Below are 72,089 nucleotides of genomic sequence, written 5' to 3' on the forward strand. Positions count from 1 at the left end.
GGAGTGCTGCTGGCTGGATTACCTGATAAGGAGGTGTTTGTGTACATAGGGCCACACCCAGCGCCTATCAGTGCGAGACCTTTATACCCGGCACTGCTATTACAGGTGACACTCCCATCCCCCACGTGTCTTCTGTCACACCGTAATACTCCAATCTCCAGATCAATTCATATCTCATCATGGATCAATCTGATAGAGAGGGGGGGGGGGCCTACTCCTCCATACACCGGAGATCATTGGAGGCCTTTGGAGGTCATCTGAGGTCTTCAGAGATCATTGGAGGTCTTTGGAGGTCATCTGAGGTCTTCAGAGATCATTGGAGGTCATCTGAGGTCATTGGAGGTCTTCAGAGGTCTTCGGAGGTCATTGGAGGTCTTCGGAGATCATTGGAGGTCTTCGGAGATCATTGGAGGTCTTCGGAGATCGTTGGAGGTCTTCGGAGATCATTGGAGGTCGTCTGAGGTCTTCGGAGGTCATCGGAGGTCTTCGGAGGTCATTGGAGGTCCTTGTAGGTCATGTGAGGTCCTCGGAAGTCTTCGGAGGTCACATTTTTGTGTTTTCGAAGTCCAACAAACACAAAACTTCATAAAAATATTTTTTAAATAAAAATAAAAACATTTAATAAAAAAATGTGGGGGAGGGGACATTAGAGTGTCAGCTCCTGGGGCTCAGTGATATTATCGGATACAATGTTGGGGCGATCGGAGGTCTTCAGAGGTCATTGGAAGTCTTCAGAGGTCATTGGAGGTCTTCTGAGGTCCTCGGAAGTCTTCGGAGATCATTTGAGGTCTTCTGAAGTCCTCTGAAGTGTTCGGAGGTCTTTGGAGGTCATTGGAGATCATTGGAGGTCTTCGGAGGTCATTGGAGGTCTTCGGAGGTCATTGGAGGTCTACGGAGATCATTGGAAGTCTTCTGAGATCATTGGAGGTCTTCTGAGGTCCTCGGAAGTCTTTGGAGGTCTTCAGAGATCATTGGAGGTCTTCTGAGGTCCTCGGAAGTCTTCTGAGGTCCTCGGAAGTCTTCGGAGATAATCGGAGGTCTTCTGAGGTCCTCGGAGATCATTGGAGGTCTTCTGAGGTCCTCGGAAGTGTTCGGAGGTCTTCGGAGGTCATTGAAGGTCTTCTGAGTTCTTCTGAGGTCTTCGGAGGTCATTGGAGGTCTTCTGAGTTCTTCTGAGGTCCTCGGAAGTCTTTGAAGATCATCGGAGGTCTTCTGAGGTCTTCGGGGATCATTGGAGGTCTTCTGAGGTCCTCGGAAGTCTTCGGAGGTCATTGGAGGTCTTCGGAGTTCTTCTGAGGTTCTCGGAGGTCCTTGTAGGTCCTCGGAAGTCTTCGGAGGTCACATTTTTGTGTTTTCGAAGTCCAACAAACACAAAACTTCATAAAAACATTTTTTATGTCAATAGAAATAAATAAAAATAAAAACATTTAATAAAAAAATAAACAAATGGAGAAAATAAATAAAACCTGAGATCGTTATTATTATGGGGGGGAGGGGACATTAGAGTGTCAGCTCCTGGGGCTCAGTGATATTATCGGATACAATGTCGGGGTGATCGGAAGGGATCGGTGATCGGGGGGTCTCCGGTGAGTCACATCCGATACTCTTTTAGCACCGATACCGGCAAATGAGTTTTGGTGACGTCACTCTCTCTCTCACCTGGGAGGGGAGGGGCGGAGAGGGAGGGGCGGGGCGGTATATAAGGGGGCGGTCGGGCTCAGGTGAGATCAGTCGGTCGGTCGGTCGGAGGTGAAGATGGCGAACTCCGGGTTACAGATGTTGGGATTCGTCCTTGCTCTGATTGGATGGATCGCTCTGATCGCAGCGACTATAATGCCGCAGTGGAGGATGTCATCGTACGCCGGGGACAACATTATCACCGCGGTGGCCATTTATCAGGGGCTCTGGATGTCCTGTGTCACCCAAAGTACCGGGCAGATCCAGTGCAAGGTCTACGACTCCCTCCTCCAGCTCGACGGTCAGTACTACTACTACCCCCATCATCTACCCCCCTCCAACATCTACCCCCCACCTACCACTACCCCCCATAATCCCCCCCACTACTAATCCCATCCTCCACCTACCTACGACTCCCTCCTCCAGCTCGACGGTCAGTACTACTACCCCCATCATCCACCCCCCCACCTACTACTCCCATCATCCACCCCCCCACCTACTACGACTCCCTCCTCCAGCTCGACGGTCAGTACTACTACTAATCCCATCCTCCACCTACCTACTCCCTCCTACAGCTCGACGGTCAGTACTACTACTACCCCCATCAACATCTACCCCCCAACCTACCACTACTACCCCCATCATCCACCCCCCCACCTACTACGACTCCCTCCTGCAGCTCGACGGTCAGTACTACTACCCCCATCATCCACCCCCCCTCCACTACTAATCCCATCCTCCACCTACCTACGACTCCCTCCTACAGCTCGACGGTCAGTACTACTACTACCCCCATCATCCACCCCCCACCAACCTATCACCCCCCCATCCTCCACCTACCTACTACTCTCCCATCATCTACGGTCAGTACTACTACCAATCCCATCTACTACCCCCACCTACCACTGCCCCCACTACTATTTCCATCCTCCACCTACCTACGACTCCCTACAGCTTGATGGTCAGTACTACACCCACCTACCACTACCCCTCCCTACTACTAACCCCATCCTCCACCTACCTACTACTTCCATCATCCACCACCCCCCCACCTACTACTACCCCCTACCTACTAGTACTCCATCTACCTACTACTGTATTCCCATCATCCACTCCATGTACTACTTTTCCCTGTCATCCACCACCTCCTTACTATCCCCATCACCTGCTATTCCCATCATCCACCTACTACAGCTAGATGTAGAGTGCTACTACTACTCCCATCACCCCCCACCTACAGCTAGACAGAGTACTACTACTCCCATCATGCATCATCAACCCCCAACATCTACTACTTTCATCATCTCCCCACCTACTACAGCTAGGTGCTGAGTACTACCAATCCCATCATCCAAAACCTACTACTCCCACCATCCACTCTCCTGATCTACTACTCCCACCCTCCTGATCTACTACTCTGATCATCCACCTACTACTCCCACCATCCACCCTCCTGATCTACTACTCTGATCATCCACCTACTACTCCCACCATCCACCCTCCTGATCTACTACTCTGATCATCCACCTACTACTCCCACCATCCACCCTCCTGATCTACTACTCGTCACCATCCATCTACTACTCTGATCATCCACCTACTACCCCTCTACTACTACTCCCATCACTCACCCATCCTACTACTGCCAACTCCTATCCCCTACCTACTAATACCCTCATCCTCCACCCCCCCATCATGCACCTACTACTACCCTTCCCTGGTGGTCAATAAGGGCCTTCAGGACCCCAGTACAAGGTCCCCCCCTCATTATTTATCTCCTGAGTATTGGTGGGACATCAATGGTGGAGGTGGGTGGTTGGGGTGACTGGGTGGGTAGCCCATTGTATGGCAGGTGTGGTGGGTGGGTCTGGTTGGTCGGTGGATGTGGCTGATTGATGAAGAAATGGAGGCGCTCTAATTTTTAAATAAAACCATAAATTACCAATTACTGTGCTTATGACAAATATGCCGAACACCACGTATAAATCTCCGTAAAATAACAGTGTGGCCGATTGTACGGTTGGGTGGGGCTGGTTGGTCGCTGATTGTACGATTCGATCTGGTTGGTCGGTGGGGCTGGCTGTACGTTGGCCTTTTGTACGGTTGGGTGGATCTGGTTGGTCGGTGGGGCTGATTGTGTGGTTGGTTGCTCGGGCTGGCTGTATAGTGGTTTATTGTACAGTTGGGTGGATGTGGTTGGTTCGGGGGCTGATTGTACGGTTGGGTCTATCTGGTTGGGTGCGGCTGGCAGTACGGTGGTTTATTGTACGGTGACTTGCTGAATCTTGTTGGGTGGCGTGGCTTTGGCAGGTGTATTGGCTGTATTGTACGGTTGGGTGGAGCTGGTTGGTTGGCTCATTGTATGGCAGGTGTATTGGCTGTATTCCCAGGTGAGGCCCCCCAATGCTGGGTTTGGGGCCCCCCTGAGTTCCTCTCGGTCAGACATTGTATTCCCAGGTGAGGCCCCCCAATGGTGGATTTAGGGGCCCCCCTTGAGTTCCTCTCGATCAGACGTTGTATTCCCAGGTGAGGCCCCCCATTGGTGGGTTAGGGGGCCCCCCTGAGTTCCCCTCGATCAGACGTTGGGGGCCCCCCTGAGTTCCCCTCGATCAGACGTTGATCGGAGGGCTGGCTGGGCGGTGGCCGGCTTTCTCTGGCTCCTGAGAACCGGTCAGACCAGTTTCAGGTTGAACTTTCCTCCCCCCACCTCTCCTCCCGGCATTGACTGTGTCCCCGGCTCGCTGCCAGCCCCAGGTTGCCCCTCCAGGTTGCCCCCTATAGCCGGGGGAAGGGTTGGCGTGTCTGTGGCGTTCTCAGGTGTGCAGACGTTTCCGTTACCTCTTATCTGCTGATAAGTCAGTGAAAGGACTGATAACCCCCATTATCTGAGGGCGGCGGCCACGTGAGCCTCTAATACAGAAGGTGTGAGCCACGCCCACTTCAGGGCCCTTCTACTCCGGTGTGGCCCTCTACCCTCCTATACTGTGTGCTGATTGGAGGCTACGTCAGAGACCTGTTGGGGGGGGGGGGGGGGGGGGTGGGGAGCCCTGAGGCTTCCTTGTGATTGGGCAGGAAATGGAGCAATTGCCGGTCTCTTGGGGTGACCCCCCCGGGGGTGACGTGGGGTTATTTGTTCTCGGGGTTGGACGGAGGAGGAAGTTCGGCGGGGGGAGGGGGGGGATTGTAGTTTCCTCCTGTGTTTACCTCTCATTCTTTCTTCAGTTTCTATGAAACTCCCCCCCCCCCCTCCCCCGCCTGCCCCTCCCCCTCCTCAGGGTGTGACTGTTGTGTCACCTGGGACTCTCCTACCTGTCCTGTAATGGCGGCTGACTCATCTCCGCCATATACTGCTGCGTAGTACAACACCTGATTGTACAGATGTCCCCCCCTCCTCATATTGCAGCGAGAGAAGGGAGACTATCCTTCCTCTTGTAGTATGGGGGATGCGGCCACACACCTGTGCAATCTGATTGTACAGGTGTGTGGTCAGGGTCCCCCTCTGTACCTGGGGTGAGGGTCCCCCCTCTGTACCTGTGGTCAGGCTCTCCTCTGTACCTGGGGTGAGGGTCCCCCTCTGTACCTGGGGTGAGGGTCCCCCCTCTGTACCTGTGGTCAGGCCCCCCCCCCCCATATGATCGGAATAGTGCAGAGTCTATGGAAAGCCACCTTCTGTATAATTGATCGGCACGGTTCTCCGGTTACTTTCCGTCTCGGTGAAGCCGCAGATAAGGAGTCTCCTGTCTGTCATTCAATCTGGAGGAGACGGTCTGGCCCGGGGGGTTAGGGGGTCGGCCTGCACACGGGACTTGTACAAAGTGTGTGTGGAACAGGGCAGCCTGTTCTCAGATGGAGGTATGGGGGGGGGGGGTTAATGGCGCGGGGGGCATAGTGTAGTCTGGTGCTGGGGGGGTGGCATGTGCTTGGGGGACAAGGCACAGGGGGTTGTGTAGTCGGGTGCTGGGGGGGGTCATGTGTTGTGCTCAGGGGTATCACTTGGGGGGGGGGGGGGGTGATGCTGTGTGGTCTGTTCTCTGGTGGGTCAGGGTTACTACGGTGGTATGGGGGGGGGCAGGGGTGCATTTAGGAGGACCATGTACAAGCAACATGTAGTATGGCTCATGTCCAGCTGCTCCTCAGTTCATGACTCTCCCACACCGATCAGCCATAACATTATGACCCCCCCCCACCTAATACTGAGTGCCCCCCCTTGAGAGCCCCCCCCCCCCAGGAAGTATGAGTGGAATCCTCTTATTTAGAAGTCTTTCTATAGACAGCGGTGAGCACTATGAGCTCTCCTTCTCTAGCACTGAGCTCTCCTCCTTCTCTAGCACTGAGCTCTCCTCCTTCTCTAGCACTATGGTCTCTCCTCCTTCTCTAGCACTATGGTCTCTCCTCCTTCTCTAGCACTATGGTCTCTCCTCCTTCTCTAGCACTATGGTCTCTCCTCCTTCTCTAGCACTATGGTCTCTTCTCCTTTTCTAGCACTATGGTCTCTCCTCCTTCTCTAGCACTATGGTCTCTTCTCCTTTTCTAGCACTATGGTCTCTTCTCCTTCTCTAGCACTATGGGGGCTCTCCTTCTTCTCTAGCACTATGGGGGCTCTCCTTCTTCTCTAGCACTATGGGGGCTCTCCTTCTTCTCTAGCACTATGGGGGCTCTCCTTCTCTTTGAGCAATGATTGTTCTGGGAAGGTAGAAGATGAGAATCCTTCCAAGGTTGATGGGTTGCGGTTGATGAGTGATGGTGGAACTCCCCTTTGTCCTTCCTTGATGACGGATGTTCTTGTAGACGGTCCCTGACAGTCCCGTGTGTTGAATCTCGCTGAGCGAGAATTGGATGTTCTGAATGGTGGATTGTCTCGTTTTTGGGCCTATTTTTGGTGGAGGTGGGGGGGGGGTTTCTGTGGGGGAGGTACTTTCCAGTGCCAACCATCTTTTATTTGGTTTTGGGGGTTGGGCATAGTTGGACGCCACTAGACCTCTGAAGGTATGCTGTGGTGTCGGTAGCAGATCCTGGGGGGCGGGGCCTCCATGGATTGGACTCGTTTCTCCAGCAGATGCTCAATTTGAATGGAGATTTGGAGACCAAGGCCACCTTCTTCCATCGCTTTGTGGTCCAGTTCTGAGGCTCATGTGCCCATTGGAGGCGCTTTTTAGCTGCGGACACCCTGACTGGTCTGGCTACACGGCCCAATACACAACAAAACTATCACCAACTTCAGGGACAACATGTTCACTTGCTGTCTCATGTATCCCACCCACTTTCAGATGTCATTGTCACCAAATGATTAATGTTCTGGTTGATCGGTGGGTGTGGCAGGGAAGAATGTCGGTGGCGTGAGCCGTAGCGTTGTATGAGGAAGGTGAGATGTTCAGGCAGATATCGGTGGCGTGGGCCGTAGCGTTGTATGAGGAAGATGAGATGTTCAGGCAGATATCGGTGGCGTAGTGTCGGCGCTCGGAGGAGGAGGTTTGTTTTATTTTCTCCTCCTGCGGTGAGGAATTTGCTGGCTGCAGAGGACAGGATTAGGCAGGCCCAGGTATGGTGGCTTCAAGGCTCTCCTGGTGGGAGGGGGATGGGATAGATCGCTCACCTGATCTCCTGTAATGTGATCCACAGAAAGCATCCCCCCCCCCCCGTCACCCCCGTCCTTGGGAGGGTTATACCTGTACAGGCCAGAAGAACATGGACATCATCACTCTACTGTCCAGAGATTTCCCGTAATGGCGGCAAATGTTCTCATTTCAGATGAGGGTTATAAAGGGGTCCCCCTTGGGAGTGCTGGTTGAGGCCATAATGGTGTCCTTGGGGTGCCAATGGGGTTCTTGGGTGCTGGTAGGGACCATAATGGTGTTAGGTTCATGGGGCCATAATGGGGTGCCAGTGTAGGCCATAATTGGTCCTTGTGGTTGCCAAAATGGTGTCCTTATTGAGGCCATAATGGTGTCCTTGGAGTGCTGGTGGAGGCCATAATAGTGTTTGTGGGGCCATAACGGGGTGCCGGTGGAGGCATAATTGGTCCCTGTGGTTGCCAAAATGGTGTCCTTATTGAAGCCATAATGGTGTTTATGGGGTGCCGGTGGAGGCCATAATGGTGTCCTTGTATTGCTGGTCTGTGGCCTTCAGATAGTCTACAGATGAGGCTCTCCTATAGCGTTGTGTTCTGGCAGCCATTAGAGTGGGCTTCAACTTGCACTGGGGGGGGGGGGGCTTAAGGCAGAAGCTGTTAACATTCGCCCCCCCCCCCCAGGGGGTGCTGGACGTTGAAGTACTATAAAGTGTAACGGGACAAAGCTTGTGGTGGTTGGAGAGAAGTTGGTAGCTCTGCCTGCTTTTGTCCTATTGGAGATTTCCCTTCATTTCCTGTCCCAGAGACCCAACAGGAAGTGACAAATTCCCCAGGTGCATTTCCCCCACTTCCTGTTCTTTCCCATTCCTTGACAATCAGGGCACAAGTTCCAATCATTCCACTCAATCTGGGGGAACGTTTTGGCTAGAGACACTATAAACCAGAAATGCGAGGACCGTCCTCTCTGGTAAAATGCTGGTTGCCTGGCTGTTGTGAGAATCCTCTGTATGTGGCATGAAAAGCAAGGTGATTTGTTCTCTGGGTATTGAAGGCGACTCTAATCTTCTCTTCTTTCCACAGCTGCCCTGCAGGCCACCCGCGCCCTCATGGTGCTCTCCATTGTTCTCGGGGTCGTCGGCATGGCCATCTCCACCATGGGGATGAAGTGCACCAAATGTGGGGGTGATGACAAGGTGAAGAAGGCGCGGATCGCCATGACCGGAGGCTTCATCTTCCTGCTGGGGGGTAAGTACCAGGCTGGGATCTGTTTTCATGGAGGGGGGTATGCCCAGCGGTTCTGGGGTGACTCTTCCAGGCGTTGGATCTCTAGCTAAAGGCATGGAGGGACGGGGGGGATCCCACTACGTGGGTTTGGTATAATGGGGGGGGGGGGGGGCTTGGCACAGATAACCAGAGCCTCCGATACAAGAAACCTCGCCTGTTTCGGCATCCATTGAACACCAAGACTTGAGTTTGGGTGGAGGGAGCCTTTCGCACCTCCGGGGGGGGAAATGTTGACTCCGAGCCGAAAACTGACAACCAGGCCTTGGTATTGATGGCAGGTCGGGGATATTCATTGGTGGACCTCCAGCTGATGCACAAGTCCCATCATGCCTCTGGGTGTCAGGCTTGTGGCTTTTGGTCTTGCTAGGCCTCATGGGACTTGTAGTTGTGCAACAGCTGGAGGTCCACTAATTGAATATCCCTGGCCTATGCCATCAATACCAAGCCCTGGCTGAGATCGGTCTTCAGATTCTTCGCGGTCCACTGATTGAATATCCCTGACCTGTCGTCAATACCAAGCCCTGGTTGGTCTTCAGATACTTCACGGTCCACTGATTGAATATCCCTGGATTTTAGTGGTGGGAGCTCTATGGTGTTGGCTAGGGGGGCTTTTGGCGCAGGCCATATTGGCAGAGGCGTCTCTGTGGTGGGAAGCCTTCTGGCATAGACTTTTGGTGTGGAGGCCTTTACAGTGGGGACTTTGTCTGGGAGGTCTCTGACAGGGTTATTGGAAAGGGACATGGGGCTTTGTTGGCGGGGGGGGCATTTGTGCAGTTGGCTTTGTTGGGGGAGAGGTCTTTGTGGTGTCTTTGTGGTGTCTTTGGCAGGGGCAGATCTTTGTGGAACCTTTACTTATAGTATATTGTCTTGCCCTGCAGGTCTGGCGGCCCTCATTGCCTGCTCCTGGTATGGAAATCAAATCATCCGAGACTTCTACAACCCTCTGACTCCCGTGAATACAAAGTAAGTGACACTTCCAGTATTGCTGGGCCTCCATTGGTGGTGGGTGGACCTCCATTGGTGGGTGGGTGGACCTCCATTGGTGGTGGGTGGGTGGGGGACCTCCAGTGGTGGTGGGGGGGGGGGGGGGGGTTGGACCTTTATGGGTGGGTGGACCTTTATTGGTGGTGGGTGGACCTCCATAGGTGGGTGGACCTCCATAGGTGGGTGGGTGGACCTCCATAGGTGGGTGGGTGGACCTCCATAGGGTGGTGGGTGGGTGGACCTCCATAGGGTGGTGGGTGGGTGGACCTCCATAGGGTGGTGGGTGGGTGGACCTCCAGTGGGGGGGGGGTTGGACCTTTATGGGTGGGTGGGGGACCTCCAGTGGTGGTGGGGGGGTTGGACCTTTATGGGTGGGTGGACCTTTATTGGTGGTGGTGGGTGGACCTCCATAGGTGGGGGGTGGACCTCCATAGGTGGTGGTGGGTGGAATTTTATTGGTGGGTGGACCTCCATAGGTGGTTTAGCGAGAACCCAACACATGATTTCTTTTAACGTTCTCCAATTCCCTCCTCCAGGTATGAATTTGGTGCCGGCGTATTCCTTGGCTGGGCTGGCTCATTCTTGACCCTGATTGGTGGTGCTCTCCTGGCCTGCTCGTGTCCCCGGAAAACTACTGGCTACGCCACCAAAGGTTACCCAAAGACGGGAGGAGCGCGGACCAAGGCTTCATCAGCGGGTGGCAAGGAATATGTCTGACCTCAAGGCGTGGCTGAAGTGGTGTCTTGCCGGCTTCCATCTGACTCCACACTTCCATAATGAAGGATTCCTGAGCAGAGGCGGTGAGCCGCCATGGTTTCTCCTCTGCGGTGTGGAGACGACGGGCGGACGCCATATTTGTTCTGCCTTTCCAGGACTGTAAATTGTGTGGTCACACGGAGTACGGAGCCGAGCGCTTAACTCCTCGCTTCAGAGTAACTTTGCACCATTGTGTCTTATGAAATGTAACTGGTCTGTTCTAATTATATATGGGGGGGGTGGGGGGAGGGGGTTGGTATCTGATCTTTTATCCCGGTATACGGTGAGGGTCCCCGGTGACCTCTCGGCCTTCATATGTATATGATGAGTATTTTTGCATTTTTAGTCTATTTTGTAAATAACTTTTTTTTTTCAATAAAAGTTTAAAATATTAACCATTTGGTATTGGTGTTTATGAGGGGGTGGGGCGTATGAGGGGGTGGGGCGCATGAGGTCACTCGAGGGCGTAGTAGGACCTGTCTGAGGACATGCATGGCCATTCATATGACTTGGGCTGTGCAGGATCAGGTCCACCAATGATGGTTTGGGGGGGTCCTCTCAGTGCATGGGGGGGGGCTAAATACAAATGGGATTGTGAAATCGTGTGATGGATGGACCTCCATAGACTGCTAAGTCACCACCATGTCCACACAAGGTAGGTGTCTACAGGCTGAGATGCATATCCTGGGTTATAAATGGTCTTCAAGTTCTGGGAGTAGTGAAGGGTTAGGACCCCTGTAAGGGTTTTGTAGGCTGTCCTAGGTCGGGAGGTTTCTGGTGATTGGCTAGAACGGGAAAACCCTCCAACAGTGGGAACATGGTTCTGTCACGGAGGGTAGATCGCTTGGACTCCCACTATGGAAGATCCCCCCCCCGGGGCTCCTCAAACTCTGTACACATTCAGACCAGGGGGCTTCACTACAGGAGGGGCACCCATTTGACCAGGGAGTCAAGGGAAGACCCAACAGTGGGATTATGGCTCTATCAAAGAGGGTGGATCACTTGGATTCCCACCATAAAAGATCCCCCCCCCCCCCCCCCCCCGTCCAGGTGATTGTCGGGCACAACAGGAGATGATCTCCCCCAGGAGGATGCAATGGAATCCAAAACCTGAAGAGAACATGATTCAGGGTGCCGGTGAAAGAAATGGATATAAATTTAGAGCAGTTCACAGATCTGACAGGTCAGACATAGAGCCAAGCTCCAACTCGGGACACATCCATAAGACCAGGGGGGCCCCTCGCTATGGGAGGGGGCATCCATAAGACCAGGGGGGCCCCTCGCTATGGGAGGGGGCATCCATAAGACCAGGGGGGCCCCTCGCTATGGGAGGGGGCATCCATAAGACCAGGGGGGCTCCTCGCTATGGGAGGGGGCATCCATAAGACCAGGGGGGCCCCTCGCTATGGGAGGGGGCATCCATAAGACCAGGGGGGCCCCTCGCTATGGGAGGGGGCATCCATAAGACCAGGGGGGCCCCTCGCTATGGGGAGGGCATCCATAAGACCAGGGGGGGCTCCTCACTATGGGGAGAGGGCATCCATAAGACCAGGGGGCTCCTCACTATGGGAGGGGGCATCCATAAGACCAGGGGGCTCCTCACTATGGGGATGGCATCCATAAGACCAGGGGGGCTCCTCGCCATGGGGATGGCATCCATAAGACCAGGGGGGCTCCTCACTATGGGGAGGGCATCCATAAGACCAGTGTGAATAAACAATGTGTCAGGCTTGGTCAGTAAAAGTGAGGGAGGAATGGTGCACCATGGATGGTGTCGGTAGGAGGAATTGTGTGCCACTAGAAATCTGACCCCCTGGGGCACCATAACAGCTGGCAGAGGGCTGCAGTTTGGAGACCACTGTTCTATGGTGATGTATACTATATATTTTTCAATCCTCAATTAAATTGAGCACAGTTCTCTGCATTCCTCCATCCCCCGATCTTTGGCTTCTGTATGTTGTAATCCAGCTAATATTCCTCCATATCAAATATTGAGCTTCCTTGGCCTTTATCTCAGCGATGTGTCAGATCCGAGCTTCGCATGAATCCCGAGGATATTGTAGGACCCCTTATTGTCTTGACCTAACTTTATGCTTCACTGTAATTTTATGTAGCGGGCCTCTCGGTAAAAAGCCTCGGAACTCGCAGACTAGAGAAAGCGGAACTTGTTTACCGAGAGGCAGCCTGGCCAGAAGTAGACGACGTGTGGTGAGGACTCTAATGGACGACGCGTGGTGTAGACTCAAGTAGACGACGTGTGGTGAAGACACAACCACAAGGAAGGCCTGCGACACGCTCGGGATATCATCGTCTATAGAAAAGAGAAGTGGTCCCAGTGCTGCAGTACTAATGCCGGATTTACTAACCAGTGAGGAAGGAAATCGGAGGAACGGGTTTCATTGAAGACTTCTTCACATTTCGATATTAATCTGAAGTTCAACCACAACGTCTGTCTGGGACACAAAGTCCTAATCTGCTTCTTACTGTAAAAGATCTTTTTATATATGAACACGTCAATTATCTCCATACCCAAGGGGGAGGAGTCCATAATCGAAGAATTTAGGGGTGCACAGAATGCCCCCCCTGTGATATGCCATGGTGGGACAGCCCACGTCTATCCTCTATATTATGTACAATACCTGAAAATTGAGTTGTATTTATTTTGATCCACGTGTGAGGTAACCATTTATGGCCCATCACATGTAGATCTACTGCGGCCCTCCCGTGTGAGATCACGTACCTGTACCAGGTTTGGTGGTTCTGGGGCTCGCGCTCAGTAGACCCGCTCCCGCTTTGATTGGACACAGCGGGAGCCAATCTGCAAGTTCCAATGTGTGCTCATTGGTGGACATTCCCCGCCTTCTGCTCCAACCACTGTGTGCTCATTGGTGGACATTCCCCGCCTTCTCCAACCACTGTGTGCTCATTGGTGGACATTCCCCGCCTTCTGCTCCAACCACTGTGTGCTCATTGGTGGACATTCCCCGCCTTCTGCTCCAACCACTGTGTGCTCATTGGTGGACATTCCCCGCCTTCTGCTCCAACCACTGTGTGCTCATTGGTGGACATTCCCCGCCTTCTGCTCCAACCACTGTGTGCTCATTGGTGGACATTCCCTGCCTTCTTCTCCAACCACTGTGTGCTCATTGGTGGACATTCCCCGCCTTCTCCAACCACTGTGTGCTCATTGGTTGCTGTAGGCCTCTCGGTCTTTTTGACCAGTTTCCTGCAGTTTGAAGTGACGTCCTGATCCGTCCACAACGGAGATCCCAGAGACAGCGCCACCCACAGGTGACTGTTTGCTTCAGTTGCACTACCAGGGACTGAAATGCTCCAGGAAAGCTCTTTTCATGCTGATCCAATTTAAAATGACCGCAGCTGATCACAGGTGAAAGTCCACATGGCTTTGTGTGCCACTGAGAGGTTGTTTACACCGGATTGGGTCATTTGTAGGAGGGGGAGGGACCCTTTTTACTGACATATCTGTCACTTGGATGGTATAAGTTGCACGGAGGAAATACAGCGAGATAAAACTGTGTCTTCATTTTAGGCGGGGAGAGAGGGAGGGGGGGGAGAAGGAGGGGGAGAGAAGGAGGGGGAGGGAGGGAGAGGGGAGGGAGAGGGAGGGAGAGGGGAGGGAGAGGGAGGGGGGGGGAGGGAGAGAGAGGGAGGGGGGAGAGAGAGGAAGGGAGGGGGGGGAGGGAGGGAGAGAGGGGGAGAGGGAGGGGGGAGGGAGAGGGAGAGAGGGGGAGGGAGAGAGGGGGAGGGAGAGGGGGGGAGAGAGAGGGGGAGGGGAGGGAGAGAGGGGGTGAGGGAGGGGGGGAGAGAGGGAGAGGGGGGAGAGAGGGAGGAAGGGGGAGGGGGAGAGAGGGAGGAAGGGGGAGAGGGAGGGAGGAGGGGAGGGAGAGGGGGAGGGAGAGGGGAGGGAGAGGGGGAGGGAGAGGGAAGGAGGGGGGAGGGGAGAGAGGGGGGAGAGGGAGGGGAGGGAGAGGGGGAGGGGAGGGGGAGGGAGGAGGAGGGGGGAGGGAGAGAGGCAGGGGAGGGAGAGGGGGAGGGAGATGGAGGGAGGGAGAGGGGGAGGGAGAGAGGGGGGAGGGGAAAGGGGGGAGAGAGGGAGGGGAGGGGAAAGGGGGGAGAGAGGGAGGGAGAGAGGACGGAGGGGGGAGAGAGAGGGAGGGGGGGGGGAAGGGGGGGAGGGAGGGAGAGAGGGGGGGGGAGGGGACGGAGGGGGGAGGGAGGGGAAAGGGGAGGAGAGAGGGAGGGGACGGACGGAGAGGGAGGGGATGGGGGGGAGAGGGGGGGAGAGAGGGGGAGGGAGGGGACGGAGGGGGGAGGGAGGGGAAAGGGGAGGAGAGAGGGAGGGGACGGACGGAGAGGGAGGGGATGGGGGGGGGAGGGGAGGGAGAGGGGGAGGGAGATGGAGAGGGGGAGGGAGGGGGAGATGGAGAGGGGGAGGGAGGAGGAGAGAGGGAGAGGAGGGAGGGAGAGGGAGAGGGGGGAGGGAGAGAGGGGAGAGAGAGGGGGGAGACAGAGGGGGGAGAGAGAGAGGGGGGAGGGGGGGGGGGGAGAGGGAGGGGGAGAGAGGGGGAGGGAGGGAGAGAGAGGGAGGGGACGGACGGGGGGAGGGGGGGGGGAGGGGGGGGAGAGAGAGGGAGAGGGGGGGGGGGGGAGAGAGAGAGAGAGAGAGGGAGGAGAGAGAAGGAGAGAGAGGGAGAGAGAGAGAGGGGGGGAGAGGAGAGAGGGGGGGAGAGGGAGGGAGGGGAGAGAGGAGGGGAGGGGAGAGAGAGGGGGGCTCCAGAAATAACGAAGGTCTTGGGGTTTATCCGGGTTTTGTCATTTCCGGATCGGGGTCTGGAGCTCAGAGGCTTTGAAAGAGTCTTGTGTGTGGGAATAAAGCCTCCACTCCTGTGATTGGTCACAGCGATCACATGGTACGGGTCGTCACTTCCCTGCTCGGAGGATTCCTGGAAGTTGAGAAACATTTTTCCCATAAATTAGAGAAAGGCGCCGATAATAGCGCAGGAAACACAAGTGATGGAGTTGCGATTTTCATAGGTCATGTGACTCAAAAACCGCCATAAAAACGTAACACGGGGGGTTCTATACCAGTGACGGGGAATCTCGGCCCCCCCGGATGGAACACAATCTCCCATGATGCACCACTGCCCTGCAGATAGGGTGACCACATTTCCAAACTGCCATTCAGGGACACCCCCCCCCCCCCAAAAAAAATACGTTTTTTTACATATTTTTTTGCCAGTTTTGGGGGCAGGGGCGTATCATGAAATCAGCGGGCTCGTGACAGGGGACTGGGTGACAGAGGACTGGGGGACAGGGGACTGGGTGACAGAGGACAGGGTGACAGGGTGACAGGGTGACAGAGGGCTGGGTGACAGAGGGCTGAGTGACAGAGGGCTGAGTGACAGGGGGGTGGGTGACAGAGGGCTGGGTGACAGGGGACAGGGTGACGGAGGGCTGGGTGACAGGGGACAGGGTGACAGAGGACTGGGTGACAGGGGACAGGGTGACAGGGGACAGGGTGACAGGGGACAGGGTGACAGAGGGCTGAGTGACAGAGGGCTGAGTGACAGAGGGCTGAGTGACAGAGGGCTGGGTGACAGAGGGCTGGGTGACAGATGGCTGGGTGACAGATGGCTGGGTGACAGAGGACTGGGTGACAGGGGGCTGGGTGACAGAGGGCTGGGTGACAGAGGGCTGGGTGACAGGGGGCTGGGTGACAGAGGGCTGGGTGACAGAGGGCTGGGTGACAGGGGAGTGGGTGACAGGGGAGTGGGTGACAGGGGACAGGGTGACAGGGGACTGGGTGACAGAGGACTGGGTGACAGAGGGCTGGGTGACAGGGTGACAGAGGACTGGGTGACAGAGGGACTGGGTGACAGAGGGACTGGGTGACAGAGGGACCGGAGAGCTGGGTGACGGAGAGCTGGGTGACGGAGAGCTGGGGTGACAGAGGGACTGGGTGACAGAGGAGCTGGGTGACAGAGGAGCTGGGTGACAGAGGAGCTGGGTGACGGAGAGCTGGGTGACAGAGGAGCTGGGTGACGGAGAGCTGGGTGACGGAGAGCTGGGTGACAGAGGGACAGGGTGACAGAGGGACAGGGTGACAGAGGGACTGGGTGACAGAGGGACTGGGTGACAGAGGGACTGGGTGACAGAGGGACTGGGTGACAGAGGGACTGGGTGACAGAGGGACTGGGTGACAGAGGGACTGGGTGACAGAGGAGCTGGGTGACGGAGAGCTGGGTGACGGAAGGCTGGGTGACAGAGGGACTGGGTGACGGAGAGCTGGGTGACAGAGGGACTGGGTGACGGAGAGCTGGGTGACGGAGAGCTGGGTGACGGAGAGCTGGGTGACGGAGTGACTGGGTGATGGAGTGACTGGGTGACAGAGTGACTGGGTGACAGAGGGACTGGGTGACAGAGGGACTGGGTGACAGAGGGCTGGGTGACAGGGGATTGGGTGACAGGGGACTGGGTGACAGAGGACTGGGTGACAGAGGACTGGGTGACAGAGGACTGGGTGACAGAGGGCTGGGTGACAGAGGGCTGGGTGACAGAGGGCAGGGTGACAGAGGACTGGGTGACAGGGGACAGGGTGACGGAGGGCTGGGTGACGGAGAGCTGGGTGACTTAGGACTGGGTGATGGAGAGCTGGGTGACAGAGGGCTGGGTGACAGGGGGCTGGGTGACGGAGGGCTGGGTGACGGAGGGCTGGGTGACGGAGAGCTGGGTGACGGAGAGCTGGGTGACAGCCAGGGACTGGGTGACAGAGGGACTGGGTGACAGAGGGACTGGGTGACAGAGGGACTGGGTGACAGAGGGACCGGAGAGCTGGGTGACGGAGAGCTGGGTGACGGAGAGCTGGGTGACGGAGAGCTGGGGTGACAGAGGGACTGGGTGACAGAGGGACTGGGTGACAGAGGGACTGGGTGACAGAGGAGCTGGGGTGACAGAGGGACAGGGTGACAGAGGGACTGGGTGACAGAGTGACTGGGTAACAGAGTGACAGAGGGACTGGGTGACAGAGGGACTGGGTGACAGAGGGACTGGGTGACAGAGGGACTGGGTGACAGAGGGACTGGGTGACAGAGGAGCTGGGTGACAGAGGAGCTGGGTGACAGAGGAGCTGGGTGACGGAGAGCTGGGTGACGGAGAGCTGGGTGACAGAGGGACAGGGTGACAGAGGGACTGGGTGACAGAGGGACTGGGTGACAGAGGGACTGGGTGACAGAGGGACTGGGTGACAGAGGGACCGGAGAGCTGGGTGACGGAGAGCTGGGTGACGGAGAGCTGGGTGACGGAGAGCTGGGTGACGGAGAGCTGGGGTGACAGAGGGACTGGGTGACAGAGGGACTGGGTGACAGAGGGACTGGGTGACAGAGGAGCTGGGTGACGGAGAGCTGGGTGACAGAGGGACAGGGTGACAGAGTGACTGGGTGACAGAGTGACTGGGTGACGGAGGGCTGGGTGACAGAGTGACTGGGTGACAGAGGGACTGGGTGACAGAGGGACTGGGTGACAGAGGGACTGGGTGACAGAGGGACAGAGTGACCGGGTGACAGAGGGACTGGGTGACAGAGGGACTGGGTGACAGAGGGACTGGGTGACAGGGTGACAGAGGGACAGGGTGACAGAGGGACTGGGTGACAGAGGGACTGGGTGACAGAGGGACTGGGTGACAGAGGGACTGGGTGACAGGGTGACAGAGGGACAGGGTGACAGAGGGACTGGGTGACAGAGGGACTGGGTGACAGAGGGACTGGGTGACAGAGGGACTGGGTGACTGGGTGACAGAGGGACTGGCTGACAGAGTGACTGGGTGACAGAGGACTGGGTGACAGAGGACTGGGTGACAGAGTGACTGGGTGACAGAGGACTGGGTGACAGAGTGACTGGGTGACAGAGGACTGGGTGACAGAGGGACAGGGTGACAGAGTGACTGGGTGACAGAGTGACTGGGTGACAGAGTGACTGGGTGACAGAGGGACTGGGTGACAGAGGGACTGGGTGACAGAGGGACAGGGTGACAGAGTGACTGGGTGACAGAGTGACTGGGTGACACTGACAGAGTGACTGGGTGACAGAGGGACTGGGTGACAGAGGGCTGGGTGACAGAGGGACTGGGTGACAGAGTGGCTGGGTGACACTGACAGAGTGACTGGGTGACAGAGTGGCTGGGTGACAGAGGGACTGGGTGACAGAGGGACTGGGTGACAGAGGGACTGGGTGACTGGGTGACAGAGGGACTGGCTGACAGAGGGACTGGCTGACAGAGTGACTGGGTGACAGAGTGACTGGGTGACAGAGGACTGGGTGACAGAGGACTGGGTGACAGAGTGACTGGGTGACAGAGGACTGGGTGACAGAGTGACTGGGTGACAGAGGACTGGGTGACAGAGGGACAGGGTGACAGAGTGACTGGGTGACAGAGTGACTGGGTGACAGAGGGCTGGGTGACAGAGGGACTGGGTGACAGAGTGACTGGGTGACGGAGAGCTGGGTGACAGAGGGACAGGGTGACAGAGTGACTGGGTGACAGAGGACTGGGTGACAGAGTGACTGGGTGACAGAGGACTGGGTGACAGAGGGACAGGGTGACAGAGTGACTGGGTGACAGAGTGACTGGGTGACAGAGGGCTGGGTGACAGAGGGACTGGGTGACAGAGTGACTGGGTGACGGAGAGCTGGGTGACAGAGGGACAGGGTGACAGAGTGACTGGGTGACAGAGGGACTGGGTGACAGAGGGACTGGGTGACAGAGGGACAGGGTGACAGAGTGACTGGGTGACAGAGTGACTGGGTGACAGAGGGCTGGGTGACAGAGGGACTGGGTGACAGAGTGGCTGGGTGACACTGACAGAGTGACTGGGTGACAGAGGGACAGGGTGACAGAGTGACTGGGTGACAGAGGGACTGGGTGACAGAGGGACTGGGTGACAGAGGGACAGGGTGACAGAGTGACCGGGTGACAGAGTGACTGGGTGACAGAGTGGCTGGGTGACAGAGGGACTGGGTGACAGAGTGGCTGGGTGACACTGACAGAGTGACTGGGTGACAGAGGGACAGGGTGACAGAGTGACTGGGTGACAGAGTGGCTGGGTGACAGAGGGACTGGGTGACAGAGTGGCTGGGTGACACTGACAGAGTGACTGGGTGACAGAGGGACTGGGTGACAGAGGGACTGGGTGACAGAGGGACTGGGTGACAGAGGGACTGGGTGACAGGGTGACAGAGGGACAGGGTGACAGAGGGACTGGGTGACAGAGGGACTGGGTGACAGAGGGACTGGGTGACTGGGTGACAGAGGGACAGGGTGACAGAGTGACTGGGTGACAGAGGGACAGGGTGACAGAGTGACTGGGTGACAGAGTGACTGGGTGACAGAGGGACTGGGTAGAGAGAGATTATACAGTCCAGATTACAATTTGCAGGGGCAGCAAAGGTGACAGAGAAAGGGGGGTGCACCATGCAACCCCCCCCTCTCTCACTGTCACCTCTGCTGCCCCTGCAAATTGTAATCTGGACTGTATAATATCTCCCCCCATTGCATGGTCAACCCCCCCCCCCCCTCCCCTGCACCTACCTTTTCTGCCCCTGCTCCAAGGATGGCCGGCGCCGCGGCGCAGCGGAAGTCGGGACTCGCGGGAGGTCGGGACTCAGGACGGGCGGCGGATCGAGTCCAGCTGAGCAACCGAGGCCTGGAGAGGAGGATGTCTTGGTCTGTGCCGCGGTAGGTGAGTGACTCACTGCTGTGACGGTGCTGTCTCTCTGCCTGTTACGCTGGCGCTGCTGCTCTCTCTGCAGCAAGAACCGCAGCTGGCCGCTGGAGGAGGAGGAGATGGGGGTGGAGTCGGAGCCGCAGAGAGAGCGGGACACTGCGGTGACGTCACTGGTTGCTACACGCCAAGCGGGGCTTCCCTAGCAACCAGTGATTTAGAATCATTTAATTACAGCTGCAGCAGCGGCAGTGAGTGTGGCAGGCAGTTGATTCCGGGACTCTCTATTGTCCCGGTTTGAAGGCTCCCGGGACACGGGACAAAAGTGTATATTACGGGACGATCCCGGGCAAACCGGGACACGTGGTCACCCTACCTGCAGAGTGCCTGAGGACCCTGGGAGATGTAGTTCCAAAACCTCCGGGGTGCCGAAGTTCCCTGAAACGCGTCGGGCGTGCCCCGATCACATGACTCCCCGGAGGTTTCTTCTTCTATCGCCACCTACTGTTCATATTTCCCGTACTCCCTGTGTAAGGGGGCGTTCCCTCTGCTGTCTGAGGCCCCGCCCACTCTCCTCCATGTAGGGTGTGACCTCCTTACCCAAGGGGGAGGAGCCATGCACTTCAGTGGGAGGAGCCATCGCCCAGTATATATTTATTGTGTCTACCAGACGGCCAATCACGATGGGCTGTTATACACTTCCTGGTTACCCATGGCAACCGCTCTCCAACTTTCCTATAGCGGCTCCATACACCTCCCCCCCCGTGTGCCGTGCTGGCCCAGCTCCTCCCCCTTCCATTGTGTCCCCTCACACCACTTCCTGTCCCAGAGACACCACCGGAAGTAACAGGAAATCCCCTCCCCCCTCACTTCCTGTGTCTGGGGGGATTTCCTGTCACTTCCAATGATAATAGAGAGAGAAAGGGGGGGACCAATCACATCCTCCTCAGATCGGAGGGGCGGGGTCACTAGCTATTGATAACAAGCCCCGCCCACCCACACTCTCCTCGCTTTATGAGAACTGAAAAGTGGGAGGAGTCTTGGGTCAGGGGGCGGAGTCCCTCCATAATCACCGTGATATGTGGGAGGAGACAAGGGACAGGCCTCCCCTCCCGCCCAGCCAATCATACTTCTGGAAAAGAGCGGGACGCACGGCGGACCCCGCCCCTCACCTGACGCCATCTTCTGACCGCGCGAGAGAAAATGGCGGCCGGCGGACATCTTCCTCCACCCGGAGAGCGAGGAGCGGGCGCGGCCCAGTGACGTCATCGGCTGCCGCCGGTCCGTGAGCTGCGAGGAGGAGGAAATGATAGAAGAGGTGAGGACGGCGGGGACCCCCGGAGCCCTCCTGATCACAGGTAAGACCCCGCCCACTCCTTATCACAGGTAAGACCCCGCCCCCTCCTCCTCACCGAGACCCCGCCCCCTCCTCACCGCCGTACTACAGGAACCGAGACCGCGCCCCTCGCCACACAGAGACCCCGCCTACTCACCGTGCAGAGACCCCGCCCACTCCTCACCGTACAGAGACCCCGCCCACTCCTCACCGCCGTACTACAGGAACCGAGACCCCGCCCCTCACCATACAGGAGTTGTGACACCGCCCCCTCACCGCACAGAGACCGAAACCCCGCCCACTCACCACACAAGGACACAAACCCCGCCCCCTTGTGTACAGAACCAGTGAGGAGAGTGGGTGTGTACTCTGTACAGGGAGGGGGAGGAGCTCTGATCATCAGCTGAACGCAACCAATCATTAAAGCCCCTCCTCCTTTACATATCGCTGACTCCTCCCCTTCTGTACACCCCAACCCATAATACCTCACATATCATCATCTATAGCTCCTCCCCCTTCCTATCACTGACCCCTCCCCCATGGTACCCCTATATATGGATATATATGATCACATGATGTATGCCCCTCCCATGTATGACATCACTATCCCATACATGACCTATAGAGGCGCTGTGTACCTCCCATAATACCGATAACTCCGCCTCCTGCATTATCCTCACTCCTCTATACAGTGATACTCCTCCCCCATACCTCACACCCTGGGAGGGGCCATAGCTCCGCCCCCCATTATTACCCCACCCCCTCCGTCCTCTGCTTTGCTCCAGCACATCCCTACTCCCCGATCCCTACACACCCCGATCCCTACACACCCCGATCCCTACACCCCGATCCCTACACACCCCGATCCCTACACACCCCGATCCCTACACACCCCGATCCCTACACCCCGATCCCTACACACCCCGATCCCTACACACCCCGATCCCTACACACCCCGATCCCTACACCCCGATCCCTACACACCCCGATCCCTACACACCCCGATCCCTACACACCCCGATCCCTACTCCCCGATCCCTACACACCCCGATCCCTACACACCCCGATCCCTACACCCCGATCCCCACACACCCCGATCCCTACACACCCCGATCCCTACACACCCCGATCCCTACACACCCCGATCCCTACACCCCGATCCCTACACACCCCGATCCCTACACACCCCGATCCCTACCCCCCGATCCCTACACACCCCGATCCCTACACACCGATCCCTACACACCCCGATCCCCACACACCCCGATCCCTACACACCCCGATCCCTACACCCCGATCCCTACACACCCCGATCCCTACACCCCGATCCCTACACACTCCGATCCCTACACCCCGATCCCTACACACCCCGATCCCTACACACCCCGATCCCTACACACCCCGATCCCTACACCCCGATCCCTACACACCCCGATCCCTACACACCCCGATCCCTACACCCCGATCCCTACACACCCCGATCCCTACACACCCCGATCCCTACACTCCCCGATCCCTACACCCCGATCCCTACACACCCCGATCCCTACACACCCCGATCCCTACACCCCGATCCCTACACACCCCGATCCCTACACACCCCGATCCCTACACACCCCGATCCCTACACACCCCGATCCCTACACACCCCGATCCCTACACCCCGATCCCCACACACCCCGATCCCTACACACCCCGATCCCTACACACCCCGATCCCTACACACCCCGATCCCTACACCCCGATCCCTACACACCCCGATCCCTACACACCCCGATCCCTACACACCCCGATCCCTACACACCCCGATCCCTACACACCCCGATCCCTACACTCCCCGATCCCTACACTCCCCGATCCCTACACTCCCCGATCCCTACACACCCCGATCCCTACACCCCGATCCCTACACTCCCCGATCCCTACACCCCGATCCCTACACACCCCGATCCCTACACACCCCGATCCCCACACCCCGATCCCCACACACCCCGATCCCTACACCCCGATCCCTACACACCCCGATCCCTACACACCCCGATCCCTACTCCCCGATCCCTACACACCCCGATCCCTACACACCCCGATCCCTACACCCCGATCCCTACACACCCCGATCCCTACACACCCCGATCCCTACACCCCGATCCCTACACCCCGATCCCTACACCCCGATCCCTACACCCCGATCCCTACACACCCCGATCCCTACACACCCCGATCCCTACACACCCCGATCCCTACACACCCCGATCCCTACACCCCGATCCCCACACACCCCGATCCCTACTCCCCGATCCCCACACACCCCGATCCCCACACACCCCGATCCCTACACACCCCGATCCCTACACACCCCGATCCCTACTCCCCGATCCCCACACACCCCGATCCCTACACACCCCGATCCCTACACACCCCGATCCCTACACACCCCGATCCCTACACCCCGATCCCTACACCCCGATCCCCACACACCCCGATCCCTACACACCCCGATCCCTACACACCCCGATCCCTACTCCCCGATCCCTACACACCCCGATCCCTACACACCCCGATCCCTACACCCCGATCCCTACACACCCCGATCCCTACTCACCCCGATCCCTACACACCCCGATCCCTACACCCCGATCCCTACACACCCCGATCCCTACACCCCGATCCCTACACCCCGATCCCTACACCCCGATCCCTACACACCCCGATCCCTACACACCCCGATCCCTACACACCCCGATCCCTACACCCCGATCCCTACACACCCCGATCCCCACACACCCCGATCCCCACACACCCCGATCCCTACACACCCCGATCCCCACACCCCGATCCCTACTCCCCGATCCCTACACACCCCGATCCCTACACACCCCGATCCCTACACACCCCGATCCCTACACCCCGATCCCTACACACCCCGATCCCCACACCCCGATCCCCACACACCCGATCCCTACACACCCCGATCCCTACACACCCCGATCCCTACACACCCCGATCCCTACACCCCCCGATCCCTACACACCCCGATCCCTACACACCCCGATCCCTACACACCCCGATCCCTACACACCCCGATCCCTACACACCCCGATCCCTACACACCCCGATCCCTACACACCCCGATCCCTACACACCCCGATCCCTACACACCGATCCCTACTCCCCGATCCCTACACCCCGATCCCTACACACCCCGATCCCTACACCCCGATCCCCACACACCCCGATCCCCACACACCCCGATCCCCACACACCCCGATCCCTACACACCCCGATCCCTACACCCCGATCCCTACACACCCCGATCCCTACACCCCGATCCCTACACCCCGATCCCTACACACCCCGATCCCTACACACCCCGATCCCTACACACCCCGATCCCTACCCCCCGATCCCTACTCCCCGATCCCTACACACCGATCCCTACACCCCGATCCCTACACACCCCGATCCCTACACACCCCGATCCCTACACACCGATCCCTACTCCCCGATCCCTACACCCCGATCCCTACACACCCCGATCCCTACACACCGATCCCTACACACCCCGATCCCTACACCCCGATCCCCACACACCCCGATCCCTACACACCCCGATCCCCACACACCCCGATCCCTACACTCCGATCCCTACACACCCCGATCCCCACACCCCGATCCCTACACACCCCGATCCCCACACACCCCGATCCCTACACCCCGATCCCTACACCCCGATCCCTACACACCCCGATCCCCACACCCCGATCCCCACACACCCCGATCCCCACACACCCCGATCCCTACACACCCCGATCCCTACACACCCCGATCCCTACACACCGATCCCTACTCCCCGATCCCTACACCCCGATCCCTACACACCCCGATCCCTACACCCCGATCCCTACACCCCGATCCCTACACACCCCGATCCCTACACCCCGATCCCTACACCCCGATCCCTACACACCCCGATCCCCACACCCCGATCCCCACACCCCCCGATCCCCACACACCCCGATCCCTACACACCCCGATCCCTACACACACCGATCCCTACTCCCCGATCCCTACACCCCGATCCCTACACACCCCGATCCCTACACCCCGATCCCCACACACCCCGATCCCCACACACCCCGATCCCTACACCCCGATCCCCACACCCCGATCCCTACACCCCGATCCCTACACACCCCGATCCCTACACACCCCGATCCCCACACTCCCCGATCCCTACACACCTCGATCCCCACACCTCGATCCCTACACCCCGATCCCTACACACCCCGATCCCCACACCCCGATCCCTACACACCCCGATCCCTACACCCCGATCCCTACACACCCCGATCCCTACACCCCGATCCCTACACACCCCGATCCCTACACACCCCGATCCCTACACCCCCCGATCCCTACACCCCCCGATCCCTACACACCCCGATCCCCACACACCCCGATCCCTACACACCCCGATCCCCACACACCCCGATCCCCACACCCCGATCCCTACACACCCCGATCCCTACACCCCCCGATCCCTACACCCCCCGATCCCTACACACCCCGATCCCCACACACCCCGATCCCTACACACCCCGATCCCCACACACCCCGATCCCCACACCCCGATCCCTACACACCCCGATCCCTACACACCCCGATCCCTACACCCCGATCCCTACACACTCCGATCCCTACACACCCCGATCCCCACACCCCGATCCCTACACCCCGATCCCTACACACCCCGATCCCCACACACCCCGATCCCTACACCCCGATCCCTACACCCCGATCCCTACACCCCGATCCCCACACACCCCGATCCCCACACACCCCGATCCCTACACACCCCGATCCCTACTCCCCGATCCACCCCGATCCCTACACACCCCGATCCCTACACACCCCGATCCCTACACACCCCGATCCCCACACCCCGATCCCTACACACCCCGATCCCTACACCCCGATCCCTACACACCCCGATCCCTACACACCCCGATCCCCACACACCCCGATCCCTACACACCCCGATCCCTACACACCCCGATCCCCACACCCCGATCCCCACTCCCCGATCCCTACACACCCCGATCCCTACACACCCCGATCCCTACACCCCGATCCCTACACCCCGATCCCCACACCCCGATCCCCACACCCCGATCCCTACACACCCCGATCCCTACACCCCGATCCCTACACCCCGATCCCTACACACCCCGATCCCTACACACCCCGATCCCCACACACCCCGATCCCTACACCCCGATCCCTACACACCCCGATCCCTACACCCCGATCCCCACACACCGATCCCTACACCCCGATCCCTACACACCCCGATCCCTACACACCCCGATCCCTACACACCCCGATCCCTACACACCCCGATCCCCACACCCCGATCCCCACACCCCGATCCCTACACACCCCGATCCCCACACCCCGATCCACCCCGATCCCCACACCCCGATCCCTACACACCCCGATCCACACACCCCGATCCCTACACCCCGATCCCTACACACCCCGATCCCTACACACCCCGATCCCTACACCCCGATCCCTACACCCCGATCCCTCCACACCCGATCCCTCCACACCCCGATCCCCACACACCGATCCCTACACCCCGATCCCTACACACCCCGATCCCTACACACCCCGATCCCTACACACCCCGATCCCTACACACCCCGATCCCTACACACCCCGATCCCTACACACCCCGATCCCTACTCCCCGATCCCTACACACCCCGATCCCTACACACCCCGATCCCTACACTCCGATCCCTACACCCCGATCCCCACACCCCGATCCCTACACACCCCGATCCCTACACACCCCGATCCCCACACACCCCGATCCCCACACCCCGATCCCTACACACCCCGATCCCTACACACCCCGATCCCTACACACCCCGATCCCCACACACCCCGATCCCCACACACCCCGATCCCTACACCCCGATCCCTACACTCCGATCCCTACTCCCCGATCCCTACACACCCCGATCCCTACACACCCCGATCCCCACACACCCCGATCCCTACACCCTGATCCCCACACACCCCGATCCCTACACCCCGATCCCTACACTCCGATCCCTACTCCCCGATCCCTACACACCCCGATCCCTACACCCCGATCCCCACACACCCCGATCCCTACACCCCGATCCCTACACACCCCGATCCCTACACCCCGATCCCTACACCCCGATCCCCACACACCCCGATCCCTACTCCCCGATCCCTACACACCCCGATCCCTACACCCCGATCCCTACACACCCCGATCCCTACACACCCCGATCCCTACACCCCGATCCCTACACCCCGATCCCTACACACCCCGATCCCTACACCCCGATCCCTACACCCCGATCCCTACACACCCCGATCCCTACACACCCCGATCCCTACACACCCCGATCCCCACACACCCCGATCCCTACACACCCCGATCCACCACACACCCCGATCCCCACACACCCCGATCCCCACACACCCCGATCCCTACTCCCCGATCCCTACACCCCGATCCCTACACACCCCGATCCCTACTCCCCGATCCCCACACACCCCGATCCCTACACCCCGATCCCTACACCCCGATCCCTACACACCCCGATCCCCACACACCCCGATCCCTACACCCCGATCCCTACACCCCGATCCCTACACCCCGATCCCTACACCCCGATCCCTACACACCCCGATCCCACACACCCCGATCCCTACACCCCGATCCCCACACACCCCGATCCCTACACACCGATCCCCACACACCCCGATCCCTACACACCGATCCCCACACCCCCATCCCTACACACCCCGATCCCTACACCCCGATCCCTACACACCCCGATCCCTACTCCCCGATCCCTACACACCCCGATCCCCACACCCCGATCCCCACTCCCCGATCCCTACACACCCCGATCCCTACTCCCCGATCCCTACACACCCCGATCCCCACACCCCGATCCCCACACCCCGATCCCCACACTCCCCGATCCCCACACCCCCCGATCCCCACACTCCCCGATCCCTACACTCCCCGATCCCTACACTTCCCGATCCCTACACTCCCCGATCCCTACACTCCCCGATCCCTACACACCCCGATCCCCACACCCCGATCCCTACACCCCGATCCCTACACTCCCCGATCCCTACACACCCCGATCCCTACACACCCCGATCCCTACACTCCCCGATCCCTACACTCCCCGATCCCTACACTCCCCGATCCCTACACTCCTCGATCCCTACACACCCCGATCCCTACACCCCCCGATCCCCACACCCCGATCCCCGATCCCTACACCTAGATCCCTACACCTAGATCCCTACACCCCGATCCCTACTCCCCGATCCCTACACACCCCGATCCCTACTCCCCGATCCCTACTCCTCGATCCCTACACACCTCGTCCTTACACACCACGAACCCTACTCCCCGATCCCTACTCCCCGATCCCTACACCACGATCCCATCGCACTCCCGATCCCTACACACCCCGATCCCTACTCCCCGATCCCTACACCCCGATCCCATCGCACTCCTGATCCCTACACCCCGATCCCACCACCCCGATCCCTACACCCCGTTCCCTCCTGATCCCATCGCACTCCTGATCCCATCGCACTCCTGATCCCATCGCACCCCTGATCCCATCGCACTCCTGATCCCATCGCACTCCTGATCCCATCGCACTCCTGATCCCATCGCACTCCGGATCCCATCGCACTCCGGATCCCATCGCACCCCAGATCCCATCGCACTCCCGATCCCATCGCACTCCCGATCCCATCGCACTCCTGATCCCTGCGTCCTGATCCCATCGCACTCCCGATCCCATCGCACTCCTGATCCCATCGCACTCCTGATCCCTGCGTCCTGATCCCATCGCACTCCTGATCCCTGCGTCCTGATCCCATCGCACTCCTGATCCCTGCGTCCTGATCCCATCGCACTCCTGATCCCATCGCACTCCTGATCCCATCGCACTCCGGATCCCATCGCACTCCCGATCCCATCGCACTCCCGATCCCTGCGTTCTGATCCCATCGCACTCCTGATCCCATCGCACTCCTGATCCCATCGCACTCCGGATCCCATCGCACTCCTGATCCCATCGCACTCCTGATCCCATCGCACCCCTGATCCCATCGCACCCCTGATCCCATCGCACTCCTGATCCCATCGCACTCCTGATCCCTGCGTCCTGATCCCATCGCACTCCTGATCCCGGCGTCCTGATCACATCGCACTCCTGATCCCATCGCACTCCCGATCCCATCGCACTCCCGATCCCTGCGTTCTGATCCCATCGCACTCCTGATCCCATCGCACTCCTGATCCCATCGCACTCCTGATCCCATCGCACTCCGGATCCCATCGCACTCCTGATCCCTGCGTCCGGATCCCATCGCACTCCTGATCCCGGCGTCCTGATCCCATCGCACTCCTGATCCCTGCGTCCTGATCCCATCGCACTCCTGATCCCATCGCACTCCTGATCCCATCGCACTCCCGATCCCATCGCACTCCCGATCCCTGCGTTCTGATCCCATCGCACTCCTGATCCCATCGCACTCCTGATCCCATCGCACTCCTGATCCCATCGCACTCCGGATCCCATCGCACTCCCGATCCCATCGTTCTGATCCCATCGCACTCCTGATCCCATCGCACTCCTGATCCCATCGCACTCCTGATCCCATCGCACTCCTGATCCCTGCGTCCGGATCCCATCGCACTCCTGATCCCGGCGTCCTGATCCCATCGCACTCCTGATCCCTGCGTCCTGATCCCATCGCACTCCTGATCCCATAGCACTCCGGATCCCATCGCACTCCTGATCCCATAGCACTCCTGATCCCATCGCACTCCGGATCCCATCGCACTCCTGATCCCATCGCACTCCCGATCCCATCGCACTGATCCCTGCGTCCTGATCCCATCGCACTCCTGATCCCATCGCACTCCTGATCCCTGCGTCCTGATCCCATCGCACTCCTGATCCCTGCGTCCTGATCCCATCGCACTCCTGATCCCATCGCACTCCTGATCCCTGCGTCCTGATCCCATCGCACTCCTGATCCCTGCGTCCTGATCCCATCGCACTCCTGATCCCATCGCACTCCTGATCCCATCGCACTCCGGATCCCATCGCACTCCCGATCCCTGCGTTCTGATCCCATCGCACTCCTGATCCCATCGCACTCCGGATCCCATCGCACTCCTGATCCCTGCGTCCGGATCCCATCGCACTCCTGATCCCGGCGTCCTGATCACATCGCACTCCTGATCCCATCGCACTCCCGATCCCATCGCACTCCCGATCCCTGCGTTCTGATCCCATCGCACTCCTGATCCCATCGCACTCCTGATCCCATCGCACTCCTGATCCCATCGCACTCCTGATCCCATCGCACTCCGGATCCCATCGCACTCCTGATCCCTGCGTCCGGATCCCATCGCACTCCTGATCCCGGCGTCCTGATCCCATCGCACTCCTGATCCCTGCGTCCTGATCCCATCGCACTCCTGATCCCATCGCACTCCTGATCCCATCGCACTCCGGATCCCATCGCACTCCCGATCCCATCGCACTCCCGATCCCTGCGTTCTGATCCCATCGCACTCCTGATCCCATCGCACTCCTGATCCCATCGCACTCCTGATCCCATCGCACTCCGGATCCCATCGCACTCCGGATCCCATCGCACTCCTGATCCCATCGCACTCCTGATCCCTGCGTTCTGATCCGATCGCACTCCTGATCCGATCGCACTCCCGATCCCATCGCACTCCCGATCCCATCGCACTCCCGATCCCATCGCACTCCTGATCCCATCGCACTCCGGATCCCATCGCACTCCGGATCCCATCGCACTCCTGATCCCTGCGTTCTGATCCCATCGCACTCCTGATCCCATCGCACTCCTGATCCCATCGCACTCCGGATCCCATCGCACTCCTGATCCCATCGCACTCCTGATCCCTGCGTTCTGATCCCATCGCACTCCGGATCCCATCGCACTCCTGATCCCATCGCACTCCTGATCCCATCACACTCCTGATCCCTGCGTCCTGATCCCATCGCACTCCTGATCCCATCGCACTCCTGATCCCTGCGTCCTGATCCCATCGCACTCCTGATCCCATCGCACTCCTGATCCCTGCGTTCTGATCCCATCGCACTCCTGATCCCATCGCACTCCTGATCCCTGCGTCCTGATCCCATCGCACTCCTGATCCCTGCGTCCTGATCCCATCGCACTCCTGATCCCATCGCACTCCTGATCCCATCGCACTCCTGATCCCTGCGTTCTGATCCCATCGCACTCCTGATCCCATCGCACTCCTGATCCCTGCGTCCTGATCCCATCGCACTCCTGATCCCTGCGTTCTGATCCCATCGCACTCCTGATCCCATCGCGCTCCTGATCCCATCGCACCCCCGATCCCATCGCACCCCCGATCCCATCGCACCCCCGATCCCATCGCACTCCCGATCCCTACGTCCTGATCCCATCGCACTCCTGATCCCTGCGTCCTGATCCCATCGCACTCCTGATCCCATCGCACTCCGGATCCTATCCCACTCCTGATCCCTGCGTTCTGATCCCATCGCACTCCTGATCCCATCGCACTCCTGATCCCATCGCACTCCTGATCCCTGCGTCCTGATCCCATCGCACTCCTGATCCCATCGCACTCCGGATCCTATCCCACTCCTGATCCCTGCGTTCTGATCCCATCGCACTCCTGATCCCATCGCACTCCTGATCCCTGCGTCCTGATCCCATCGCACTCCTGATCCCATCGCACTCCTGATCCCATCGCACTCCTGATCCCATCGCACTCCTGATCCCTGCGTCCTGATCCCATCGCACTCCTGATCCCATCGCACTCCTGATCCCATCGCACTCCTGATCCCTGCGTCCTGATCCCATCGCACTCCTGATCCCATCGCACTCCTGATCCCATCGCACTCCTGATCCCACTCCCGATCCCGATCCCTGCGTTCGGATCCCATCGCACTCCTTATCCCATCGCACTCCTGATCCCATCGCACTCCTGATCCCATCGCACTCCTGATCCCTGCGTTCTGATCCCATCGCACTCCTGATCCCATCGCACTCCGGATCCCATCGCACTCCTGATCCCATCGCACTCCTGATCCCTGCGTTCTGATCCCATCGCACTCCCGATCCCATCGCACTCCCGATCCCATCGCACTCCCGATCCCTCCGTCCTGATCCCATCGCACTCCTGATCCCTGCGTCCTGATCCCATCGCACTCCTGATCCCATCGCACTCCGGATCCCATCCCACTCCTGATCCCTGCGTTCTGATCCCATCGCACTCCTGATCCCATCGCACTCCTGATCCCATCGCACTCCTGATCCCATCGCACTCCCGATCCCATCCCACTCCCGATCCCATCGCACTCCTGATCCTTGCGTCCTGATCCCATCGCACTCCTGATCCCATCGCACTCCTGATCCCATCGCACTCCTGATCCCACTCCCGATCCCATCGCACTCCCGATCCCTGCGTTCTGATCCCATCGCACTCCGGATCCCATCGCACTCCGGATCCCATCGCACTCCGGATCCCATCGCACTCCTGATCCCATCGCACTCCTGATCCCATCGCACTCCTGATCCCTGCGTTCTGATCCCATCGCACTCCGGATCCCATCGCACTCCTGATCCCATCGCACTCCTGATCCCTGCGTTCTGATCCCATCGCACTCCCGATCCCATCGCACTCCCGATCCCATCGCACTCCCGATCCCTGCGTCCTGATCCCATCGCACTCCTGATCCCTGCGTCCTGATCCCATCGCACTCCTGATCCCATCGCACTCCTGATCCCTGCGTCCTGATCCCATCGCACTCCTGATCCCTGCGTTCTGATCCCATCGCACTCCTGATCCCATCGCGCTCCTGATCCCATCGCACCCCCGATCCCATCGCACCCCCGATCCCATCGCACCCCCGATCCCATCGCACCCCCGATCCCATCGCACTCCCGATCCCTACGTCCTGATCCCATCGCACTCCTGATCCCTGCGTCCTGATCCCATCGCACTCCTGATCCCATCGCACTCCGGATCCTATCCCACTCCTGATCCCTGCGTTCTGATCCCATCGCACTCCTGATCCCATCGCACTCCTGATCCCATCGCACTCCTGATCCCTGCGTCCTGATCCCATCGCACTCCTGATCCCATCGCACTCCGGATCCTATCCCACTCCTGATCCCTGCGTTCTGATCCCATCGCACTCCTGATCCCATCGCACTCCTGATCCCTGCGTCCTGATCCCATCGCACTCCTGATCCCATCGCACTCCTGATCCCATCGCACTCCTGATCCCATCGCACTCCGGATCCCATCGCACTCCTGATCCCATCGCACTCCTGATCCCTGCGTCCTGATCCCATCGCACTCCTGATCCCATCGCACTCCTGATCCCATCGCACTCCTGATCCCACTCCCGATCCCGATCCCTGCGTTCGGATCCCATCGCACTCCTTATCCCATCGCACTCCTGATCCCATCGCACTCCTGATCCCATCGCACTCCTGATCCCTGCGTTCTGATCCCATCGCACTCCTGATCCCATCGCACTCCGGATCCCATCGCACTCCTGATCCCATCGCACTCCTGATCCCTGCGTTCTGATCCCATCGCACTCCCGATCCCATCGCACTCCCGATCCCATCGCACTCCCGATCCCTGCGTCCTGATCCCATCGCACTCCTGATCCCTGCGTCCTGATCCCATCGCACTCCTGATCCCATCGCACTCCGGATCCTATCCCACTCCTGATCCCTGCGTTCTGATCCCATCGCACTCCTGATCCCATCGCACTCCTGATCCCATCGCACTCCTGATCCCATCGCACTCCCGATCCCATCCCACTCCCGATCCCATCGCACTCCCGATCCCATCCCACTCCCGATCCCATCGCACTCCTGATCCTTGCGTCCTGATCCCATCGCACTCCTGATCCCATCGCACTCCTGATCCCATCGCACTCCTGATCCCACTCCCGATCCCATCGCACTCCCGATCCCTGCGTTCTGATCCCATCGCACTCCGGATCCCATCGCACTCCGGATCCCATCGCACTCCGGATCCCATCGCACTCCTGATCCCATCGCACTCCTGATCCCATCGCACTCCTGATCCCTGCGTTCTGATCCCATCGCACTCCGGATCCCATCGCACTCCTGATCCCATCGCACTCCTGATCCCTGCGTTCTGATCCCATCGCACTCCCGATCCCATCGCACTCCCGATCCCATCGCACTCCCGATCCCTGCGTCCTGATCCCATCGCACTCCTGATCCCTGCGTCCTGATCCCATCGCACTCCTGATCCCATCGCACTCCTGATCCCTGCGTTCTGATCCCATCGCACTCCTGATCCCATCGCACTCCGGATCCCATCGCACTCCTGATCCCATCGCACTCCTGATCCCATCGCACTCCTGATCCCATCGCACTCCTGATCCCATCCCACTCCCGATCCCATCCCACTCCTGATCCCATCGCACTCCTGATCCCATCGCACTCCTGATCCTTGCGTCCTGATCCCATCGCACTCCTGATCCCATCGCACTCCTGATCCCATCGCACTCCTGATCCCATCGCACTCCTGATCCCTGCGTCCTGATCCCATCGCACTCCTGATCCCATCGCACTCCTGATCCCATCGCACTCCTGATCCCTACACCCTGATCCCATCGCACTCCCGATCCCATCGCACTCCCGATCCCTGCGTTCTGATCCCATCGCACTCCTGATCCCATCGCACTCCCGATCCCATCGCACTCCCGATCCTATCCCACTCCTGATCCCTGCCTTCTGATCCCATCGCACTCCTGATCCCATCGCACTCCTGATCCCATCGCACTCCTGATCCCATCGCACTCCTGATGCCATCGCACTCCCGATCCCTGCGTTCTGATCCCATCGCACTCCTGATCCCATCGCACTCCTGATCCCTGCGTTCTGATCCCATCGCACTCCTGATCCCATCGCACTCCTGATCCCATCGCACTCCGGATCCCATCGCACTCCTGATCCTTGCGTCCTGATCCCATCGCACTCCTGATCCCATCGCACTCCTGATCCCGGCGTTCTGATCCCATCGCACTCCCGATCCCATCGCACTCCCGATCCCATCGCACTCCTGAACCTTGCGTCCTGATCCCATCGCACTCTTGATCCCATCGCGCTCCTGATCCCTGCGTCCTGATCCCATCGCACTCCTGATCCCATCGCACTCCTGATCCCTGCGTCCTGATCCCATCGCACTCCTGATCCCTGCGTCCTGATCCCTGCGTCCTGATCCCTGCATCCTGATCCCTGCGTCCTGATCCCATCGCACTCCTGATCCCTGCGTCCTGATCCCATCGCACTCCTGATCCCTGCGTCCTGATCCCATCGCACTCCTGATCCCATCTCACTCCTGATCCCTGCGTTCTGATCCCATCGCACTCCTGATCCCATCGCACTCCTGATCCCATCGCACTCCCGATCCCATCGCACTCCTGATCCCTGCGTCCTGATCCCATCACACTCCTGATCCCTGCGTCCTGATCCCATCGCACTCCGGATCCCATCGCACTCCTGATCCCATCGCACTCCTGATCCCATCGCACTCCTGATCCCATCGCACTCCGGATCCCTGCGTCCCGATCCCATCGCACTCCTGATCCCTGCGTTCTGATCCCATCGCACTCCTGATCCCATCGCACTCCGGATCCCATCGCACTCCGGATCCCATCGCACTCCCGATCCCATCGCACTCCTGATCCCTGCGTCCTGATCCCATCGCACTCCCGATCCCATCGCACTCCGGATCCCTGCGTCCCGATCCCATCGCACTCCTGATCCCTGCGTTCTGATCCCATCGCACTCCTGATCCCATCGCACTCCTGATCCCATCGCACTCCTGATCCCTGCGTTCTGATCCCATCGCACTCCTGATCCCATCGCACTCCTGATCCCAGCGTTCTGATCCCATCGCACTCCGGATCACATCGCACTCCTGATCCCATCGCACTCCTGATCCCATCGCACTCCTGATCCCTGCGTTCTGATCCCATCGCACTCCTGATCCCATCGCACTCCTGATCCTTGCGTCCTGATCCCATCGCACTCCTGATCCCTGCGTCCTGATCCCATCGCACTCCTGATCCCATCGCACTCCGGATCACATCGCACTCCTGATCCCATCGCACTCCGGATCACATCGCACTCCTGATCCCATCGCACTCCTGATCCCATCGCACTCCTGATCCCTGCGTTCTGATCCCATCGCACTCCTGATCCCATCGCACTCCTGATCCTTGCGTCCTGATCCCATCGCACTCCTGATCCCTGCGTCCTGATCCCATCGCACTCCTGATCCCATCGCACTCCTGATCCCATCGCACTCCCGATCCCATCGCACTCCCGATCCCTGCGTTCTGATCCCATCCCACTCCTGATCCCATCGCACTCCGGATCCCATCGCATTCCTGATCCCATCGCACTCCTGATCCCATCGCATTCCTGATCCCATCGCACTCCTGATCCCATCGCACTCCTGATCCCATCGCACTCCGGATCCCTGCGTCCCGATCCCATCGCACTCCTGATCCCTGCGTTCTGATCCCATCGCACTCCGGATCCCATCGCACTCCGGATCCCATCGCACTCCGGATCCCATCGCACTCCCGATCCCATCGCACTCCCGATCCCATCGCACTCCTGATCCCTGCGTCCTGATCCCATCGCACTCCCGATCCCATCGCACTCCCGATCCCATCGCACTCCGGATCCCTGCGTCCCGATCCCATCGCACTCCTGATCCCTGCGTTCTGATCCCATCGCACTCCTGATCCCATCGCACTCCTGATCCCATCGCACTCCTGATCCCTGCGTTCTGATCCCATCGCACTCCTGATCCCATCGCACTCCTGATCCCTGCGTTCTGATCCCATCGCACTCCGGATCACATCGCACTCCTGATCCCATCGCACTCCTGATCCCTGCGTTCTGATCCCATCGCACTCCTGATCCCATCGCACTCCGGATCCCATCGCACTCCTGATCCCATCGCACTCCTGATCCTTGCGTCCTGATCCCATCGCACTCCTGATCCCATCGCACTCCTGATCCCGGCGTTCTGATCCCATCGCACTCCCGATCCCATCGCACTCCTGATCCTTGCGTCCTGATCCCATCGCACTCTTGATCCCATCGCGCTCCTGATTCCTGCGTCCTGATCCCATCGCACTCCTGATCCCATCGCACTCCTGATCCCATCGCACTCCTGATCCCATCGCACTCCTGATCCCTGCGTCCTGATCCCATCGCACTCCTGATCCCATCGCACTCCTGATCCCATCTCACTCCTGATCCCTGCGTTCTGATCCCATCGCACTCCTGATCCCATCGCACTCCTGATCCCATCGCACTCCTGATCCCATCGCACTCCCGATCCCATCGCACTCCTGATCCCTGCGTCCTGATCCCATCGCACTCCTGATCCCTGCGTCCTGATCCCATCGCACTCCGGATCCCATCGCACTCCTGATCCCATCGCACTCCGGATCCCTGCGTCCCGATCCCATCGCACTCCTGATCCCTGCGTCCTGATCCCATCGCACTCCTGATCCCATCGCACTCCGGATCCCATCGCACTCCTGATCCCATCGCACTCCGGATCCCTGCGTCCCGATCCCATCGCACTCCTGATCCCATCGCACTCCTGATCCCTGCGTTCTGATCCCATCGCACTCCTGATCCCATCGCACTCCGGATCCCTGCGTCCCGATCCCATCGCACTCCTGATCCCTGCGTTCTAATCCCATCGCACTCCGGATCCCATCGCACTCCGGATCCCATCGCACTCCGGATCCCATCGCACTCCCGATCCCATCGCACTCCTGATCCCTGCGTCCTGATCCCATCGCACTCCCGATCCCATCACACTCCTGATCCCATCGCACTCCGGATCCCTGCGTCCCGATCCCATCGCACTCCTGATCCCATCGCACTCCCGATCCCATCGCACTCCTGATCCCTGCGTCCTGATCCCATCGCACTCCTGATCCCTGCGTCCTGATCCCATCGCACTCCTGATCCCTGCGTCCTGATCCCATCGCACTCCTGATCCCTGCGTCCTGATCCCATCGCACTCCTGATCCCTGCGTCCTGATCCCATCGCACTCCTGATCCCTGCGTTCTGATCCCATCGCACTCCTGATCCCATCGCACTCCTGATCCCTGCGTTCTGATCCCATCGCACTCCTGATCCCATCGCACTCCGGATCCCATCGCACTCCGGATCCCATCGCACTCCGGATCCCATCGCACTCCCGATCCCATCGCACCAGACTGAACTGTCCAATCTGTATATATATACATATGATGTAGCGATGATTGTACAATCAGATTGTAAGGTTTATAATGACATTTCTCATCTCATCCAATCAGAGCAGAGTGTTAAAAGATGTAATAAAGATGCCGAGGATACCACACTTCCCCTCCCCCACTAAACTCCACCCACCTCTATCTCTCCACAGACTCCGCCTTCTTCAGTGGCCGAAAACTTCTCCTCAGCCTGATTGTCTCCTCAGTACAGAGGTCCGTGTACCAGACCGACCAATCAGGAAGGATGGGGGATGGGTGGGGTGTTGAAGAGGAGGATGAGGGATGGGTGGGGTGTTGTAGAGGAGGATGAGGGATGGGTGGGGTGTTGTAGTGGAGGATGACAGATTATAGGGGTGTTGTAGAGGAGGATGTGGGATGGGTGGGGTGTTGTAGAGGAGGATGACAGATTATTGGGGTGTTGTAGAGGAGGATGACAGATTATTGGGGTGTTGTAGAGGAGGATGCGGGATGGGTGGGGTGTTGTAGTGGAGGATGAGGGATGGGTGGGGTGTTGTAGAGGAGGATGCGGGATGGGTGGGGTGTTGTAGAGGAGGGTGAAGGATGGGTGGGGTGTTGTAGAGGAGGATGTGGGATGGGTGGGGTGTTGTAGAGGAGGATGAGGGATGGGTGGGGTGTTGTAGAGGAGGATGAGGGATGGGTGGGGTGTTGTAGAGGAGGATGAGGGATGGGTGGGGTGTTGTAGAGGAGGATGAGGGATGGGTGGGGTGTTGTAGAGGAGGATGAGGGATGGGTGGGGTGTTGTAGAGGAGGATGTGGGATGGGTGGGGTGTTGTAGTGGAGGGTGAGAGATGGGTGGGGTGTTGTAGAGGAGGATGAGGGATGGGTGGGGTGTTGTAGAGGAGGATGACAGATTATTGGGGTGTTGTAGAGGAGGGTGAGGGATGGGTGGGGTGTTGTAGAGGAGGGTGAGGGATGGGTGGGGTGTTGTAGAGGAGGATGAGGGATGGGTGGGGTGTTGTAGAGGAGGATGAGGGATGGGTGGGGTGTTGTAGAGGAGGATGAGAGATGGGTGGGGTGTTGTAGAGGAGGATGAGGGATGGGTGGGGTGTTGTAGAGAAGGATGAGGGATGGGTGGGGTGTTGTAGAGGAGGATGACAGATTATCGGGGTGTTGTAGAGGAGGATGAGGGATGGGTGGGGTGTTGTAGAGGAGGATGAGGGATGGGTGGGGTGTTGTAGAGGAGGGTGAAGGATGAGTGGGGTGTTGTAGAGGAGGATGAGGGATGGGTGGGGTGTTGTAGAGGAGGATGACAGATTATCGGGGTCTTGTAGGGGAGGATGAGGGATGGGTGGGGTGTTGTAGAGGAGGATGAGGGATGGGTGGGGTGTTGTAGTGGAGGATGACAGATTATCGGGGTGTTGTAGGGGAGGATGAGGGATGGGTGGGGTGTTGTAGTGGAGGATGACAGATTATCGGGGTGTTGTAGAGGAGGATGAGGGATGGGTGGGGTGTTGTAGTGGAGGATGACAGATTATCGGGGTGTTGTAGTGGGGGATGGCTGGGGTGTTGTAGAGGAGGATGACAGATTATCGGGGTGTTGTAGAGAATGACAGATTATCGGGGTGTTGTAGAGGAGGATGGGGGATGGGTTGGGTGTTGTAGGGGAGGATGAGGGATGGGTGAGGTGTTGTAGTGGAGGGTGAGGGATGGGTGGGGTGTTGTAGAGGAGGATGAGGGATGGGTGGGGTGTTGTAGAGGAGGATGAGGGATGGGTGGGGTGTTGTAGAGGAGGATGAGGGATGGGTGGGGTGTTGTAGAGGAGGATGAGGGATGGGTGCGGTGTTGTAGAGGAGGATGAGGGATGGATGGGGTGTTGTAGTGGAGGATGACAGATTATCGGGGTGTTGTAGTGGAGGATGAGGGATGGATGTGGTGTTGTAGTGGAGGATGACAGATTATCGGGGTGTTGTAGTGGAGGATGGGGGTGGGTGGGGTGTTGTAGAGGAGGATGACAGATTATCGGGGTGTTGTAGGGGAGGATGAGGGATGGGTGGGGGGTTGTAGTGGAGGATGACAGATTATCGGGGTGTTGTAGTGGAGGATGACAGATTATTGGGGTGTTGTAGTGGAGGATGACAGATTATCGGGGTGTTGTAGTGGAGGATGGGGGATGGGTGGGGTGTTGTAGAAGAGGATGACAGATTATTGGGGTGTTGTAGAGGAGGATGAGGGATGAGTGGGGTGTTGTAGAGGAGGATGAGGGATGGGTGGGGTGTTGTAGAGGAGGATGAGGGATGGGTGGGGTGTTGTAGTGGAGGATGACAGATTATCGGGGTGTTGTAGTGGAGGATGACAGATTATCGGGGTGTTGTAGTGGAGGATGACAGAGTATTGGGGTGTTGTAGAGGAGGATGAGAGATGGGTGTGGTGTTGTAGTGGAGGATGACAGATTATCGGGGTGTTGTAGAGGAGGATGACAGATTATCGGGGTGTTGTAGGGGAGGATGAGGGATGGGTGGGGTGTTGTAGAGGAGGATGAGGGATGGGTGCGGTGTTGTAGAGGAGGATGAGGGATGGGTGGGGGGTTGTAGTGGAGGATGACAGATTATCGGGGTGTTGTAGTGGAGGATGACAGATTATTGGGGTGTTGTAGTGGAGGATGACAGATTATCGGGGTGTTGTAGTGGAGGATGGGGGATGGGTGGGGTGTTGTAGAAGAGGATGACAGATTATTGGGGTGTTGTAGTGGAGGATGAGGGATGGATGGGGTGTTGTAGTGGAGGATGAGGGATGGATGGGGTGTTGTAGTGGAGGATGAGGGATGGGGTGTTGTAGAGGAGGATGACAGAGTATTGGGGTGTTGTAGAGGAGGATGACAGATTATCGGTGTGTTGTAGAGGAGGATGACAGATTATCGGGGTGTTGTAGGGGAGGATGAGGGATGGGTGGGGTGTTGTAGTGGAGGATGACAGAGTATTGGGGTGTTGTAGAGGGGGATGACAGATTATCGGGGTGTTGTAGAGGAGGATGAGGGATGGATGGGGTGTTGTAGTGGAGGATGAGCGATGGGTGGGGTGTTGTAGTGGAGGATGAGGGATGGGTGGGGTGTTGCACTGGAGGATGACAGAATATTGGGGTGTTGTAGAGGGGGATGACAGATTATCGGGGTGTTGTAGAGGAGGATGAGGGATGGATGGGGTGTTGTAGTGGAGGATGAGGGATGGGTGGGGTGTTGCACTGGAGGATGACAGAGTATTGGGGTGTTGTAGAGGAGGATGACAGATTATCGGGGTGGATGAGTGATCAGTCATTGTGGGTCTCTCTTCCAGAGGAGAAAACGTTCATATCTTCAGCTTTGAGTTTCCTGCAGAGGAATTTCTGGTGGGAGTTCCGGAGGGCGTTGTATCCAGGTGAGTGGAGAATATGAAGGATGTAGTGTAGATCCCGGAGAGTTGGGGAACGTCCTGGGAATCCTTGGGGGAGATATGATGGATATTCAGACGTTGTGTAGATCCCGTAGAGTAGGGGAACATCTTGGGAATCCTTGGGGGAGATATGATGGATAGTCAGACGTTGTGTAGATCCCGTAGAGTAGAGGAACGTCCTGGGAATCCTTGGGGGAGATATGATGGATATTCAGACGTTGTGTAGATCCCGGAGAGTTGGGGAATGTCCTGGGAATCCTTGGGGGAGATATGATGGATAGTCAGACCTTGTGTAGATCCCGGAGAGTTGGGGAACGTCCTGGGAATCCTTGGGGGAGATATGATGGATATTCAGACGTTGTGTAGATCCCGGAGAGTCGGGGAACGTCCTGGGAATCCTTGGGGGAGATATGATGGATATTCGGACGTTGTGTAGATTCCACAGAGTAGGGGAACGTCCTGGGAATCCTTGGGGGAGATATGGTGGATATTCAGACGTTGTGTAGATCCCGTAAAGTCTGGGAACGTCCTGGGAATCCTTGAGGGAGATATGATGGATAGTCAGACGTTGTGTAGATCCCACAGAGTAGGGGAACGTCCTGGGAATCCTTGGGGGAGATATGATGGATAGTCAGACGTTGTGTAGATCCCGGAGAGTAGGGGAACATCCTGGGAATCCTTGGGGGAGATATGATGGATATTCAGACGTTGTGTAGATCCCGGAGAGTTGGGGAACGTCCTGGGAATCCTTGGGGGAGATATGATGGATATTCAGACGTTGTGTAGATCCCGTAGAGTAGGGGAACATCTTGGGAATCCTTGGGGGAGATATGATGGATAGTCAGACGTTGTGTAGATCCCGTAGAGTAGAGGAACGTCCTGGGAATCCTTGGGGGAGATATGATGGATATTCAGACGTGTAGATCCCGGAGAGTTGGGGAATGTCCTGGGAATCCTTGGGGGAGATATGATGGATAGTCAGACCTTGTGTAGATCCCGGAGAGTAGGGGAATGTCCTGGGAATCCTTGGGGGAGATATGATGGATATTCAGGCCTTGTGTAGATCCCGTAGAGTAGGGGAATGTCCTGGGAATCCTTGGGGGAGATATGATGGATATTCAGACGTTGTGTAGATCCCGTAGAGTAGGGGAACATCTTGGGAATCCTTGGGGGAGATATGATGGATAGTCAGACGTTGTGTAGATCCCGTAGAGTAGAGGAACGTCCTGGGAATCCTTGGGGGAGATATGATGGATATTCAGACGTTGTGTAGATCCCGGAGAGTAGGGGAACATCTTGGGAATCCTTGGGGGAGATATGATGGATTGTCAGACGTTGTGTAGATCCCGGAGAGTAGGGGAACATCTTGGGAATCCTTGGGGGAGATATGATGGATATTCAGACCTTGTATAGATCCCGGAGACTTGGGGAGCGTCCTGGGAATCCTTTGGGAAGATATGATGGATATTCAGACGTTGTGTAGATCCCGGAGAGTTGGGGAATGTCCTGGGAATCCTTGGGGGAGATATGATGGATAGTCAGACCTTGTGTAGATCCCGGAGAGTTGGGGAACGTCCTGGGAATCCTTGGGGGAGATATGATGGATATTCAGACGTTGTGTAGATCCCGGAGAGTCGGGGAACGTCCTGGGAATCCTTGGGGGAGATATGATGGATATTCGGACGTTGTGTAGATCCCACAGAGTAGGGGAACGTCCTGGGAATCCTTGGGGGAGATATGGTGGATATTCAGACGTTGTGTAGATCCCGTAAAGTCTGGGAACGTCCTGGGAATCCTTGAGGGAGATATGATGGATAGTCAGACGTTGTGTAGATCCCACAGAGTAGGGGAACGTCCTGGGAATCCTTGGGGGAGATATGATGGATAGTCAGACGTTGTGTAGATCCCGGAGAGTAGGGGAACATCCTGGGAATCCTTTAGGGAGATATGATGGATATTCAGACGTTGTGTAGATCCCGTAGAGTTGGGGAACGTCCTGGGAATCCTTGGGGGAGATATGATGGATAGTCAGACGTGTAGATCTCACAGAGTAGGGGAACATCCTGGGAATCCTTGAGGGAGATATGATGGATAGTCAGACGTTGTGTAGATCCCAGAGAGTTGGGGAACGTCCTGGGAATCCTTGGGGGAGATATGATGGATAGTCAGACGTGTAGATCCCGTAGAGTAGGGGAACATCCTGGGAATCCTTGGGGGAGATATGATGGATAGTCAGACGTTGTGTAGATCCCGTAGAGTAGGGGAACGTCCTGGGAATCCTTGGAGGACATATGATGGATAGTCAGACGTTGTGTAGATCCTGTAGAGTAGGAGAACGTCCTGGGAATCCTCGAGGGAGATATGATGGATAGTCAGACGTTGTGTAGATCCTGTAGAGTAGGAGAACGTCCTGGGAATCCTTGGGGGAGATATGATGGATGGTCAGACGTTGTGTAGATCCCGGTGAGTAGGGGAACGTCCTGGGAATCCTTGGGGGAGATATGATGGATAGTCAGACGTGTAGATCCCGTAGAGTAGAGGAACGTCCTGGGAATCCTTGGGGGAGATATGATGGATATTCAGACGTTGTGTAGATCCCGGAGAGTCGGGGAACGTCCTGGGAATCCTTGGGGGAGATATGGTGGATATTCAGACGTTGTGTAGACCCCGTAGAGTAGGGGAAAATGCCGGGAATCCTTGGGGGAGATATGATGGATAGTCAGACGTTGTGTAGATCCCGGAGAGTAGGGGAACGTCCTGGGAATCCTTGGGGGAGATATGATGGATATTCAGACGTGTAGATCCCGTAGAATAGGGGAATGTCCTGGACCTCAGAGAAAGTCCTAGTCATTCCTACAAGATCCAGCAGGGGGCAGTGAGGAGCCCTGAAAGCGCCTGATTGCGACAGCTGAACAGTGATTGGTTTATCTGCAGGCCAGTCTGCGGACAAACTGTTGGGTTGTGGCAGGCTACCGTGGTGTGTCTGGTGTGTGGACAGTGGGAAGAGCGATCACATTGGGGTTCTAGCTTGTAGCATAGCTGGATGGAACCCTAGAAGTGACTTCTCCCAATCCCTTCCTGAGAACCAGATTGTATGTAAGATTTGTTTCTGCCTGTGTGTGGGCAGCCAGCTGGATTGGAGTGGAGTCTCCCTCTAGTGGTGGCCAGAGGTAGTGCGAGCGGTGGAATTGTGTTACGGCCAGAATAAGCTTTCTTCATACCCAAGTCACGGGACCACATCCCGGTTGGTTGGCTGCAGCAGGCGTGGATTCCCGTGACTGGTTTCCCACTGCTGCCACCAATCTTTCCAGAGACGTACCCCAGCTTGCCGGGAAGTGTTCCTTGTCCTTTGGGTAGGAGGGATGTCTTGGTCACTTCATCTGCTGGTTCTTGTATGATGAGGACGTTTCTTTTGAGGTTCAGGAAGGTGACAAATCTATGAGATCATTTTATTGGCATCTCGGTGTCACTCCCGGCCTGGAGGCTTGCTCTGTCCTTTTCATACATGTCTATGACTGATTACGGGAAATATTGCATCTTTGATTCCACACACAATTCATCTACAGTCTCCTACGTCTCCGCTATCGGCAAAACTATCGTATTTATTACCTTTATGTTACAGTCCTTGTAGTAGACTGTTAGACCTTCTACAATAGATCCTCACGTTCATTCTTGAAGCTGATTGGTGGCCTGAAGGACCAATCATAAGGGGTTGGTTTGGAAGTGACCAGCTGGCTGATCAGATTTAGTCAGAGATGGTGAAGCCTCCTGTGGTGCAGCTTCAGCCATTTTCAGAGGCCTCTGGATGTCCTTGTGACGTGTTTGGAGGTATCTCTGGGGCCCTCCCACTCCTAGATTTGGGCTCCTGCAGCAAGATATCCATAATCCAGGGGGACCAATCAGTTCCCTGCAGTGCCCAGTGCGAAGGGTTGGCTCTTGGGGTTAGAGGCATCCACATCTTCATTAAATGATGGCAATGTGAGACGTGACCAGGGAGGAGAGTAGAAGCTGGGAGAAGGTTCTGGGTTCCTGGAGATGGAGGAGGAACAATGACAGTTCAGGGCTGTAGGTAATGGAGGTCACCCAGGAAGAGTTCTGCTCCTCCGAATCTCCATAGACGGCCCTTCCGCTCCTCCTCCGATCTCCATAGACGGCCCTTCCGCTCCTCCTCCGATCTCCATAGACGGCCCTTCCGCTCCTCCTCCAATCTCCATAGACGGCCCTTCCGCTCCTCCGATCTCCAGAGACTGCCCTTTTGCTCTTCCGATCTCCAGAGAGGGCTCTTCCGATCTCCAGAGAGGGCCCTTCCGCTCCTCCGATCTCCAGAGAGGGTCTTTCCGCTGCTCCGCTCTCCAGAGACGGTCCTTCCGCTCCTCCGATCTCCAGAGAGGGTCCTTCTGCTCTCCATAGACGGCCCTTCCGCTCCTCCGCTCTCCATAGACGGCCCTTCCGCTCCTCCGATCTCCAGAGACTGCCCTTTTGCTCTTCCGATCTCCAGAGAGGGCTCTTCCGATCTCCAGAGAGGGCCCTTCCGCTCCTCCGATCTCCAGAGAGGGTCCTTCTGCTCTCCAGAGACGGCCCTTCCGCTCCTCCGCTCTCCAGAGACGGCCCTTCCGCTCCTCCGCTCTCCAGAGACGGCCCTTCCGCTCCTCCGCTCTCCAGAGACGGCCCTTCCGCTCCTCCGCTCTCCAGAGACGGCCCTTCCGCTCCTCCGCTCTCCAGAGACGGCCCTTCCGCTCCTCCGCTCTCCAGAGACGGCCCTTCCGCTCCTCCGCTCTCCAGAGACGGCCCTTCCGCTCTCCAGAGAGGGTCCTTCCGCTCCTCCGATCTCCAGAGAGGGTCCTTCCGCTCCTTCGCTCTCCAGAGAGGGTCCTTCCGCTCTCCAGAGACGGCCCTTCCGCTCCTCCGCTCTCCAGAGACGGCCCTTCCGCTCCTCCGCTCTCCAGAGACGGCCCTTCCGCTCCTCCGCTCTCCAGAGACGGCCCTTCCGCTCCTCCGCTCTCCAGAGACGGCCCTTCCGCTCCTCCGCTCTCCAGAGACGGCCCTTCCGCTCCTCCGCTCTCCAGAGACGGCCCTTCCGCTCCTCCGCTCTCCAGAGACGGCCCTTCCGCTCCTCCGCTCTCCAGAGACGGCCCTTCCGCTCCTCCGCTCTCCAGAGACGGCCCTTCCGCTCTCCAGAGACGGCCCTTCCGCTCTCCAGAGACGGCCCTTCCGCTCCTCCGCTCTCCAGAGAGGGCCCTTCGGCTCCTCCGCTCTCCAGAGAGGGCCCTTCGGCTCCTCCGCTCTCCAGAGAGGGCCCTTCGGCTCCTCCGCTCTCCAGAGACGGCCCTTCGGCTCCTCCGCTCTCCAGAGAGGGCCCTTCGGCCCTTCCGCTCTCCAGAGAGGGCCCTTCCGCTCTCCAGAGAGGGCCCTTCCGCTCCTCCGCTCTCCAGAGAGGGCCCTTCGGCTCCTCCGCTCTCCAGAGAGGGTCCTTCTGCTCCTGGGGGGGGGGGGTATCCAGTAGAAGTTGGGGGTTATAATACAGGACTGTACATGAGGGACCTCAATGGGCAGCGCTCACCCAAAATCCTGTGCAGCTGTATGGAGTATAAAGGCCACTCGCCCCCTACTGTCTCCTTCATATAATGTGTCATGGGGCTGTGGCTCTCCAGATAGAGGAGGACTACAAGTCCCAGCAGGTTAACCCAGTAATGATTCCTCTGTCTATGTTGTCCTCTTCTCTCAGGATCACCCTCCATGATGGTTTCTCGGACCCCCTGCGCTGGAGAAGCGGAACGCAGTCTCTGACGCCTCGTGACTTCAATGCCAAGACCATCAGAGAGCGGGTCAGCCAGACCCCCTCCCCCGTCACCATCGTCCTGGATTCCCTCAGCTGGATCCTGTCCCGATGTCCTCTCCCGTCCGTCTGTCACACCCTGCGAGAGTTATCCCGCCCACCCATCAACGGAGGTGAGGAAATGGCCGACTGTCCTTCCTCCTCTACTCTGCATGTCTGTGGGTGGGGCTAAGCTGTACTGTGTGTGTGTGGAAGCAGAGGTCTGACACCCCCCCCTATAGCTCATGCTTATTGGAGATCACCGGTAGTGGCGTGTTGGAGCTCTGCAGAGAGGCCGCTGCTTCCACACACAGGTGCGTCATGTGATCAGATGTACAGTTCATGCCGCTGACCCCTCTCTGCCGTTTTCCCCCCCTTTAGGGTCACATGACCTGCGAATCCTGACATTGCTGCACGAGGATGTACATGACCCGGGGGCGGTGCGATCGCTGTGTGCGCTCTGCGACTCCGTCCTCCATGTGACCGGGGGAGGGGACCAAATCGGGGTCACCGTCACCCAGCGCAAGAGATCTGGGAAGGTTGTCACCAGCGTGAGTATCCAAAATCAGGATCCCCGGGGGTCGTGGAGGGGGCAGGGTGACTCTAGGGCTGGGGGTCGTGGAGGGGGCAGGGTGACTCTAGGGCTGGGGGTCATGGAGGGGGCAGGGTGACTCTAGGGCTCGGGGGTCGTGGAGGGGGCAGGGTGACCCTAGGGCTGGGGGTCATGGTGAGGGCTGGGGGTCGTGGAGGGGGCAGGATGACCCTAGGGCTGGGGGTCATGAAGGGGGCAGGGTGACTCTAGGGCTCCGGGGTCATGGGTGGGGCAGGGTGACGCTAGGGCTGGGGGTCATGGAAGGGGCAGGGTGATCCTAGGGCTGGGGGTCGTGGAGGGGGCAGGGTGACTCTAGGGCTCGGGGTCGTGGAGGGGGCAGGGTGATCCTAGGGCTGGGGGTCATGGAGGGGGCAGGGTGACTCTAGGGCTGGGGGTCATGGTGAGGGCTGGGGGTCGTGGAGGGGGCAGGATGACCCTAGGGCTGGGGGTCATGGTGAGGGCTGGGGGTAATGGAGCGGGCAGGATGACCCTAGGGCTGGGGGTCATGAAGGGGGCAGGGTGACTCTAGGGCTCGGGGGTCATGGAGGGGGCAGGGTGACTCTAGGGCTCCGGGGTCATGGGTGGGGCAGGGTGACGCTAGGGCTGGGGGTCATGGAAGGGGCAGGGTGATCCTAGGGCTGGGGGTCGTGGAGGGGGCAGGGTGACCCTAGGGCTGAGGATCATGGAGGGGGCAGGGTGACCCTAGGGCTGGGGGTCGTGGAGGGGGCAGGGTGACCCTAGGGCTGGGGGTCATGAAGGGGGCAGGGTGACTCTAGGGCTCGGGGGTCATGGAGGGGGCAGGATGACCCTAGGGCTGGGGGTCGTGGAAGGGGCAGGGTGATCCTAGGGCTGGGGGGTCATGGAGGGGGCAGGGTGACCCTAGGGCTGGGGGTCGTGGAGGGGGCAGGGTGACTCTAGGGCTGGGGGTCATGAAGGGGGCAGGGTGACCCTAGGGCTGGGGGTCATGGAGGGGGCAGGATGACCCTAGGGCTGGGGGTCGTGGAAGGGGCAGGGTAATCCTAGGGCTGGGGGTCATGGAGGGGGCAGGGTGACTCTAGGGCTCGGGGTCGTGGAGGGGGCAGGGTGATCCTAGGGCTGGGGGTCATGGAGGGGGCAGGGTGATCCTAGGGCTGGGGGTCGTGGAGGGGGCAGGGTGATCCTAGGGCTGGGGGTCATGGAGGGGGCAGGGTGATCCTAGGGCTGGGGGTCATGGAGGGGGCAGGGTGACCCTAGGGGTCGTGGAAGGGGCAGGGTGACTCTAGGGCTGGGGGTCATGGAAGGGGCAGGGTGACTCTAGGGCTGGGGGTCATGGAAGGGGCAGGATGACCCTAGGGCTGGAGGTTGTGGAGGGGGCAGGGTGACCCTAGGGCTGGAGGTCGTGGAGGGGGCAGGGTGATCCTAGGGCTGGGGGTTGTGGAGGGGGCAGGGTGACCCTAGGGTTGGGGGTCATAGAGGGGGCAGGGTGACTCTAGGGCTGGGGGTCATGGTGGGGGTCATACTCCGGGGCTGGTCTGTCAGGAATCGGGAGATGAGACTTTCTTCCTCCGATACCCGAAATGACAACGACCGAGTCCTACCCAGAGCTTCACAATTCAAGGCCTGTCCTACAGCGCCACCTTCTGGAGACACAGATTATATATAGATCTTTTCTCTCTCTCATGGTCAGTCTTTGTCTGAAGACATTTCTTATCGATCACCTGAGTTTACTCTTTTTATATCATAATCACAACAGAAACTCCCCAAATGACCCCGATCAAAAGTTTACATACCCCGGTGATTTTGCACACAAGGTGACAGAAGGGGTTTGATTGGCTATTAAAGGTGCCCCTCCCCCCTGTGATCTGTGATGAGTTTCTGGACTCCCCTTGCATCTTCCATCCAGTGCTGCACTGACGTTTCTGGATTCTGAGTCATAAGGGGACCCACATAACCCACAATAAGGGGACACTTGAAGAAAGATGGACTGCATGGTCGAGTCCCCAGTAGAAAGTCATTACTACACAAATGTCACAAAGTATCCAAAGCTTCCATTACACCAAACATCACAGAGACAAGACCCAAACCTTCCGCCACAAAGCCATCTGGACCAAAATAGAGCTTTTTGGCCACAACCATAAACACTACATTTGGAGAGGAGACAACAAGACCTATGATGAAAAGTCCACCATCCCTACTGTGAAACACGGAGGTGGGTCGCTGATGAAAGGTCCACCATCCCTACTGTGAAACACGGAGGTGGGGCGCTGATGAAAGGTCCACCATCCCTACTGTGAAACACGGAGGTGGGGCGCTGATGAAATGTCCACCATCCCTACTGTGAAACACGGAGGTGGGTCGCTGATGAAATGTCCACCATCCCTACTGTGAAACACGGAGGTGGGTCGCTGATGAAAGGTCCACCATCCCTACTGTGAAACACGGAGGTGGGTCGCTGATGAAAGGTCCACCATCCCTACTGTGAAACACGGAGGTGGGTCGCTGATGAAAGGTCCACCATCCCTACTGTGAAACACGGAGGTGGGTCGCTGATGAAAGGTCCACCATCCCTACTGTGAAACACGGAGGTGGGCCGCTGATGAAAGGTCCACCATCCCTACTGTAAAACACGGGGGTGGGCCGCTGATGAAAGGTCCACCATCCCTACTGTAAAACACGGGGGTGGGTCGCTGATGAAAGGTCCACCATCCCTACTGTGAAACACGGAGGTGGATCAAGACTTCAAGCTGTCATTGATGATAAAGGGGGCAATACACGGTATTAAGAACTGGGGTATGTAAACTTTTTCTGCAATGGGCATGTGATGGAGTTCTTAGTGGTTTAGGTTGATATGGAGAACGTTGTATTATATATATCTGTATACTATATACTGTGTCCCCGATCTCTGTGTTACAGAAGGAAGTCTTCAGAGTCCTGGAGGACTTCTCCATAGAGATCACTACAGACGCTGAATCCCAACCCCCGAGCAGAACGGAGGTGAGTGCAACATCTACACCCCAATCCATTCACCACCCCACCCCTTCCCCATCCTCCGCTATATACCCCACCCCTTCCCCCATCCTCCCCTATAATACCCCACCCTCCCCTATAATACCCCACCCCTTCCCCACCCTCCCTTATAATACACCACCCCTTCCCCATCCTCCCCTATAATACCCCACCCCTTCCCCACCCTCCCTTATAATACACCACCCCTTCCCCATCCTCCCCTATAATACACCACCCCTTCCCCATCCTCCCCTATAATACCCCACCCTTCCCCCCCATCCTCCCCTATAATACACCACCCCTTCCCCCCATCCTCCCCTTTAACACCCCACCCCTTCCCCATCCTCCCTTATAATACCCCACCCCTTCCCCATCCTCCCCTATAACTCCCCATTGGTACCTCCCTCTGGTTGGGTCATCCTATCTCTCGGGACGGGGAGGAGAATTGCTGTCGCTCATCATTTGGTCTCTTCCAGGTGGATCCGGCGGTGAGTCTGACGTTTAATCTTCACCTTTCTGAGAGTGATAGAGAAAGGAGAGAATCTGCCACCCTCCCATACACCTTCAGTGACACCAAGTAAGTCATTCTCGGGGTGCTCTGAGGGGTCACTGGATTCTAGGGGGGGGGGCTCTCTGGGGGTCAGTGGATTCTCGGGGTGCTCTGGGGGTCAGTGGATTCTCGGGGTGCTCTGGGGGGTCACTGGATTCCAGGGGGGGTTCTGGGTTCTCAGTTTCCTTTCCAATCCCCCCCACCCAGGAATGGAACGGCCTCCTTTCATGTGATCTCTCTCTCTGTTACAGGAAGTCATCTCTTCTGCAAAGTTCCAGCAGCTCCGCCAAAATCTTCTACGATCCTGACCCCGGCGATGACCTGGATGAGGAGGATCCGGATGATGACCTGGATGTGTGATCCCGACCCCGGCGACGACCTGGGTGTGTGATCCCGACCCCGGCAATGACCTGGGTGTGTGATCCCGACCCTGGCGATGACCTGGATGAGGAGGATCCGGATGACGACCTGGGTGTGTGATCCCGACCCCGTCGATGACCTGGATGTGTAATCCCGACCCCGGCGATGACCTGGATGTGTGATCCCGACCCCCGCGATGACCTGGATATGTGATCCCGACCCCGGCGATGACCTGGATGTGTGTGTATATATTGTGTAAATAAAATGGTTCAAAATTGTCAGAGGTGCTCTGGGATTTCTTGGTCATTCTATAGATTTACTCTTCCAGTACAATTTTATAATTATTAATTGGAAGGCGATGTATCTGTTCGTAACGATTGAAGGAGAAGAATCTGAGAGGCAGGAGGACATCGGTGCCTCAGAGCACCTGCTGCTCCTCCACAGACCTGAACATCTTGATGGAATCCTCCGTACAGAAGAATATAGAACAGAAATATTATTTGGGATACAAAGAAAACCCCACAGGTCACCTCAGGAGAAATACAGGCTGCTCTGGATAAAAGGGTCTGGTTGTTTCAAGGAGCACAATACATCGAAACTTGAACAGTGTAGGTATCTCCAAGGACTTTCTGAACAGTGTAGGTATCTCCGAGGACATTCTGAACAGTGTAGGTATCTCCGAGGACTTCCCGAACAGTGTAGGTATCTCCGAGGACTTCCCGAACAGTGTAGGTATCTCCGGGGACATCCCGAACAGTGTATGTATCTCCGGGGACATCCCGAACAGTGTATGTATCTCCGAGGACATCCTGAACAGTGTTAGGTATCTCCGAGGACATCCCGAACAGTGTAGGTATCTCCGAGGACATCCCGAACAGTGTAGGTATCTCAGAGGACTTTCTGAACAGTGTAGGCATCTCCGAGGACATCCTGAACAGTGTTAGGTATCTCCGAGGACATTCTGAACAGTGTAGGTATCTCCGAGGACTTCCTGAACAGTGTAGGTATCTCAGAGGACTTTCTGAACAGTGTAGGCATCTCCGAGGACATCCTGAACAGTGTTAGGTATCTCCGAGGACATTCTGAACAGTGTAGGTATCTCCGAGGACTTCCTGAACAGTGTAGGTATCTCAGAGGACTTTCTGAACAGTGTAGGTATCTCCGAGGACATCCCGAACAGTGTAGGTATCTCAGAGGACTTTCTGAACAGTGTAGGTATCTCCGAGGACACCCTGAACAGTGTAGGTATCTCCGAGGACACCCTGAACAGTTTAGGTATCTCCGGGAAACATCCCGAACAGTGTAGGTATCTCCGAGGACATCCCGAACAGTGTAGGTATCTCCGAGGACATCCCGAACTGTGTAGGCATCTCCGAGGACATCCCGAACAGTGTAGGTATCTCCGAGGACATCCCGAACAGTGTAGGTATCTCCGAGGACATCCCGAACAGTGTAGGTATCTCCGAGGACATCCCGAACAGTGTAGGTATCTCCGAGGACATCCCGAACAGTGTAGGTATCTCTGAGGACATCCCGAACAGTGTAGGTATCTCTCAGGGCTTCAGTAACATCTGCTCTCTTTGGCCAGCAAGTGTCTGTCAGTGCTTTCCATGCTCTGTGTGAAGTTCAGGGTATGCTTCAGGATGGATCACTTACAAAGCCGCGTTCCACAGACATCAGTCTTTATTTTTCCATAAGACACACAAAACAATGCTTTTCGCAGCAAACATAAATCGCTTAACTCCAGAAAAACATGAAAAGCTGCAATGCGACTGATCTCCACAGGTGTAGGTTGGTAGGTACTGGTGTAGGGGGACAGGTATCTCAGGTGAAGGGGAATAGGTATCTCTATGCATGTAGGGGAGAGGTATCTCCTTGGGTCTCAGGGGACAGAATTTACCTCAGGTGTAGGCAGACAGTTACCTTCCTTGATGTAGGAGGACATGTATAGCATTAGATGTAAGGGCATAGGTATCTATTTAGGTGAAGGTGGACAAATATCTCCTCAGGTTAAAGGGGGATAGTTGTCTCTTCAGATCTAACGGGACGTATATCTCCTCGGGATTATAGATGAACAGATATCTTACAGGAGGACAGGTATAGAGGGACAGATATCTCATTGAGAATATTGGGGCAAGTATCTCCTCTGTTATAGGCAGACAGGCATCTCCTCGGGTGTAGGAGGACAGGTATTGTGACCAGCTTGGGTGCCTCCATCAAGATATGGCTTCCTCCAGTCTGTACCCAGGAGCCGGGTATTATAACTGAGCACCCAAGACTAGGTGGCACTAGCTTAGGTGCAAACTGGAACTTGCTTTATTGAACAGAAATACAGGTTTTTTATACATGTAGGTCAGTCACCACCTGAACAATAACACCAAATATTACCCAAAACGTCACACAATGGTTACATAATGAGGTAGAGCTGACACAATCCCATCATGTAGGAACCTCCAAGAGTTATCCGACAGACAGAAACAAGAGGTGACTCAATTAGCAATTGGAATTCACACCTAGACCATGCTTTGATATATCGGTGATCCCAGACTGTCCCACACCCGTCTACAACAGTCTACGAGACAAAACCCATACAATGTTCCAGCAGTCTGAAAAGGTGGAATTCATTTATCTTCAAAGATTTATTGCAGGATATTGTTTATAAAGATTTCAGTCCCAAGTGAAGGAGCTTCTCCAACCCTGCAGGAGGACCACCATATTCCCTCTCACTATTCACCTTTCCATCCACTCCAGAAGGGAAGCTTTATTGTCCATGCCTCGCTCTCCGCATTAATCACCGTCCATCATTAGAGAATGATCTGCTCTCTCTCTCCATGGGCCATAATCAGCGGGGATGTTGTTGGCTGAGCTTTCCTCAGGTGGAGGGGATGGTGTTGGGTGAGGTGGGAGTGGTCTCAGGTGGAGGGGATGGTGTTGGGTGAGGTGGGAGGGGTCTCCTCAGGTGGAAGGGATGGTGTTGGGTGAGGTGGAATCAGCGGGTAGGAGGCTTGTCCCTACTCTATTCCAAAAGCCTGGTTGGGTCTGTCACCGGTATCTCCTCAGCATACTTTCTGCCCGAACATCGACCATTCGACGAACACCCAGGTTTGCAGGGCGCATCGGAGTGATGTTTGTCCGCCGAACGGTGCATTCTAAGAGCCCTGATTGGCTGAAGCAATGCACCTGACTGCTGGTCAGGTGCAAGCCTTTGCCCAATCAGGGCAAAGTGAATCGCTCGTTGTTAATAACGGAAGAGTCCAGCTGTTAATCGGCTTCCCTGCTGACAGCTGAATGGGGAAAACCCCCGAACCATACCAGGCCACATGCCCTCAATATGGGGGTGATGCTTTTGGGCAGGGGGTACCCCAACTCATTCGGATATCACCTCAGGTATAGGAGGATGAATATCTCCTCAGGTATAGGCGGACAGGTATCTCCTCAGGTATAGGAGGACAGATATCTCCTCAGGTATAGGAGGACAGATATCTCCTCAGGTATAGGAGGACAGGTATCTCCTCAGGTATAGGAGGACAGATATCTCCTCAGGTATAGGAGGATGAATATCTCCTCAGGTATAGGCGGACAGGTATCTCCTCAGGTATAGGAGGACAGATATCTCCTCAGGTATAGGAGGATGAATATCTCCTCAGGTATAGGAGGACAGATATCTCCTCAGGTATAGGAGGACAGGTATCTCTTCAGGTATAGGCGGATGGATATCTCCTCAGGTATAGGACAGGTATCTCTTCAGGTATAGGCGGATGGATATCTCCTCCTCAGGTATACGCGGATGGATATCTCCTCAGGTATAGGAGGACGGATATCTCCTCAGGTATAGGAGGACAGGTATCTCCTCAGGTATAGGAGGACAGGTTTCTCCTCAGGTATAGGACAGGTATCTCCTCAGGTATAGGAGGACAGGTATCTCCTCAGGTATAGGAGGACAGATATCTCCTCAGGTATAGGAGGACAGATATCTCCTCAGGTATAGGAGGACAGGTATCTCCTCAGGTATAGGAGGACAGATATCTCCTCAGGTATAGAAGGACAGGTATCTCCTCAGGTATAGGAGGACAGGTTTCTCCTCAGGTATAGGAGGACAGGTTTCTCCTCAGGTATAGGAGGACAGGTTTCTCCTCAGGTATAGGAGGACGGGTATCTCCTCAGGTATAGGAGGACGGGTATCTCCTCAGGTATAGGAGGACAGATATCTCCTCAGGTATAGGAGGACAGATATCTCCTCAGGTATAGGAGGACAGATATCTCCTCAGGTATAGGAGGACAGGTATCTCCTCAGGTATAGGAGGACAGATATCTCCTCAGGTATAGGAGGACGGGTATCTCCTCAGGTATAGGAGGACAGATATCTCCTCGGGTATAGGAGGACAGATATCTCCTCAGGTATAGGAGGACGGATATCTCCTCAGGTATAGGAGGACAGGTATCTCCTCAGGTATAGGAGGACAGATATCTCCTCAGGTATAGGAGGATGGGTATCTCCTCAGGTATAGGAGGACAGGTATCTCCTCAGGTATAGGAGGACGGGTATCTCCTCAGGTATAGGAGGACGGGTATCTCCTCAGGTATAGGAGGATGGGTATCTCCTCAGGTATAGGAGGACAGGTATCTCCTCGGGTATAGGAGGACAGGTATCTCCTCGGGTATAGGAGGACAGGTATCTCCTCAGGTATAGGACGGGTATCTCCTCAGGTATAGGACGGGTATCTCCTCAGGTATAGGAGGACAGGTTTCTCCTCAGGTATAGGAGGACAGGTATCTCCTCAGGTATAGGAGGACGGGTTTCTCCTCAGGTATAGGAGGACGGGTATCTCCTCAGGTATAGGAGGACAGATATCTCCTCAGGTATAGGAGGACAGGTATCTCCTCAGGTATAGGAGGACAGATATCTCCTCAGGTGTAGGAGGACAGATATCTCCTCAGGTGTAGGAGGACAGATATCTCCTCAGGTGTAGGAGGACAGATATCTCCTCAGGTATAGGAGGACAGATATCTCCTCAGGTATAGGAGGACAGATATCTCCTCAGGTATAGGAGGACAGATATCTCCGCATTAATCACCGTCCATCATTAGAGAATGATCTGCTCTCTCTCTCCATGGGCCATAATCAGCGGGGATGTTGTTGGCTGAGCTTTCCTCAGGTGGAGGGGATGGTGTTGGGTGAGGTGGGAGTGGTCTCCTCAGGTGGAGGGGATGGTGTTGGGTGAGGTGGGAGGGGTCTCCTCAGGTGGAAGGGATGGTGTTGGGTGAGGTGGAATCAGCGGGTAGGAGGCTTGCCCCTACTCTATTCCAAAAGCCTGGTTGGGTCTGTCACCGGTATCTCCTCAGCATACTTTCTGCCCGAACATCGCCCATTCGACGAACACCCAGGTTTGCAGGGCGCATCGGAGTGATGTTTGTCCGCCGAACGCTGCACGGTGCATTCTAAGAGCCCTGATTGGCTGAAGCAATGCACCTGACTGCTGGTCAGGTGCAAGCCTTTGCCCAATCAGGGCAAAGTGAATCGCTCGTTGTTAATAACGGAAGAGTCCAGCTGTTAATCGGCTTCCCTGCTGACAGCTGAATGGGGAAAACCCCCGAACCATACCAGGCCACATGCCCTCAATATGGGGGTGATGCTTTTGGGCAGGGGGTACCCCAACTCATTCACTCATTCGGATATCACCTCAGGTATAGGAGGATGAATATCTCCTCAGGTATAGGAGGACAGATATCTCCTCAGGTATAGGAGGACAGATATCTCCTCAGGTATAGGAGGACAGGTATCTCCTCAGGTATAGGAGGACAGATATCTCCTCAGGTATAGGAGGATGAATATCTCCTCAGGTATAGGCGGACAGGTATCTCCTCAGGTATAGGAGGACAGATATCTCCTCAGGTATAGGAGGACAGGTATCTCTTCAGGTATAGGCGGATGGATATCTCCTCAGGTATAGGACAGGTATCTCTTCAGGTATAGGCGGATGGATATCTCCTCCTCAGGTATACGCGGATGGATATCTCCTCAGGTATAGGAGGACGGATATCTCCTCAGGTATAGGAGGATAGGTATCTCCTCAGGTATAGGAGGACAGGTTTCTCCTCAGGTATAGGACAGGTATCTCCTCAGGTATAGGAGGACAGGTATCTCCTCAGGTATAGGAGGACAGATATCTCCTCAGGTATAGGAGGACAGGTATCTCCTCAGGTATAGGAGGACAGATATCTCCTCAGGTATAGAAGGACAGGTATCTCCTCAGGTATAGGAGGACAGGTTTCTCCTCAGGTATAGGAGGACAGGTTTCTCCTCAGGTATAGGAGGACAGGTATCTCCTCAGGTATAGGAGGACAGGTTTCTCCTCAGGTATAGGAGGACAGGTATCTCCTCAGGTATAGGAGGACGGGTATCTCCTCAGGTATAGGAGGACAGATATCTCCTCAGGTATAGAAGGACAGGTATCTCCTCAGGTATAGGAGGACAGGTTTCTCCTCAGGTATAGGAGGACAGGTTTCTCCTCAGGTATAGGAGGACAGATATCTCCTCAGGTATAGGAGGACAGGTTTCTCCTCAGGTATAGGAGGACAGGTATCTCCTCAGGTATAGGAGGACGGGTATCTCCTCAGGTATAGGAGGACAGATATCTACTCAGGTATAGGAGGACAGATATCTCCTCAGGTATAGGAGGACAGGTATCTCCTCAGGTATAGGAGGACAGATATCTCCTCAGGTATAGGAGGACGGGTATCTCCTCAGGTATAGGAGGACAGATATCTCCTCGGGTATAGGAGGACAGATATCTCCTCAGGTATAGGAGGACAGATATCTCCTCAGGTATAGGAGGACCGGTATCTCCTCGGGTATAGGAGGACAGATATCTCCTCAGGTATAGGAGGACGGATATCTCCTCAGGTATAGGAGGACAGGTATCTCCTCAGGTATAGGAGGACAGATATCTCCTCAGGTATAGGAGGATGGGTATCTCCTCAGGTATAGGAGGACAGGTATCTCCTCAGGTATAGGAGGACAGGTATCTCCTCAGGTATAGGAGGATGGGTATCTCCTCAGGTATAGGAGGACAGGTATCTCCTCGGGTATAGGAGGACAGGTATCTCCTCAGGTATAGGACGGGTATCTCCTCAGGTATAGGACGGGTATCTCCTCAGGTATAGGAGGACAGGTTTCTCCTCAGGTATAGGAGGACAGGTATCTCCTCAGGTATAGGAGGACAGGTTTCTCCTCAGGTATAGGAGGATGGGTATCTCCTCAGGTATAGGAGGACAGATATCTCCTCAGGTATAGGAGGACAGGTATCTCCTCAGGTATAGGAGGACAGATATCTCCTCAGGTATAGGAGGACAGATATCTCCTCAGGTGTAGGAGGACAGATATCTCCTCAGGTGTAGGAGGACAGATATCTCCTCAGGTGTAGGAGGACAGATATCTCCTCAGGTATAGGAGGACAGATATCTCCTCAGGTATAGGAGGACAGATATCTCCTCAAGTATAGGAGGACAGGTATCTCCTCAGGTATAGGAGGACAATCTCCTCAGGTATGGGACGGATATCTCCTCAGGTATAGGCGGACGGATATCTCCTCAGGTATAGGAGGACGGATATCTCCTCAGGTATGGGACGGATATCTCCTCAGGTATAGGCGGATGGATATCTCCTCCTCAGGTATAGGCGGATGGATATCTCCTCCTCAGGTATAGGCGGATGGATATCTCCTCCTCAGGTATAGGCGGATGGATATCTCCTCAGGTATACGCGGATGGATATCTCCTCAGGTATAGGAGGACGGATATCTCCTCAGGTATAGGAGGATGGATATCTCCTCAGGTATAGGCGGATGGATATCTCCTCCTCAGGTATAGGCGGATGGATATCTCCTCAGGTATAGGAGGATGGATATCTCCTCAGGTATAGGAGGATGGATATCTCCTCAGGTATACGCGGATGGATATCTCCTCGGGTATAGGAGGACAGGTATCTCCTCAGGTATAGGAGGACAGGTATCTCCTCAGGTATAGGACGGGTATCTCCTCAGGTATAGGACAGATATCTCCTCAGGTATAGGAGGACAGATATCTCCTCAGGTATAGAAGGACAGATATCTCCTCAGGTATAGGAGGACAGATATCTCCTCAGGTATAGGAGGACAGATATCTCCTCAGGTATAGGAGGACAGATATCTCCTCAGGTATAGGAGGACAGATATCTCCTCAGGTATAGGAGGACAGGTATCTCCTCGGGTATAGGAGGACAGATATCTCCTCAGGTATAGGACAGGTATCTCCTCAGGTATAGGAGGACAGGTATCTCCTCAGGTATAGGAGGACAGATATCTCCTCAGGTATAGGAGGACAGATATCTCCTCGGGTATAGGAGGACAGGTATCTCCTCGGGTATAGGAGGATGGGTATCTCCTCGGGTATAGGAGGATGGGTATCTCCTCAGGTATAGGAGGACAGATATCTCCTCAGGTATAGGAGGACAGATATCTCCTCAGGTATAGGAGGACAGATATCTCCTCGGGTATAGGAGGACGGGTATCTCCTCGGGTATAGGAGGACGGGTATCTCCTCGGGTATAGGAGGATGGGTATCTCCTCAGGTATAGGAGGACAGATATCTCCTCGGGTATAGGAGGACAGGTATCTCCTCGGGTATAGGAGGATGGGTATCTCCTCAGGTATATCGGGAGGGAATGTCGGGTTTACCTTCTCAGGTGTTCTTGAACCTTTCTCCCAGCCCATCCGTCTGCAGGTGATAGACGGAGGATCACCATTGTTTCCTCTGGAAGAACCTGTACAGATCAGCCATCACCTCTGACATGAAGAGCGCCTTGGTCCATCGAGATCCCAGTCCTCGGAAACACGGAAATAGTTCTTCAGCAATCCATTCAGAGGGACGGCCTCTGGATACCCTGCTGTATAATGGAGTGCCACCAGGTGGATGAGGTGAGGTCTCCTCAGGTGGAGGGGATGGTGTTGGGAGGGTGTAACGGCTACCCACTGGTGTGAGGGTCTCAGCCGTTGGAGACGTCCTTTTCCCTGGCAAGCTGCGATATGCAGGTACCGCCGGTATATCCCATCGAACGCCCTTCCAAGAAACGAGACGTGCTACGTTTGAAGGGTCAAGCAGACTGACTTTATTTGCCACATTTTTCCTCCTTATATCTGGTTACAACTGTACAGAAACAAATGACACTCCCCCCTTCATCACACACTAAGGCTAATTACTAAACATTCTTTAATTAATAACAACAAAACCTTCACCCACTCCGTCTCCTAGGCAGACGTTTCGTCTCCGCATACAGAGACAGTGTTATCACACATAAACAGTTTTTAGCATGCATAATTATAGTTCTGGGAGCAGACCTGGGATTAACACCTGTCCATTACAACACCTTTATACAAGGACAATGGACTGTCTCCCAGGCCCTGACGCAATTAGCATGTCACTAGACTAATCATAGAAATGAGTCATAGAATATTGACTGGTTGGGGTCACAATTAACCCACATCTTGTAGTCTCTCAAGATCCTGCAATTATTATCAATGTCCAGGCAGAATAGTCCATAATCCGTTACAGAGGGGTCTCCTCAGGTGGAGGGGAGGGTGTTGGGTGAGGTGGGAGGGGTCTCCTCAGGTGGAGGGGATGGTGTTGGGTGAGGTGGGAGGGGTCTCCTCAGGTGGAGGGGATGGTGTTGGGTGAGGTGGGAGGGGTCTCCTCAGGTGGAGGGGATGGTGAGGTGGGAGGGGTCTCCTCAGGTGGAGGGGAGGGTGTTGGGTGAGGTGGGAGGGGTCTCCTCAGGTGGAGGGGATGGTGTTGGGTGAGGTGGGAGGGGTCTCCTCAGGTGGAGGGGAGGGTGTTGGGTGAGGTGGGAGTGGTCTCCTCAGGTGGAGGGGATGGTGTTGGGTGAGGTGGGAGGGGTCTCCTCATGTGGAGGGGATGGTGTTGGGTGAGGTGGGAGGGGTCTCCTCAGGTGGAGGGGATGGTGTTGGGTGAGGTGGGAGTGGTCTCCTCAGGTGGAGGGGATGGTGTTGGGTGAGGTGGGAGGGGTCTCTCCTCAGGTGGGGGGATGGTGTTGGGTGAGGTGGGAGGGGTCTCCTCAGGTGGGGGGATGGTGTTGGGTGAGGTGGGAGGGGTCTCCTCAGGTGGAGGGGATGGTGTTGGGTGAGGTGGGAGGGGTCTCCTCAGGTGGAGGGGATGGTGTTGGGTGAGGTGGGAGGGGTCTCCTCAGGTGGAGGGGAGGGTGTTGGGTGAGGTGGGAGGGGTCTCCTCAGGTGGAGGGGATGGTGTTGGGTGAGGTGGGCGGGGTCTCCTCAGGTGGAGGGGATGGTGTTGGGTGAGGTGGGAGGGGTCTCCTCAGGTGGAGGGGATGGTGTTGGGTGAGGTGGGAGGGGTCTACTCAGGTGGAGGTGAGGTGGGAGGGGTCTCCTCAGGTGGAGGGGATGGTGTTGGGTGAGGTGGGAGGGGTCTCCTCAGGTGGAGGGGATGGTGTTGGGTGAGGTGGGAGGGGTCTCCTCAGGTGGAGGGGATGGTGTTGGGTGAGGTGGGAGGGGTCTCCTCAGGTGGAGGGGATGGTGTTGGGTGAGGTGGGAGGGGTCTCCTCAGGTGGAGGGGATGGTGTTGGGTGAGGTGGGAGGGGTCTCCTCAGGTGGAGGGGGTGGTGTTGGGTGAGGTGGGAGGGGTCTCTCCTCAGGTGGAGGGGATGGTGTTGGGTGAGGTGGGAGAGGTCTCCTTAGGTGGAGGGGATGGTGTTGGGTGAGGTGGGTGGGGTCTCCTCAGGTGGAGGGGATGGTGAGGTGGGAGGGGTCTCCTCAGGTGGAGGGGATGGTGTTGGGTGAGGTGGGAGGGGTCTCCTCAGGTGGAGGGGATGGTGTTGGGTGAGGTGGGAGTGGTCTCCTCAGGTGGAGGGGATGGTGTTGGGAGGGGTCTCCTCAGGTGGAGGGGATGGTGTTGGGTGAGGTGGGAGGGGTCTCCTCAGTTGGAGGGGATGGTGTTGGGTGAGGTGGGAGGGGTCTCCTCAGGTGGAGGGAATGGTGTTGGGTGAGGTGGGAGGGGTCTCTCCTCAGGTGGAGGGGATGGTGGTGGGTGAGGTGGGAGGGGTCTCCTCAGGTGGAGGGGATGGTGTTGGGTGAGGTGGGAGGGGTCTCCTCAGGTGGAGGGGATGGTGTTGGGTGAGGTGGGAGGGGTCTCCTCAGGTGTAACGGACACATGCATGCTGCCGAGACAGTTATAATCTTCGTGCAGGGGGACTACAAGGAACTGCATGGCTTGTCACCATTGGATGTACCACATTGTATTCTGAGCTCAAAGGGTTAATTGGACAAGTTTCTTTTCATTGTTGAATGCTAATGTTCCCTTCGCATAGATAATGAACTCTTCTTTTGTGTGCAGGTAAACAGCCCCCCTGTGAGGTGTATGCTGATGGGGATTATGTGTGAGTGATAATTGTTTTAAAGGTTAATTGAATTCTATGTGCCTGGCCAGGAAATGTTAAGTGGGGTGAGGTGCCGAAGAGTCTAGAAACTGGCCAAGTGATTAATTCAAGGAGATGTCATTGTTTCAGGGGGTCTGTGTTGAAGCCCCCTACTGGGAAAAGGGGAGGGCGGAAACTGTCATTGTTCTTGTAACAGTTGTAACCAGATATAAGCAGGTGAAATATGCCAAATAAAGTCAGTCTACTTGACCCTTCAAACGTAGCACGTCTCGTTTCTTGGAAGGGCGTTCGATGGGATATACCGGCGGTACCTGCATATCGCAGCTTGCCAGGGAAAAGGACGTCTCCAACGGCTGAGACCCTCACACCATTGGGTAGCCGTTACATTGGTTGGTAGCAGTGGGATGGTCCTTTTATCCAAAGAGCAAGTTCTGAATGGAGTCGCAGTACGCCAGGCTGAAAAGATCCACACTAAAAGATCTATTGGAGAGTCGTGGTAGGAGCGCCAGCAACAGACCACGGAGGGAGCTGATAGCTGACCTGCTGGAGCTGGACGAAATGGATGGATCCATGGAAGGAACGGAGCCCCTTGCACCGGTCAGCGAGGAAGATGTAATTACTGGGATTGTACAGCGGAGATTATCCTTGTATCCAGAAACGTCCGTGGAACTTATCAACCAGCTGTTCCGGGAAGCAAGGGAAGAAATACAAACGAAGAGGGGACAAGAACTGGAACTGGTAAGAGCGAGACGGCCCATTACACCTGCAGTTCCTACCCCCCCACCTGCTGCTACAGGAAAGAAAATACCGTTCACTGCATTTAAAGCTTTTGTAGAAAGTGAGGAGGAAATCGATGGATATTTGGCGGACTTTGAGAGGCAGTGCTCACTACACCAGGTACCACCAGACCAATGGGTCACTATTTTGTCGGGGAAATTGTCGGGCAAAGCCAATGAAGCCTTTCGGGCTCTCGCCCCAGAGGATATTTTACAATACCAGCAAGTTAAAAAAGCGCTGCTAACCCGATACGCCGTAACTCCAGAAGCCTACCGCCGTCGCTTCCGGGAGTCCAAGAAGAAGGCTGTGGACTCCCACATGGAATGGGCAAACCAGTTACAAAGGGTGGCATCCCATTGGGTCCAAGGGTGCAAGGCCAACACCGGGGAGGAAGTATTACAGCTGTTCCTAATGGAACATTTCTTCCAAGACCTGGCCGCAGACATACAAGACTGGGTACGAGATCGCCGTCCCGCTAACTTAAACGAGGCGGCTCGGCTAGCAGATGAGTACGCGGAAACAAGGAAAGTAAGCCAGGGTACTATGCGGCTGGCTCAGAAGGTGGTACCGCGTACTCCAACCGTCACCCCACGCCCAGAGTTTCGGGCTCCAGTCCCACCAGGACCACCACGTCCTCAGGGGCCTAACAACTACCCCCGGGCTTCGTCTAGGGTGACGTGCCATCACTGCAGCAACACGGGACATATTGCTCGTTATTGCCCTCTAAGAGCTACAAATAACAATTGGAGATGTACAACACCCAACACAGAAGTCACTCCATCACGTCCCTCTGCGGCCCACTGCCTGGAGACCGAGGGGGGCCCTGAGGAATGTCTGGGGATTTTGTATGAGGCAGACCCAATACAAGCGGCCTCTCCGGATAACCGTCAGCATCACCGTCAGGAGGTACGGGTGAATGGACAAGTAGCACAAGGCTTAAGAGATACCGGGGCCACTATCACTCTGGTTCAAAAACATCTGGTAAAGCCAGAGAACGTCTCCACTCGTACAATTGCCGTCCGGGTCGCAGGGGGCGCTGTATTCCGCTTACCCACCGCCCGGGTGCACTTAGACTGGGGAGCCGGGTCAGGAAAGACCACCGTTGGTATCATGGACAACCTACCGGCCGAGGTTGTGCTGGGCAACGACATTGGCCCTCTGACTTCGGCGTATCTACCTACACCTGATGCAGCTTGCCCCGTGACCACCCGCTCACAGACCCGTATCACAGATGATCCTACAACAGGCCAGGAGACCCAGGTAAGCCAAGAACCGACATGTAACCCCACTACGGTAGAGAGACCGATAGCTTGGGACACCCCAGAGGAATTTGGGAGGGAAACTAGGGAGGACTCCACCCTTCAAAAGTATCGAGAATTAGCAGACAGTAGAGGGGATGAGCGGGAACGTTTTATATGGGAGGGTGACAGGTTATACAGATTGACTGAAGGCAGAAAGAGAGGCGGTGTCCCTTCGCAAAAGCGCCAACTAGTGGTACCCAGAAAGTACCGGTTGGAACTTCTCCGAATCGGCCACGACATTCCGTTGGCAGGGCACCTAGGGGGTAACCGCACCACCTACAGGATCACCCAGACTTTCTTTTGGCCAGGGATCTCGAAGGATGTGCGACGTTACTGCAGCACCTGTGACGTATGCCAACGGGTAGGAAAAAGAGGGGACCACCCTAAGGCTCGACTGTCACCTATGCCCGTGATCGAGGAACCGTTTAGCAGGGTAGCAGTCGACCTAGTGGGACCTCTACCTAACCCCAGTCCCTCAGGTAAGAAATACATTCTTACTGTAGTAGACTATGCTACCCGCTACCCGGAGGCCATCGCTCTGACGAATATTCAGGCGGACACTGTTGCCAGTGCGCTCGTCGGGATATTCACCCGAGTGGGGTTCCCTCAGGAAATCCTGTCCGACCGAGGGACCCAGTTTACTGCAGATCTAACCCAACAGTTATGGAAGGTCTGCGGTATTAAGACCCTGCTTAGTTCACCGTACCACCCTCAGACCAACGGTCTCTGTGAACGCTTTAATGGTACCCTCAAGCAATTGCTGCGGACCTTTACGGCGGAATACAGAGACTGGAGCGATTTTTGCCGCACCTCTTGTTTGCCTATCGAGAGGTACCGCAGGAATCCACAGGGTTCTCTCCCTTCGAGCTGCTCTATGGACGGAGAGTGCGAGGCCCCCTCGACCTCATCCGGGAGCACTGGGAGGGCGAGACAGAACATGAAGGTGTCCCCATTGTGCCATATGTGCTGGAAATGCGGGACCGCATGGAACATTTAGCTCGGATGGCACGGGACCATCTCCAAACGGCCCAGGGACGACAGAAACACTGGTACGACCGGGGCGCCCGTCAGAGAACGTTTCAAGTGGGCCAGAAGGTGCTGGTGCTTAGGCCTGTCAAAGGGAATAAGCTCCAGACCTCATGGCAGGGCCCTTACAAAGTGGTAGCGCAAGTCTGCGATACTACATATGTAATCGCCAGCAGCCAAGATGAAAGGGTCCAGAAATCCTTCCATGTAAACTTATTAAAAGAGTATCAGGAAAGACCAGAGGATGTAGCAGCCATATGTATTCCAGCCACTGAAGCCCCCGACAGCTTACCCATCCCAGATCTATTAGCAGATTCGGAACCTAAGACTCTGCTCAATACGATACAGCTAGGGGAGCGGTTACCTCCCGCAGAAAAGGGACAGATGCGACAATTGATAACTGAGAAAGGACTGACATTTTCCCAGGAGCCCGGGTACACTCTCTTAGCGACTCACTACGTAGAGACCCCAGGACAAAACCCGCTCAGACAGACTCCCTACAGAATCCCTGAGGCAGTAAAAGAGGAGATGAGGAAGGAAATACAAGAAATGTTAAGACTGGGGATCATAGAACCATCTGACAGCCCCTGGGCCTCGCCCGTTGTCCTAGTACCCAAAAAGGACGGAACAACCCGATTCTGTGTCGATTACCGACGCCTCAATGACAAAACCGTGACAGATGCCTACCCCATGCCCCGAGTAGACGAGCTATTAGATCGTATTGCCAGGGGACGTTATCTGACCACAATCGATCTGTGCAAAGGGTATTGGCAGATTCCCCTGTCCAAAGAGGCTATCCCTAAGTCGGCATTTGTCACCCCATTTGGCTTATTCCAGTTCAAGGTCATGCCATTTGGGATGAAGAACGCCCCAGCCACATTTCAGCGCTTAGTGGACCGCCTCCTTGATGGCTTCCAGGATTTTGCTTGCGCGTACCTGGATGACATTGCGATCTATAGTGAGACTTGGGGGGAACACTTGAGGCATGTTGAGGCTGTACTGGATCAGATTAGGGCCGCGGGCCTAACCCTGAAACCAGAAAAATGTAATTTCGGGATGGCAGAAGTCCAGTACTTGGGACACAGAGTGGGGTGTGGGAAACAACGACCAGAACCCGCTAAGGTTGAGGCTGTAGCCAATTGGCCAACACCCCACACTAAGACCCAGGTACTGGCATTTCTAGGGACAGCGGGGTATTACAGAAAATTTGTCCCTGACTATAGTACCATTGCCAAACCCCTGACGGATTTGACCAAAAAGAATTTGCCTAGAGTAGTCCTGTGGTCTCCCGCCTGTGAAACAGCATTCCAAACCTTGAAACAAGCATTGATCAACGCACCTGTCCTATCTGCCCCCGTCCCTAACAAAAGATTTGTCGTTCATACAGATGCATCCATGTATGGACTGGGGGCAGTTCTAAGCCAGATCGGGGAGGATGGAGGAGAACACCCTGTCGCGTACCTGAGTAGAAAACTATTACCCAGGGAAGTGAGCTACGCGGCCGTGGAAAAGGAATGTTTAGCCCTGGTTTGGGCCTTAAAGAAGCTCACACCCTACCTGTATGGTCAGGAATTCACCCTGATCACGGACCATAACCCACTAGTATGGCTGAACCGAGTAGCCGGAGATAATGGGCGCTTGCTAAGATGGAGCTTGGCCCTACAACCCTACAATTTTTCTATCCAATACCGCCCTGGCAGATTCAATGGGAATGCCGACGGACTGTCCAGGCAAACTGAACTTTTACCCTAACAGCAGACCGGACATCCCCAAGTTGATCCGAAAAGGATCAATCCGTGTCTGCCGGAGTGTTCCACAAAGGGGGAGTAGTGTAACGGACACATGCATGCTGCCGAGACAGTTATAATCTTCGTGCAGGGGGACTACAAGGAACTGCATGGCTTGTCACAAGTGGATGTACCACATTGTATTCTGAGCTCAAAGGGTTAATTGGACAAGTTTCTTTTCATTGTTGAATGCTAATGTTCCCTTTGCATAGATAATGAACTCTCTTTTGTGTGCAGGTAAACAGCCCCCTGTGAGGTGTATGCTGATGGGGATTATGTGTGAGTGATAATTGTTTTAAAGGTTAATTGAATTCTATGTGCCTGGCCAGGAAATGTTAAGTGGGGTGAGGTGCCGAAGAGCCTAGAAACTGGCCAAGTGATTAATTCAAGGAGATGTCATTGTTTCAGGGGGTCTGTGTTGAAGCCCCCTACTGGGAAAAGGGGAGGGCGGAAACTGTCATTGTTCTTGTAACAGTTGTAACCAGATATAAGCAGGTGAAATATGCCAAATAAAGTCAGTCTACTTGACCCTTCAAACGTAGCACGTCTCGTTTCTTGGAAGGGCGTTCGATGGGATATACCGGCGGTACCTGCATATCGCAGCTTGCCAGGGAAAAGGACGTCTCCAACGGCCGATACCCCTCACTACCAGTGGGTAGCCGTTACAGGTGAGGTGGGAGGGGTCTCCTCAGGTGGAGGGGATGGTGTTGGGTGAGGTGGGAGGGGTCTCCTCAGGTGGAGGGGATGGTGTTGGGTGAGGTGGGAGGGGTCTCCTCAGGTGGAGGGGATGGTGTTGGGTGAGGTGGGAGGGGTCTCCTCAGGTGGAGGGGATGGTGTTGGGTGAGGTGGGAGGGGTCTCCTCAGGTGGAGGGGATGGTGTTGGGTGAGGTGGGAGGGGTCTCCTCAGGTGGAGGGGATGGTGTTGGGTGAGGTGGGCGGGGTCTCCTCAGGTGGAGGGGATGGTGTTGGGTGAGGTGGGAGGGGTCTCCTCAGGTGGAGGGGGTGGTGTTGGGTGAGGTGGGAGGGGTCTCCTCAGGTGGAGGGGATGGTGTTGGGTGAGGTGGGAGGGGTCTCCTCAGGTGGAGGGGATGGTGTTGGGTGAGGTGGGAGGGGTCTCCTCAGGTGGAGGGGATGGTGTTGGGTGAGGTGGGAGGGGTCTCCTCAGGTGGAGGGGATGGTGTTGGGTGAGGTGGGAGGGGTCTCCTCAGGTGGAGGGGATGGTGTTGGGTGAGGTGGGAGGGGTCTCCTCAGGTGGAGGGGATGGTGTTGGGTGAGGTGGGAGGGGTCTCCTCAGGTGGAGGGGATGGTGTTGGGTGAGGTGGGAGGGGTCTCCTCAGGTGGAGGGGATGGTGTTGGGTGAGGTGGGAGGGGTCTCCTCAGGTGGAGGGGATGGTGTTGGGTGAGGTGGGAGGGGTCTCCTCAGGTGGAGGGGATGGTGTTGGGTGAGGTGGGAGGGGTCTCCTCAGGTGGAGGGGGGGGTGTTGGGTGAGGTGGGAGGGGTCTCCTCAGGTGGAGGGGATGGTGTTGGGTGAGGTGGGAGGGGTCTCCTCAGGTGGAGGGGAGGGTGTTGGGTGAGGTGGGAGGGGTCTCCTCAGGTGGAGGGGATGGTGTTGGGTGAGGTGGGAGGGGTCTCCTCAGGTGGAGGGGATGGTGTTGGGTGAGGTGGGAGGGGTCTCCTCAGGTGGAGGGGATGGTGTTGGGTGAGGTGGGAGGGGTCTCCTCAGGTGGAGGGGAGGGTGTTGGGTGAGGTGGGAGGGGTCTCCTCAGGTGGAGGGGATGGTGTTGGGTGAGGTGGGAGGGGTCTCCTCAGGTGGAGGGGATGGTGTTGGGTGAGGTGGGAGGGGTCTCCTCAGGTGGAGGGGATGGTGGTGGGTGAGGTGGGAGGGGTCTCCTCAGGTGGAGGGGATGGTGTTGGGTGAGGTGGGAGGGGTCTCCTCAGGTGGAGGGGATGGTGTTGGGTGAGGTGGGAGGGGTCTCCTCAGGTGGAGGGGATGGTGTTGGGTGAGGTGGGAGGGGTCTCCTCAGGTGGAGGGGATGGTGTTGGGTGAGGTGGGAGGGGTCTCCTCAGGTGGAGGGGAGGGTGTTGGGTGAGGTGGGAGGGGTCTCCTCAGGTGGAGGGGATGGTGTTGGGTGAGGTGGGAGGGGTCTCCTCAGGTGGAGGGGAGGGTGTTGGGTGAGGTGGGAGGGGTCTCCTCAGGTGGAGGGGATGGTGTTGGGTGAGGTGGGAGGGGTCTCCTCAGGTGGAGGGGATGGTGTTGGGTGAGGTGGGAGGGGTCTCCTCAGGTGGAGGGGATGGTGTTGGGTGAGGTGGGAGGGGTCTCCTCAGGTGGAGGGGAGGGTGTTGGGTGAGGTGGGAGGGGTCTCCTCAGGTGGAGGGGATGGTGTTGGGTGAGGTGGGAGGGGTCTCAGGTGGAGGGGATGGTGTTGGGTGAGGTGGGAGGGGTCTCCTCAGGTGGAGGGGATGGTGGTGGGCGGGGTCTCCTCAGGTGGAGGGGATGGTGTTGGGTGAGGTGGGAGGGGTCTCCTCAGGTGGAGGGGATGGTGTTGGGTGAGGTGGGTGGGGTCTCTCAGGTGGAGGGGATGGTGTTGGGTGAGGTGGGAGGGGTCTCCTCAGGTGGAGGGGATGGTGTTGGGTGAGGTGGGAGGGGTCTCCTCAGGTGGAGGGGATGGTGTTGGGTGAGGTGGGAGGGGTCTCCTCAGGTGGAGGGGATGGTGTTGGGTGAGGTGGGAGGGGTCTCCTCAGGTGGAGGGGATGGTGTTGGGTGAGGTGGGAGGGGTCTCCTCAGGTGGAGGGGAGGGTGTTGGGTGAGGTGGGAGGGGTCTCCTCAGGTGGAGGGGAGGGTGTTGGGTGAGGTGGGAGGGGTCTCCTCAGGTGGAGGGGATGGTGTTGGGTGAGGTGGGAGGGGTCTCCTCAGGTGGAGGGGATGGTGTTGGGTGAGGTGGGAGGGGTCTCCTCAGGTGGAGGGGAGGGTGTTGGGTGAGGTGGGAGGGGTCTCCTCAGGTGGAGGGGATGGTGTTGGGTGAGGTGGGAGGGGTCTCCTCAGGTGGAGGGGATGGTGGTGGGAGGGGTCTCCTCAGGTGGAGGGGATGGTGTTGGGTGAGGTGGGAGGGGTCTCCTCAGGTGGAGGGGATGGTGTTGGGTGAGGTGGGAGGGGTCTCCTCAGGTGGAGGGGATGGTGTTGGGTGAGGTGGGAGGGGTCTCCTCAGGTGGAGGGGATGGTGTTGGGTGAGGTGGGAGGGGTCTCCTCAGGTG

At 56.8% G+C, this 72,089-nt stretch overlaps 2 protein-coding genes across 2 annotated transcripts; both read left to right on the forward strand.

The window, feature by feature from the left end:
- The first annotated feature begins 1,714 nt into the window (after window positions 1-1,714).
- On the forward strand, window positions 1,715-10,494 carry CLDN7 (claudin 7). The gene is made up of 4 exons (XM_040334214.1): window positions 1,715-1,978; window positions 8,327-8,491; window positions 9,409-9,493; window positions 10,051-10,494. Exons 1-4 carry the CDS (start codon window positions 1,756-1,758, stop codon window positions 10,229-10,231), a joined length of 654 nt encoding a protein of 217 aa, XP_040190148.1. The 5' UTR covers window positions 1,715-1,755; the 3' UTR covers window positions 10,232-10,494.
- Window positions 10,495-21,164: 10,670 nt separating this feature from the next.
- ELP5 (elongator acetyltransferase complex subunit 5) lies at window positions 21,165-52,783 on the forward strand. Its single transcript, XM_040334219.1, has 8 exons — window positions 21,165-21,365; window positions 38,967-39,027; window positions 42,105-42,185; window positions 47,926-48,149; window positions 48,397-48,566; window positions 51,500-51,580; window positions 52,069-52,169; window positions 52,394-52,783. Exons 1-8 carry the CDS (start codon window positions 21,314-21,316, stop codon window positions 52,500-52,502), a joined length of 879 nt encoding a protein of 292 aa, XP_040190153.1. The 5' UTR covers window positions 21,165-21,313; the 3' UTR covers window positions 52,503-52,783.
- Window positions 52,784-72,089: the final 19,306 nt, after the last annotated feature.

The sequence above is a fragment of the Rana temporaria genome (genome assembly GCF_905171775.1).
Source record: "Rana temporaria chromosome 3 unlocalized genomic scaffold, aRanTem1.1 chr3b, whole genome shotgun sequence".
NCBI classification, from domain to species: domain Eukaryota; kingdom Metazoa; phylum Chordata; class Amphibia; order Anura; family Ranidae; genus Rana; species Rana temporaria.

Bases quoted from the DNA above. Each gene is read 5' to 3' on its own strand.
- CLDN7 (XM_040334214.1), top strand. From the start codon at position 1,756: ATGGCGAACTCCGGGTTACAGATGTTGGGATTCGTCCTTGCTCTGATT. The intron at 1,979-8,326 runs GTCAGTACTACT...TTCTTTCCACAG, and splicing joins CTCCCTCCTCCAGCTCGACG to CTGCCCTGCAGGCCACCCGC. The intron at 9,494-10,050 runs GTAAGTGACACT...TCCCTCCTCCAG, and splicing joins CTGACTCCCGTGAATACAAA to GTATGAATTTGGTGCCGGCG.
- ELP5 (XM_040334219.1), top strand. From the start codon at position 21,314: ATGATAGAAGAGGTGAGGACGGCGGGGACCCCCGGAGCCCTCCTGATC. The intron at 48,150-48,396 runs GTGAGGAAATGG...CCCCCCCTTTAG, and splicing joins CCGCCCACCCATCAACGGAG to GGTCACATGACCTGCGAATC. The intron at 52,170-52,393 runs GTAAGTCATTCT...TCTCTGTTACAG, and splicing joins TACACCTTCAGTGACACCAA to GAAGTCATCTCTTCTGCAAA.